The sequence below is a fragment of the Felis catus genome, chromosome F1 (assembly GCF_018350175.1).
Source record: "Felis catus isolate Fca126 chromosome F1, F.catus_Fca126_mat1.0, whole genome shotgun sequence".
NCBI classification, from domain to species: Eukaryota; Metazoa; Chordata; class Mammalia; order Carnivora; family Felidae; genus Felis; species Felis catus.
In genome coordinates this window covers 55998892-56070980 of record NC_058384.1, presented here as the reverse complement: position 1 = coordinate 56070980, position 72089 = coordinate 55998892, and the positions used below count along the sequence as shown (strand labels likewise).

The window sequence follows — 72089 nt, the reverse complement described above, 5'->3', positions numbered from 1 at the left end:
TATACTTCAAAAACATTGATTAAAAAAAATTCGATCACTTTCTTAACAATGTAGCCTGCATTTTGGGGGTAAAATAAATACAGATAGGAGAACTTTCTACTGTCCTTTGTCTACTTTATATTACCAAAAGAACAGAAAGGGTAGCTTCTTTGACAAATGCAGTCAACATCTGGAGGTTTTGGAGATGCAATTTATTGGCAATATCTTAAAGATCTTTTACTGTGAATATAAATGCATTGTCTTTTGATGAGATTATTGTAATCTAATTGAAATAAATGAAAAAAAAAGATCCTTGTATCTTTGGGCCAATTTATTTGTTCCACTAAATATATCAGGAGTACCTTAAAGACAGAAAATAAACATTCTGCCTATTTAGTGCTCAGTAGAGCAACAGATCTAATAAAAAAAGGAGGAGAGTAAGAATTTACAAAGCACCAATCGTGTATCTGGTCCTTACATGACCTTATAACACTTCTAGAAGGTAGGAGTCGTTATGACATCCACTTCAAAGATGAGGAAACCAAGCTGTAGTCCAATATGAATGGTAAGAGGCAGGCCTATATCATGACTGAGACTGTATTTTTGATCTACCCAGTGAGTCTTAGAATTTGGTCAAAAAAAGAGTATGCATCAGAATAATCTCGAGTGTTTTAATTAATATGTAGATATATTGGCCTTAACCTCAGACCTACCAGTAAGAATTTCTAGGGATGGGTATTTCTGAACTTTTGACAAATTTTCTAGGTAATTTCTAATTAGCTCTAGAATTTAAGAATTGTAATTGCACACAATACCCAAAACATAGTTAACACTCAGCAAATACCCAGTACTTAGCAACTGAGTGCACATGTTTACATGTTTGTCATCTGAACTTTGCATGGGAATTAATTAGTCCTGTTACAATCTAGCTTTATATATCTGGGATTTCTCAGTGGACTCAGAAGTTCTTTGCTTTGGTTTGTTTTCTTTACTGTTTATGTGTATGTATTATTTGCTGCAGTTAAGTAACAAAGATTTTTGGTAGTCATGAAAGGAGCTCCCACCGTGTTAAGTATAAATGACTTCCCTAATCTAACGCTTCTAAAGAGACAAATCATAAGTTCTCAGGAGTTTCTATTGTTCACTGGCTTTCATTGTTGTGAATTTTGTTTTATGTTCATAGTTTGGTTCCAGATTTTGTCCCAGTTCATAACCAGAAAGGTCATTTCTGGGTTTGTATTTTTTCATATGGGATTTCCCCAGTCTGTTTCCACATGAAAGAGAGCAAAAGAGCAAGTGAATGTTGGATTCCAAGCATTTTTGCCCAACCTTACCTAATAAAATATTTTTTATGTTTCTTAAACATAATCTGATCCTATTTTTCTTAGCCTTGCAGATAGTAAATTCACTGGCCTGCTACATTTTTGTCATGCTCATCCAACTTGAAAAGTTCTTTGGTCTGTCAGTCTGTCTCCTTTGCCCCATAGCGCCATATACACCAAGAGCTACAGAGTTAAGTAGCAAACATTTGGACATGTGTACTTCTCCCAACCTTTGATCTCATTCTCACCATACATGTCCTCTCTCCTGTTGCAGAATGTTCTAAACGTATGCAGTGTAAATTGTTTGCTTGTCTATTTTGCCACTGAATCTGAAGTGAAATAAGAAGTGATTTAATATATAGGCCATACTTTTTACTTCCACAAACTAATTCCCATGTGCTTGCGTGTGTGTGTGTGTGTGTGTGTGTGTGTGTGTGTGTGTGTGTGTTTAAATATAAAAACAGCCATAGTGCGTTAAATAATGATATTTGTAAATGCTGTGAACCTAAATACTTACTAGGGTGGGAAGTTTACACCCAGAGAAGATAATAATCAGTCCAGCTTTAAATGTCCTTTATCTAAGAGGCCAGAGCATTGGAAGCTTCTGTTGCAGTAAGTTTTAAAGTTTTCTCTGCCAAATGAAATGGGCATTAGGTAATTCTATTGTAATTCCAAAATCTCTCCAGGTGACTTTAAATTTTTACCCAAGGCCTGTAACATTTGTTTTGGGATCATCAGTTTCTACTAAACTGTGTTCAGGAAACTGTGTTCATAATCTATTACATGGCTTTTGAAATGGGTCAGGAGACTCACATTTGCCTCTCTAGATTCTTACATTTATGCTTTACGTATCAACTTCCAGATTTCTTCATATGTAAAGTGAAGGTAATAATAGTTTTTGCAGTCTCCCTGGGAAATTTGTAAAGATTAATTTGTTAATTAATTTGTCAATTAATGAAGTACTTCAAGATCTTAGAGGAAGGAAGTTTCATAGATAAGGTATAAAGATATCATTATAATTTGTGTGAGGTTCTGCTTTATGGGTGGGATGACCCCCTCTTGAAAAGGTCACAGAAATGGCCCAAAGGCATGTGGAATGACAACAATCTAATCTTCCCTATTGCAAAGCTCCCTGTCCCAATATCATTGTCCCTTGTTTCCTGGCTCTCCACTGGCAGAAGCCTTAAACATTGAGCAACCTTTTGGCTTGGAGAAAAACTAAGTGCATACTTGCCTATATTCCAAAACCAAGATGACGTATACTTCCAATTGAACAGATGTGGTCAGCCGTTGATTGGACCCAGAAGAGAAGAAATTAAATGGATCCAAAACAACAGCAAGTAGGAAATAGGGGTGAGCAAAGGTGAGAAGATGCACTATGTCTTTCCCTTTCTCTCATTGTGTTTTCTTATGTCTTAGTCCCCCTTTTCTCGATAAGGAGATTTTCCAAGTCTTTTTCTCTCCTTGGCTTTCTTTGCTTGGTCATAAGGATGGGTGTTTTCGGAGTGGCAAATCTTTCCCATTACCTTCCAAGCACTCACAATTGAGCAGGGATATTGAATGGTGCTTAATAAATATTGCCAATATCCATAATTCAAGGACTTATATATCCATTAAGAGGCTATCCAGGCCCCATGGCATTTCTCATTCTGCTTCCAGGTGCCCTCTGTCTGTTAGCTATTTCACCGAAAATCACCAACTGAGTTCACAGAATCATAGAATAATTGAGTTGGAAGGTGCTGTGAAATTCTCAGTCCAAACTTCCACCTTGTTTCACCCCTTATAAAAATCCCCTTCCTGATTCTCTGCAGAATTTTGTTCAGCCTCAGCTCAGAGAACTCCGGGCACTGGGAGCTCACACCCTTGGAAGACATGTTTGTCCAGCTCTGGCTATCCAAAAGTTCTTATTCACCCTGAGTCAGAATCTGCCTTCCTAAGGCTTCTACTTTTCATTCTTAGTTTTTCCTTTAGAGCAACATGGAATAAATTTATCCCTCCTTTTAACAATTTCTCCTAATTTATCCCTCATCTGGTTAAGCAGCCTCAGTTCTTCCACTGTCCTGTGTGTGAATGTGCTGTCCACATGACTATATATTGAACTTGTGGTCAACCATAAGACCTTCATCTTTTGCGTATACATTGCTGTAATCCACCTCTCCCTCATGGTACACTTTATCTGGTTGATTTTCTTTTGAGGATAAGTGGGAGGGCTTTATATTTATCTCCTTCAAATTTCATTCTGTTACTTTGAGCCTATCATTCAAGTTTTTCTCCAGTCTCAATTCACCTCATTTGCTTTCCTACTACCTTTTTTGAGTCATCTAGAGATTCTATGTCTGCTTTCTATGTAGTCTTCATATGGCTGGTGAGGATGCAGAAACAAAAGGTCCCAGGCATTGTGAGGGAAGATCTCCTTTGAGTGGGTGGGGCAGCTTCTGTCAGGTCTCAGCCCACATCCCCTAAAACCCCTGCACACTGGCCAGGCACACTTTTGGCTATTAGGCTGCCTCAGGCTTCCAGAGCCCATGTTGCCTATGCTTATGGAGAGAGAGCCTTTCTAGGAAGCAAGTTTTCCTAGAGGTAACCCTCAACCAACAACCATTGGATACCCTGGAGTATAAATACCCCAGCTGTCTTGTACCTAATGCAACCACCTCTGAGGTGTGATTTCTGTTATCAGAGCCTCTCTTAGGATTAAGTTAAAGCAGCCTCCATGGTTCTTTATCAGATAACATGCCCTTACTGGCTTACAGTGTGTGTGCATGTCCCTGCATGTGTGTGTTTGTGTGTGTGTGTGTGTGTGTGTGTGTGTGTGTGTGTGCATAAATTATATTTAACATCAATGTCTCTAATTTAATGACCTATTTTTTCACCATTTGTGTGCAGTGGTTCTTCTATCACATGTGGGTTTTTTTTGTCTTTTAGAATAATCTACTTCTTCTGTTGATTGATCTGTTTATTATGTCTGTTAATACTGACAGAAGAATATGTGCAAGAGAAAGTTTTCTCATGTAATTCTTTTAAACACAGTGACATGGATAGCGTTTTAATTTGAAGACAATTTTCCTGAACAGAGAATATAGAACAAAGTGAAAAATAAGAAATGCTGCCTTGATACTGTTTATCTCTTAAGGTTGTATGTGCATGCCTCTGGTATTAAGACTCCTTAATTTTTTCTTTTGTTCTGAATGTAATTTTAAAAGGCATTTTCACTATTGGTATCTTATATTTGTTACAAACTGAAGTCATTCTGGAATATATCAGTCCTGGTTTGGTGGCAGTGTTGTTTTGAATGTGTGATAGGCAAAAAGTCAATCGAGGGAAAATCAAAGAGGTTTCAGGTATTTATTAAGGTGAGATGGCAGGAATATACATAGCTATTTGAAATTCTCCATTTTTACTTTGCATGTGCTCTGTATTAAGGAAGGATGTCCTGTATCTCTTTGCTGGCTGAGCAGCTTAGAGACTATTTGGATTAAAATAACTTCTATGTTACAATAGCAAATGCTTTTTACTATCATATCAAATGTGTTTTATTTTTTTCAGTGTTTTTATCCTTGCTCTTAAGGATTTCCAAGCAGTAAGAGACAGTGATAGTTCTTCATCCTTCCAGTAGATGCTTCTGGATTGTCCTAGGTAGACTGTTCCATTGTCATATGCCAGCTCTGGGCCAATTACTTGTGTTAGTATTCTTGCCATTAATTGATGAAATCTGAAGGCTTGTATTTGGTCTCAAGTTGTTGTTTTCTGTTACTTTATTCAGTGAACCTGAGTATGTCCTCCCTTGCAATTCTTACTTCTAATCACATCATTTCAATTTTTTTTAATTTTATTTAATCCTAATGGCTCAAAGTAAGCTACCTCAATTTTTTTACAATGTAAAGATATAAATATTCATATAAATAAATATACACATACATGGATAAATAGATAAGTCATATCCTGTGATCCCTACTGTGTCCAGATTCATTATTTTCATCTTTTTAATCAAATTTTAATTTTATAGGGTAATAGAATTTTATTTATTTATTTTATTAAAAAATTTTTGGGGGGGCGGCTGGGTGGCTCAGTCAGTTAAGCATCCGGCTTCGGCTCAGGTCATGATCTCACAGTTTACAAGTTCAAGCCCCCTGTCAGGCCCTGTGCTGACAGTTCAGAGCCTGGAACCTGCTTGGGATTCTGTGTCTCCCTCTCTCTCTGTCCCTCCCCCTGCTCATGCTCTGTCTCTCTCTCTCTCTCAAAAATAAGTAAAAATTTAAAAAAAAATTTTCAGAGCACAAGTAGGGGAGGGTCAGAGAGAGAGGGAGACACAAAATCTGAAGCAGGCTCCAGGCTCTGAGCTCTCAGCACAGAGCCCAACACGGGGCTGTAGCTCACAGACCATGAGATGGTGACCTGAGCCGAAGCCGGATGCTTAACTGACTGAGCCACCCAGGCACCCCTATGAGGTAATAGAATCTTAAGCATCAAAAATCCTTCAGATAAAATCTAACCTGGTCCTGTAATACTTTTATTGATGGAGAAATTGAAAATAAGAATTTATGTAGCTTATTTGCATTAACAGTTATACTGAGTGTTCTAAACTTAGAATTCTAGTTTTCTGTTAAAAAGATATGTTTAATTTACCATATCGCTCATCCCACCTATCACCACAGGAAGTAGGTGGCCATGAGAAGGGAAAATAAAGGAAAATAAAATTGGTTATTTTATCTTTCTGGTAAAGTAAAATAAAAGTACTGAGAAACTGAATTTGGGAATTGCCTTTTGGGGATTTTCAGTATTAATGCAAACTTTGTCCTTCATTAGGGAAAACTATACATTGCAAAAGGGCCATATATCTTAGAAAAGAAAACACTTGCATCGCACAGTTGCGAGCAGTGCCATAAGGGTAGCAATATTGTGGTTGCAGAAGCACTAGGTGAGAGCAGGCATGTGTTTGTTGTGTCCCATGTTTCTCTTTGTTTCTTTTCTTGCCTAGGGAAATTAACCAACTGGCGGAGAAGCAACAGATCTGAATGCATGGGGGAAAAAACCCAGTTGCTCAAGCCTGTCAAAATGTATATTGAAAAATTTTCATCAACTCGCTTTGAAACATACTCTCTAACCTAAACCCAGTGTCAGTGGACTGTGGCAGGTGTTCCACATGGTAGTTTAAGAATGTCTGTGGGAGACATGGAAGTAATTCAAACAAAAGAGGGCCTTTTTTTTTGTCAATAGAGGGGATGGTGGATACATTTCACGCAGAGGCAACATTTGTGTTGAGTTTGAACTGTGGATGGGATAGACGATTAGTGTTCATGTCCAGGTTTGGATTGGGCCCCAGGGACCTGACTGAACCAGAGGCAATTGACTGAATTCAGATGCCACAATTAGGCTGGGAAAAATCCAAGAGGAATACATTTTTTTTCCCCAGATGACCTGAGACACTTGTCTATGTTGAATTTTCCTGTTGATCTCAGTATGTGTGTCTTTTTCTTTAAAGCTGATGAGTGGAATAACCAGACAACACTAAAGTTAAGAAGTTTCTCACATGTCCACTGTATATTTTTCTCAAAACTCTGCCCATATTTCTTTTCATCACATGTATTTATCACACATAATGGAGGGTTTTTCCATCTAAAAAACATAGTGACTCATTTTGCTAATCAATATTAATTCATACATGTATGGTTTAGATAGATATGAATTTTTCAATGTACATTTGGTTTGAAGTAGAATAAGGATTTTTTTTTACCCATTCAGATATTTCTAGGAGAGCAAGTAAAAACAGGAACATAGATAGATGTAAGTAAATGGTAGAGAACAAGTATGAGACCTGCCCTTAGAGAGATAAACATCTAATAATGTGTGAACAGATTTCAACTGATATCAGAAAGGCTGGGAACAACATTGGTTTTGTTTCATCATTTGAGGGAAAGAATAAGAGAAGAGAGAATAGTGTCTTCTTTTTCTCCCGCTTGGTTGGGAGACTGTCATCAACATTGGCTTTAATCCTGGATAATCAACTTTTCTAGCAACTGAATGCAAGGAAGTTGGGTTTGTTAGCGATTTGAACGATTTCCAAATGAAAATCAACTTAGTTTTTTCTATTTCCTGACATATTGGCAAATCATTTTTATGAGCCCTTATGTGATTCATTGAGCCATTTGGGGAGGGTCAGAGGGCAAGAGTGCCATTTACCAGAGCAGGTTTAAGCTGGGAAAGGCGAGGTCAGAGGGGAAGAGAGACCCTCATTACTCTGGGAGGTTCTGGGGGCCAGCTCTGAGCCTGCCCAACTGTGTTAGGCTCACACTGGGTGTTTGTTAGCACAAAGCACCGAACTGCAGGTGTTCTGTGCTCTAACAGAGTCCTCAAAGATCAGCCTCAAATGTTTCTGTTACTATGAAGAGGATTAAAAGGATTTAAAAACCTAGCAGGCCTGTCCAAATGCTAGCATATTTGCCAACATTTGCCAAGAGGGAGGAAAACAGGATAGGCCGTATCAGCTACGAGGCTTGGTAGTTGGGGGAAACATACTTTTCAGGTTTCTTTTTCCCCCTTTCTCTCCTTTTTTTAATAGCCTGAATGTGGAACTGTAGCACTTTCAACTGGAACTCGTTAAGAATTCATGGAGCAGAAAATGTAAAGGGTTCTGGAAACAGGGACTTTGAAAGGCCAGAAGTGGGCTATAAATAAACCGCTGTTGATACTCATTTTTTTTTCTGGTGGTTAAATACACTTATTACACCAGAATGCCCACGTGGAATAAACCAGGTGATTTTGACCTGAAAACCCAATTTACATGGAGGGGCACGTTGACATTTATGGACTTACTTACCACGTAGAGGTATCATAACAGCCATTACACATTCTTGAAAAGCACTTTGGCTATCCTGTATGGCTTGTCCGTATTGACAGCCATCACCTGCAAGTGAAAGTATGAGGGTCAGGCATCTGGAATCCTTGTTAAAGCACCAATGTTACTGCTTATCGTTAATGGATTTTACCATCAAATTCCAATTTCTTTGCTTTCAGCTTTGCCCTACCTTTAGTGGTTCTGGTTCCTCTATACAACACACTGATTTTTCAGTGAGGTCCAGTGAAGAGGCTGAGAACTGAGTTAGCTGTGTGACCTTGGGTAAGTCAGATAGCTTCTCTGAGCTTAGCTTCCTCACTGATCAAGTTGGAGTAATAATAAATTGCTCTATCCTCCTCATAAGATGTGGCATTTTTAAATAGGGGTGAGGCTGACACCAAAGACTTCCTTGCATGTGTTTATAGATAATATGTGAAGGTATGTGCATACACACACCCACATACACACACACACACACACACACACACACACACACACACACAGCCATGGCTCCCATACACATTATATAAGTCTCCAATTTCTAGGGTGGTATTGTAAGAGTTTGCTTGTGTAATGGGTGTTGATTTTGGAGCTCACTGCAGAAACCTATTATTTGAATATGTCCTATCATGTGATGTTTGGTACAGGAATTCCTAACCTGGATCCATGGCCACTGCAGACTCAAAGATAGGCCTTAGAGGTCTGTACCCCAGAGAGTGGATGCAAACATTTAGTCTGCAATCCATGCATTTTCTGGAAAGAAGTTTCATTATTTCTATCTGGTTCTCAAGGGAGTCTACAAATCTTGAAAATATTTAAGAACCACTACTCTGCAAGCTCTGGACTGTAAGGCAATGGGGGGAAGGATACAGGCTGTCTCTCCAAAGACAAGATAGTTCTTGCTTTTTTCTCGTGGCTCTTCCGTTTTTCTTTTCTCCATTTCATCATCAGTTAAGAAGGTATACAATGCATATTTGAAATTTAAATCAGGTAATTCACTTTTAACACAGTGTTTGATAATGCTCAATAAGTGTTAGCTTTGTTTTAGCATTTTAATATCATGTAGTATCTTGATAAGCAAGAGAGGCATGCAGGAGATATTGCCCTTGATTAACTTGCCTTTGAAGAGCTTGAAGGGATCAGACACGTTAATATGTATCAAATAACAATGAGATTATGTGGGAAAGATTTCAAGGAAATGATGGAGGGAATTTTGCATGTGTTCAGGTTGAAGAGCAGCCTGAGATAGGAAGACTGGATGAAGAGAAGTTGGATACTCTAGCGAGAGTTCGAAGGGGGAATGAGTCAGGCTTCCAGGTGAGATGCATCCAGAGGTGACTTTAGCCAGACAGGTTGAAGCAAGATTGTGGAGGGTCCAGAATGACATGCTGTGGAGTTCGGATTTGACCTGGAGGTAATGGGAGCTTCAGATGATTTTGAGCAGGAAAATTACATGATGAAAACAATATATTCAAAGCATTAATTTGGCATATATGGGCAGGATGGAGCCATGTGAGAAGGTACTGGAGTCAGGAAGGGAACCAGGAGCTATGGCAATAATCAAGGTGTGAGGTGATGGGGGCCTGCTCCAGGAGGGGAATGTTTGTGGAAGGTGCTGGGTATGGGGGCGGTGGGGCGTGTATCCACCTTAATTGCTTATTTGCTATGATTTCTGTTTCCAACGGCAGTTTGCCTTGGCTACTAAACCTTCCTGACCCTGAAATGTTCACTCCAGTCTTCCAACAGAGGAAAGAAAGAGGAAAGGAAGGGAAGAAAGGAGAGACGGAGGATGGGGATTGTTAGAGCAGGCAGTCAGGGACCTCTAGCGTGGAGACTGGATTCTAATCAACCGCAGTAGTCTCAGGGAGAGAAGGAGGAAGAGAGTAAGGATGGTCATTTGGACTTACTCAATTTAGGAATAACTTCCTCAAAAAGAGTCAATATGACTGAAAAATGAGTGACTTTAGTCTCCTATTTACATCAGAAGGAGCCATAAGATGCAGAGAAAGAGAGGCATTTGCTCTCCTGATTGAGCTTCAGGTTCACCTAAAGCGATGGCTTTCAAACTTTTTTGACCAACGCTCCATAATAAAAAATAAATTTAGATGGTAGTCAAACACACACACACACACACACATACACACACACACACAAATCTAAACATAAACTTTATTGAAGTAAAAGTTTTATAGAACATTCCTTCTCTTACCACCTGTGATTCATTCTGATATATTTTTTTCTGATCTATGTATGTATTTATATATGTATGTATTTTTACAAAGGATGGTTGTGAGTCACTAAACTGATTTTTTGATCCACTAATGGGTTACAACCTGCTCCTCATAAACCATAGACTTCTAAGGAGCTGGGATTCAGCACCAGGATCAGGAGATTCACGTACTCACAGGCGCAACTGGAATGTTTTGGTCGGCTTCTGTTTCCTACCCGCTGGCCTCACCCAAGCCTTTATTCTCTGTGGAGTTTCAAAACCTGAGAAGAGATCGCGGCCCTGCTCCATTTATTTTAGAACTCCATTTCAGAACCTGATCTCAGATGCAGTGCCTACACCCAAGCCCCCTGGCAGGGCCGTCCAGTTCACTAGCATGGCAGTCCTCACTTGGGACACGAAGCCCACACACGAAGATCCATCAACAGGGCTTGTTCCCTAATGAGACCTGAACCCAGACACAATGGCCACAATTGGTACAGACATTTTAATGTCTTGGGCTGGTTCCTTATATTATCCTTGGCTCTAGTGGACCAATGCACACACAGTAACATTCTTTACCTGAAGTTAGCTGTAATTTCAAACTAGGTAGAATTCTTTCCTACCTTTGAAACCACAAAATAAAATCAAAGAAATAGGATCTTTTGCAGACTGTGGCTTTGCATTGACGAGAAGGGGTGAAAGGCAAGCACATGGCCTCAGGTTGGAAATAAATTTTGAAATGTCTGATTTTGATCATAAGGCCAAATTATCTGGGCACGCAGTGGTCATTAAAGCCTTCTGTCTGTAAGCCTCTCGTGTATGTATATGCGTACCTGTAGTTCAGCATTCTGGCTCAATAATAAGTAGAACATCAAAGCAGAGAAGGAAAAGTGAACTCAGGCATTGAAAATCAATCTGATTTAAGGGAATTGAGTCTGCCTATGAACTCAGCTAGTTATCAATATCCTGGAAAGAAAAATGTAGAATATCAATTCTAGGAGCCATAAATCAAAATGGGGGTGCAATTATTTCCACTTACATGTTCCTGCTTTTAAGAAGACTAAAGTTGTGAGGAATAACTCAGGTGGGAATGAACTCCAGTATTTTGCAGTGGTCATTCTTCTTTTGGGAACAGTGGCCTACTTATTACCTGACTTTGACCATTTCCCTGGAAATTTGAGTGTATATTGGCAACACTGTTGAGTGTTTTGGTGGGCCCCTGGTTTCCTTTATGGTCTAAGGATTGGGTGGATATGTCGTCTGCTCAATTTCCAAGTAAAGCCCCAAGTTAAATGGTTCTAGAACTATGGTACATTAATCCCCAGAAGGAAGTCAGTAGATGACTTTTGAAATTATATGGAAAATTTTGTGTATAAGTATGAGAATGAATTTTTCTAGGAAGAAGGCCATAGCTTTCATCAGTCTGCCAAAAAGATCTGCAAAAAGCTTAAGAATCACTGCACCAGAATATCACCAGCATCTAGATGTGTCAAAGTAATATAATCATCAGGCTCTATCTTCGGGGACCACTCAAATCATGGATTGGAAAGTGAAAACACCACCCGGCAAATGGCTTCATTTAGAGTCGAAGGCTGGGGTATGGGACGTGGTTTGGATTCCTGTGAAAACCAGCTTCCTTCTGCCTCGTGACTATACACTGTATGACAACCAACTCAATTGGTCAAGGACCAATTGTAAAAAGGGAGCTATAATGAGAAAGGCAGTATAAACAACAGATAAATGGAAAATCCAGGACCAGACCTTGTATCTTTAAATCCAGGTCAAATGCTCCTTTCATTTCCTTACACTGCCATGATAATTCTTTCAGTCGTTCAAACATTTAGTGAGTACTGGTCTCTCACTGAGCTGTTTTCTCCAGGCCCAACGTCCCAGCTTCTTTGATTCAGCTCTTAAAATTGACATGTGCAGTCCCTCTAATATTGTGGTTCCTACTCTTAGAAACACTCTCCTCTTTGTCAATGTCCCATTAAATTGCTAGATTCCTAGGGGCGCCAGGGTGGCTCGGTCAGTTAAATGTCTGACTCTTGATTTCTGCTCAAGTCACGATCTCACTATCATGGGATTCGGGCTCCGGGCTGGCCGCACAGAGCCTGCTTGGGATTCTGTCTCTCCCTCTCTCTCTGCCCCTCCCCCACCCAAGTGCTTGCTCTCTCTCTCTTTCTCTCTCTCTTCCTCAAAAAATGAAAAATACAACAAAAAATAATAAACTCAAATAAAGTAAACTAAGCGCTGGGCTCCTAGAAAATATTTCAGATATGAAGCGCAACAAGGGCTAGCGATTTACCACTGTCTTTTTCCTTCCAAGGAATATGGGACTAAGAAAGCTCTGTTGCTTACAGTACCAAATAGCACATGTTGTTCTTCTGATACCGAGCCATTTACCTCTGAATCCCTGAAGTCTACAGTGATAGATATCCTCCAAGATGGCCCCTGAAGATTCTTGCTCCTCCTATTTATCCCCTTGTGTAGTCCCCTGCTACACTAAAAAGTACTGATCTGTAGGGCACCTGGGTGGCTCAGTCTGTTGGGCGTCCGACTTCGGCTCAGGTCATGATCTTGCCATTTGTGGGTTCAAGCCCCGCGACGGGCTCTGTGCTAACAGCTCCGACCCTGGAGCCTGCTTTGGATTCTGTGTCTCCTCCTCTCTCTGCCCCTCCCGTGCTCATGCTCTGTCTCTCTCTGTCTCTCAATAATAAGTAAACGGTAAAAAAACTAAAAAGAAAACTACTGATCTATGTAACTAATAGAATATTGTGGAAATGATGGAGTGTGATTCCAGGGCAAAGTTGTAAAAGTCATTCCATTATTTTTTTTTTGTCCTTCCTATCTTTTAGATAACCTATTCTGGAGGGAGAAAGTGCCCATGTTGTAAGGGAACACAAACAGCCCTATATGGAGGTCCATGTAACAAGGAACTGAGGCTTCCTGCCAATAGCTAGTGTTGTATTGCCAGTCATGTGAGTGAGCCATCATGGAAGTGAATTATTCAGCCCTTGTTGAGCCTTTAGATGCCTTGACCCTAGCCAACTTCTTGACTGAATTCTTTTGAGAGACGCTGAGCCACATCCATCCAGCTAAGTCACTCTCAAATTCCTCAATTTTAAAGATATTTGTTGCACAACAAAAGATAACTAACACATCTATTCAGTAGATAAGTGAAGCCTAACTCTATCATGTGCTTTAGATTCACATTCAAACAAAGATACTGATCATCTAATATGGTGCCGTATATTTTGTGACATGTTTCAAAATAAATTATTTTGTTCACTTTTTATGATAACTCTGTTATGGATGCATAATAAGCCCTTTTTTACGTAGTAGAAAACTAAGACTCAGAGAGGCAAAGCAACTTCACTATGGTCTCATATCTAGAAAATGAAGTGAGAACTTGTATTACTGACCAGATTTCCATGTTCCACCTGCTAGGGTACAGTTTCAAAGGACATATGAAGCCACAAGAACCATAATGGAGGGCTATGGTGCTCAGGGAAGATAACACTATATCTTTACATTCCTGTACTGGTACAACCAACTATTTTGCACCTTCATTGAAAACATGACTTTACTGCAGAATCTATTGTATTTCATGCTCCCTTTTCTTTTTCCAGAATTCTTTTCAAGGCAAAATATCAATGAAAAAGTATTGATTATGGCTATAGTGAGGGAGTAGGTTTGCAGAACCAGTATTAAAGCTATTATGTGTTTTTTTCTGGATGTTTAGATGGAGATATATTCTTCATCTCTTCACATGATCATAAAGTCACATTTAACAGATCTTGCCAACATCTATATACTTGACTATAGTATTGCATAAAAAGAAAACCCACATTAGAGCATAAGCTATGTTTTATGTTCACCACTGTACCCCAATGTGTAACTGCATGGCTGTGGCAGACACTTAACAAGTAATGTTGACTATTACAACATATGATGGACAGGCCGCTTTATAAAATGGACGTTTACCTTCAAATTAAGATAAAGACTGTCACTCTAATTTTTACATATATATTTTCTACTTATCACTAAAATCTATTATTTTCTATATTTCTTTCTGTATAGAAAGAAATGCAAGAACCTGAAACAAATAATTCAGACACTAACACATTTCTTCATGGGGATTATTCACATTTTATATAGTGGTACTAGTGAATGGTGTCCAAAGTCTGAACCCTAATATTTTTCATCACATTGAAGAAAAATCTTTGAAAGGTAGAATGGTGAGACATCACTCTTTCTTTTTATCCCATGGCTGCATGTCATTTTTATTTTTATACCTCATCTTGGATGAACTTGCTTTTCTCATTTATTCTCTGTTAATATCTAGCTGTCCTGGGTAACATTATCATCTTGATTAAGATCAATGTTTCATGTCGAAGTTTGCACAGGCAGCATTTAAACATGTTCGGGCCCAAAGGAAGTTATAGTTGTTTGCTGTGTGAACACTTGATAATTTCATAGTTATAAATATGAGCTTTAATGTTTTCTATCAGGTTAAGGTAGAGAAATGAGAAAATTTTAGATCGCGTGTGTAAGTGTTGTAATTATTCTCATTGCTCTTCTACTCTTTTCCACTATAATCTGTCATGTCAAATTCTGTTTGGAATACAGAGATTTTTCTGTTGAGAAGAAAGGAAAACAGATTTGTTTAGCTTAATGTTTTATTTCAAATGACTAATAATGGTAACGATGATATGATTCTGCTCTCTTTTAAGAAATTTCAGCTCACACGATTTCCTGCAGAACTGGGATCGACAAGGAGGATATATTTCACTGAGAAATAAGTAAACAGGGATCTTTAACAAGACAACCAGTGTTTCATGCTTAAATAAATCAATGGGAAGATAATAAACCAGTTCTGTGCTGATGATTCCTTGATTTCTGGTCTTTCAGGAAAAAACAAAACAAAAACAAAAACAAAAACAAAAACAAAAACAAAAAAACAATACCCGCCAGATAGTTTTTCTACATAGGTGAGACAGAAGGTGTGAAGAGATCATGTTGCCCAGTTGGGTCACTTAGTTTTCTTTGATTTTGAGGAGGAAAACTTGAAGTCAAACTGCCTGAGTTAAGATTTCAGCCCTTCCGCTTGCTGCCTGTGTGATTTTTGAGCAAGTTGCCTAGCTTCTCTGTGCCTATGTTCTTATCACTAAAATGAGGTTAACAAGCTGGGGTACCCAGCTGGCTCAGTTTGTAGAGCACGTGACTCTTGATCTTAGGGTTGTAAGTTTGAGTCCCACAATGGCTGTAGAGATTAGTTAAAAATAAAATATTTAGGGGTGTCTGGGTGGCTCAGTTGGTTAAGTATCCAACTCTTGATTTTGGCCCAGGTCATGATGTCATGGTTTGTGGGATGGAGCCCTGCATCAGGCTCTGCGCTGACAGCATGGAGCCTGTTTGGGATTCTCTCCCTCTCTGCCCCCTCCCCCCCCGCTGCTTTCTCTCTCAAAATAAGTAAATAAACATTTAAGAATAAATAAATAAAATTTTTAAAATGAGGTTAATTATAGTATTTACTCCCTAGGACCATGGTGAGGATTCAGTAAGTGAACACTTGCAAAATGTTTAGACTAGAAACTCACAAAGTAAGCACTCTGTAAAATTTAGCTGCCATTCATTTATTTGACCATAATGTTATTGTCACTGTTTAATAATTCTGCAACTCAGGGAATTAAGAGCAGGATCTCTTTCACAGAAGGCATCCTCTTGCACTGAATATGGTCACATGAGGACTTCAGATTGCCATCAAAGTTACCATAGCAAAAGAAAATTCTAATGAATTTCTCAAGAGGTGATGGAAAAATTCTTGAAAAAAAGTTCGTATGTTCTCCTGTGATGGAGAGAGCTGAGAGGCACATGGCCTGACAGAGGTCTGGAGTTGGAAAAAAGTGCCTGCCACATGTTGGGGACTCAAAGGCCAGGGCAAATGACTTGGATCACTGACTGCTGAGGTGGATGTCAATATGTCAGGCAAGATCAGTTTTGTTTTAGACATTACTAGTCCAGGGAACCGACCAGAATAGCCACTTCACTTAGAAAGTACAAGGATCCAAAATTTCATCTTTCCACAACTAGGGAACAAGGTACCATGAAGCCTCCTCTGTTATGTACCAAACATCTTCTTGGAGGAGCTGTGTGAGGGAGAGGACATTGGAAATACTGAAATCAAATTGTTGCATAGAGCACGTTTATGTGAATGGGTACCGTTTCTTCTTCCCTATTGACAATGGAAGCTCCCAAGGAAGATTAGAATTAGAGAAAACTACAGAAATTAATTTTCTTTGCACATCTAAAAGTAACGTGAGTGAATTTTTTTTACCTCACTACAATTGTATGCAAATTTGCCCCATAGAATACATATGTTTCTCATTGTCATTAACTGATTTATAGCATTTATAAAATCTCAAAGTAAAGAATCGATCAGATAGTATTTTATCTTTCAGTTGGGTTTTCCTTAAATATTTTTATCAAGATTCTGACATCTAGAAGGAGAAAAATCAGATGAGTGGTATGTATTAGTAGAATGCTGTCTTATTTAGGTTTGCTTTGAATTGCTAAAATCATAAAAGTTTTAGTGGCCCCTTCTATATCCTACCCATTAGATACTTCTTAGTCCGGCTATGTCTTTCTTTCATAAATTCCCAAGTCCCAAAGGAGCTGTTTAGCGGTGGCCATGATTGTGGCTATCAGGATTAAATTATTAATATAGCTTAATATTTTCATTCTTTTTTTTTTTTCAACGTTTATCTATTTTTGGGACAGAGAGAGACAGAGCATGAACGGGGGAGGGGCAGAGAGAGAGGGAGACACAGAATCAGAAACAGGCTCCAGGCTCTGAGCCATCAGCCCAGAGCCCGACGTGGGGCTCGAACTCAGGACCGCGAGATCGTGACCTGGCTGAAGTCAGACGCTTAACCGACTGCGCCACCCAGGCGCCCCAATATTTTCATTCTTTAAAAAGCATTTAAACTACCACAGCTCTTTATACAGTTAATATAGTGCACACTGATGTTTACAACATGTCATAAGTCAAACCACAACTAAAAGTTCACTGTATCCCTACCAAAAATCAATCAAAGGAAAGGTAATTGAGTTAGCCTCCTCGTGACTTAACACGGCATGTCCATATTAACAAATTTGCCTTAATAGTGTAGTCATGCATTATCCCCAGGACATGGAGTAATGATTTAATAAAACGAAGCAGACAGAATAAGATCAATGACTAACATATGAATAGTTGTTTATGCCAATTGTTTGGGGTCGAGAAAAGGAGCCTGGAACTTAGAGTTAGATAATCTGGATCTGAGTCCTTGCATTTCTAGTTTTTTATTCGTGTGACTTGGTAAGTCACTCGTTCTCTCTGAACCTCGGTTTGTTCATTTGGACAAGGGAAATCATACCTTACAAGACAGATGGAGTCATGTGAACCGAGATTGGAGAGCAGAGGCTCTGCCGCGCTCAACACACTTCGTGAAATATCCACATGAGCATACTCATCACACACTTGTATGTGTGATGAGGAAGCGGCCGTATCGTCCAAGGTGAGGAGAAAAACTCTCTTCATTTCTAGAGAACATCAGTGAACACTTCTTAATCAGGCTTTAAAAATTACAGTATTCAATGCCGCTTTCTGCTGTAAAGCCACATTGTGTGAGTATGACTCACATGCGCTCTTTGAAAACTGGCATGACCATAGAGTGACATTGTCAAATATCCAATCCTTTTCTTCATCAATCATTGCAAAAGTGTCTGTTTATCAGAATATAGGAGAATGAGAAGAAATTTTAAAATGATGAAAAAGTCAGAGGAAGCTGTTGTTTATCTCTTTGGGTTGGAAAATATGAGGCCATCTGGATTTCACAAGACTTATTTTATTTTTACCAGACCTGGTTCCTCAGACATCTTACAGGCAATACCCTCTTCTCTGGTGCGTGATACACATTCTCAAGCCCATCTTCCACAATATTTTAATCACCTCATTTTCTTTCTTAAATTCCCAAAAGGGTTTCCAGTTTCCTCTCGAGTTAAAATCTTCTGATTATTCATAATGAATATTGCCCTCTTATCTCACAAGTTATTCTATTTCCTTTTAAAGATTGTTTTGTCTCTGGGGCGCCTGGTGGCGCAGTCGGTTAAGCGTCCGACTTCAGCCAGGTCACGATCTCGCGGTCCGCGAGTTCGAGCCCCGCGTCGGGCTCTGGGCTGATGGCTCAGAGCCTGGAGCCTGTTTCCGATTCTGTGTCTCCCTCTCTCTCTGCCCCTCCCCCATTCAGGCTCTGTCTCTCTCTGTCCCAAAAATAAATAAACGTTGAAAAAAAAAATTTTTTTTAAAAAAGAAAACATAAGCCTTCTAATGGGGAAAAAATGATGAATTTAAAAGACAAATAGTTCATACCCCAAACTCATAAATCTTCTTTAAAAAAAAATGAAATAAGCGGGATACCCGCGTGGCTCAGTTGGTTGAGCGTCTGACTTTGGCTCAGGTCATGATCTCACGGCTCCACTCGTGAGTTCGAGCCCCGCGTCGGGCTCTGTGCTGACAGCTCGGAGCCTAGAGCCTGCTTCGGATCCTGGGTCTCCCTCTCTCTCTGCCCCTCCCCCTCTCGAGCTCGGTCTCTCTCAAAAATAAGTAAACATTAAAAAAATAAATTAAGGGGCGCCTGGGTGGCGCAGTCGGTTAAGCGTCCGACTTCAGCCAGGTCACGATCTCGCGGTCCGTGAGTTCGAGCCCCGCGTCGGGCTCTGGGCTGATGGCTCAGAGCCTGGAGCCTGTTTCTGATGCTGTGTCTCCCTCTCTCTCTGCCCCTCCCCCGTTCATGCTCTGTCTCTCTCTGTCCCAAAAAATAAATAAAAAACGTTGAAAAAAAAAAATTAAAGATTGTTTTGTCTCACAAGTTATTCTATTTCCTTTTAAAGATTGACTCTCCATTAGGAGAGTCACTCACTCAAACATTCTCTGGTACCTATCATACCTCCTTCCACCTCTCAGACAATCTAAATGCTGTTTTCACTGCCTGGAATGACTGTTCTCTTCTTCTATCAACTAAATTCTGCCCAAGGCTTATTCTCTCTAAAACCGTTGTCAGATTATCCTCTTAATTCACTCGGTTTCTTCACCCCTATATACATGGATGCATCTGGTTTATATATGTTTATTCCTGTATTACTTGTAGTATTCTGTGGGTTTTCCCATTTACATTACATACGAGACACTGGGAGACATGGAACAAAGTAGAAGAGGCTCCTGCTTTCTGAAGTTCACAAAAGTTTCCATGAGAGAAAAAGTCCTGCCCAGTCCACCCACATCCTCCACTCTTTTGCTGGAGGGGCCAAACACGGATGAAGGGGAGCAAGGGGAGAGAGGAAGGGGCGTCCTTCGGCACAGGGAGCTCATCCACAGAAGTCTGTTTGGACGAGGGGAAAATGTTTAGATTTAAGTCAAATTCGAAGTTTTGATTATCACAAGGAACCGTCACTGGATACCTAATAACTGAATTGAACAATAAAGCAGTAACTAATTACTAATTACTGAATTGAGTTGTGTTTTTACCTTTTCTATATTTCCTAAGGGTGACCAGGAAATCATAACGCTGCTTGAGTTTGAATACCAAGTCTGGAGAAGGAATATCCCCCTCTGGGCCAGTTTAAAGATACTGTGAGAGAAAGAAAGAAAGTGTCCTTTATGGCCAAGTCCTCCTAAGTCCTGCTTGTATAACATGACATGATTTGTCCACTTTTGGTAGGGTTTACCTTTATAGTGTAGGGTAAAAAAATGCACTACAACTTTCCATTCTCTCCTAACTTATTCTTCTTTTGTCTGGAAGTGTCAATTTATGAGATATCTGACAAGGTTAGAAGCTGCAAATTGAACGATTTTCGGACATAAACTCAATTCATACTCAAAGTTGGAATAAACTTCTGACTAAATGAGCCCTGAGCTGATCTGAGCATCATTTACAAAGAAGTAATGCCAGCGTTTTTGCTTGTTTGTTTTAAAACACAGTGACAACCTCTGAACAGAAACCAACCCTATATTTTGAAAACCACTGAACCAGAGTAAAACTAGAGTATCGGAATAGTTTCTGAAATAAACTTGAACCAAACTGATATTTTATTAGATCCAAGTCCCTGGTTAAGATAAAGTGTGTGGTCATGTAACAGAACAAAGTTAAGGAGCCCACCCAGAGATTAACAATGTGGACTTTCACTCATTAGTACCATATTTGAAAACTAAAACAACTGAGATGATTTTCTGCAAACCACAACAATATACACGAACAGGGAGTTGAGGATCATTTCTCTAGGAAGGAAGATTAGAATCTAAAAAGGCTCAGTGATTTACCCAGCACCATTTAGAATGTCAAAGAGGTGGGATGTTTCAAACACTGTTTTCCTTTGGGTTTTGCCTAAGAAGGAACAGGCAGGCTCAAAGCTATAATCTAATTCAATAAAACTCATTAACTTTGAGAATACTTCAAGTTATTGACATTGATGGTTGCCAGTGGTAGAGGCTGTCAAAAAGAGAATTTTCATTCTCTTTACCAAATGAGCAAAACTGTTAAGAAAAGCTTCAGTGATCTTACTTAAACTTCGTTAAATCAATGATTCTTTTCCCCCCTTAGAAAACGCAAAAGACGAGTAGAAATTTTTCTCCTAGATTAGTTGATTGCTATTATCTCCACTGGAAATTTAAATGTTTCCACAACGGACTGACCTGCACATGTCAGAATGTGTAACTTTATTCTTGCTCCCTGTGACTCAGTGAACTAGAACCATGACCAACTTTAACTAGAGGGAAGTCTAGGTGTGCCATTGGCTTAGTCACATGATCCCAACCCTGAAACATCTCTGGAAGGCCTCTGTGTGACTGTGTATTATATTTGCCACTGTTTCTTTTATTTATAAAAGGTACTAAAGACTTACCTACATGTCCAAGGCAAATGACTATTTTTTTAAGTTTTATTTATTTATTTATTTATTTATTTATTTATTTATTGAACACATGCACTAGCAGTTAAGGGGTAGTAAGAGAGGGAGAGAGAGAATCCCACGCAGTCTCCAAGCTGTCAGCACAGAACTGGACGCAGGGCTCAATCTCATGAGCTGTGAGATCATGACCTGAACTGAAATCAAGAGTCAGATGCTTAATTAACTGAGCCACCTAGGTGACCTGCAAGTGACTATTTTTATTGTACGTCTTAGAAGTTGTCGTTTTGGGTCCTTTACATACTAGAGATTTATTCAGTTCTTTTCTTCTTATACTATATAAAAGGGAAGACTGTCTTAAAAAGTCACCTATTCATGAAAAACAGTGGCCTAGGTTGCTCTAATTAACAAAGTGTGTGTGTTTTTACCTCCCAAAATATTCAGTGTGTAATATCAAAAGAATGACTCCATTTCACATAATAAAACCCTTGGAATTGTAACTGTTTAAATGTAGTGGTTAATTATTTTAAGTGGACAAGAAGTAAGCATCTATGTGTCATGTTATCTTGAAAAACTGGTAATTGTTGAACTATTTTGCAGAAGTTAACTCAACAGGCTTTATAGTGTGTCTATGAATTCCTGTAGAAGATCTGTTACCCTTGGATAGTAGAAAATGAACATTATCTAATCCTGAATGTTTGTATTAATGTGATTATTAACAAATTTACTGCACATTTTTATTATTTTATTGTCCCGATGGATCACAAGGCTAGGTAATAGTACTCCAGAATTTATTATTTTTTTCTTCCGGTCCTCAAGTGTGATACATTCCTAATCTTATAATATGTTTCAGTAGTGATGCTTTTCCACATTAATCTCCTGGGCCATCATCTTGGTACCTGTAATCAACTCACATGCAGGGGAACTTTACATGTGGCTTAAGTATGCACTTACCTGAGTGCTCTGACTTCAGAGGTTCCCAAATAGAGTCAACAGCACAGGAATGCCTCTCCTCCCTTCCCATTTCCCACACTATATGTCTACGACTGACAATTATCCTCCCAATGGGTAGTGAGTGGATTTTCTGTTGCTTGTGAAGGGAGGTCCACCTTCCATTAATTTGGGATGTTAAGCGCATTGTGTGCTCGTCCGGTCCTCTTCTACCTGCCTCTGCAGCTCCACCATGGACTCAGGGATCAATTTGTCACTAAGTACAAAGAAGATAAAAGAGGCCTGGATCAAGAAAATGCAACATCCACTCTTTCTGCCTTAAAGCCCCTTATTTTGCCTGTGGAATTGAAGCCAGTCATTCCTGGGACATAGTTCCTATCCTAACTAGAAGCATACAAAAGCTAAAGCAAATTACAGGCTATGGAGAACATTGGCTCAAAGAAAGGGATTTCTTGGAACTGTGTTTTACTCATATGGCATAGACTCTCTGCCTGCATTCCAATTCTCTGTTGCCTAATTTCTAATATCCTAATGCCCAAACTTACAGGATGGCATAGTTACTGCTTACTCTTAATCTTCAAAGTTGACCTTGTCCTTCACAATGTGCTAACATAAAGTTTCAATCTAGTGTCTACCACCCCGTGTAATCCTTATGATTATTACCTACACCAGTTTCACCTAGTTCTGACACCTAACAACTGCTCCCATGTTATTTATGGATATACATTCACACTGGAGGGTTTACATAGGTCCAGACATCTACAGCCATCTTGACTATTAGTTTCTGACAGCTGTTATTGATTCTGTACCCCCTTACATCCAGCCCTTTTAGCCTTATCTTTTATCTGTAGACTCCAAGGTCCTTATCTAAGTTAATTACAAGTTTCTGGAGTAGACAGTCCAAGGAAGAAAACACTGAGTTATAAAAACATATGCTTATTATAATATCTTTTAGAAGAGTACACTTGTTAACATAAGTATATCTGTACATGATAGAATTTCAGTTACTGTGACCCAAAGAAGTGTGAAAATTTTGGATCTCCATAGAGAATGAACTTGGAGACAGAGGACTGAGTCTTCCCTAAACCTCTGTGCCTTATCCCTGCTCTCAGATCAGGCTTTGGCCATCAGTGCTATTCACACCCTTCCCTGTGCCAGAAAAACAAACATGGGATCCTGTGTCAGCTGTGTGTGCAGGGTATTCAGGCCTTAATTCTTATTAAAGTACAAATATTCTTGGGAAAAGTGATCACTTAAACTTATATCAGCTATTTAATGCTTTTGGGTAGAGTTTCTAGTTTTGTTCTGATAGCCAGGGGGAGAATAAATAGGTTTAACATTTGGGATCAGTGGAAAAATAGGGGTTTAGAAAGAAGAAGCTGAGGTAACTAACAAAGCTCAACCTACTTTAAAACTTTGCAAAGGAGGGGTACCTGGGTGGCTCAGTCGGTTGGACATCTGACTTCCGCTCAGGTCATGATCTCTGGTTCATGTTCATGGGTTCGAGCCCCGAGTCAGGCTCTGTATTTACAGCTCAGAACCTGGAACCTGTTTCATATTCTGTGTCTCCCTCTCTTTCTCTGTTCCTCCCCCGCTCGCACTCTCTCTCTCTCTCTCTCAAAAATAAGTAAAAGATTAAAAAAAATTAAAACTTTGCAAAGGGTTAGTTTGAGCTGCAGTAATAAATTATTTGGAAATGATTAACCCAGTACTATTCTGAATCTACATGAGTCGGTGGTTGAGGGGAGAAGACTTTCTGGGAGTCATAAGCACTGCAAGGAAAACTACTTTCTAATCTTTACTGTAATCATGGCAATAAGAAATCATTTGCAACTATTTTTTTTAATCTGTAAATCAGTTAATTCAATGTAATGGTATTCATTAATGTATCTGGATTTATTCTGGAAATTAATTTCTGAGGTATAACATTGGTATTTTTAATTTGGTTGTCAACTTGAGATATTTAATAGTTAAAGCACCAGGCTTTTTTCCCCCTAATTGTTTGACCTTTTAATAGTGTATCTTATTTGATTAGTCTTCTCAATGCCAACTGACCATTTATAAACCTGTTTCTTTGGATAATCCCAATCTGGTGGCTCATTGACTTTTATTTCTTCTTGTTTTCATTTAGGTTTTTACTGATTCATAAGCACTGGATCATGTTATGAACTCTACTTTTGTCAGAAGGGTACCATGCTTCAGCGATACTGCCTTCTCTCTCTCTCTCTCTCTCTCTCTCTCTCTCTCTCTCTCTCTCTCACTTTTACACACAGACACACAGAAATGAAATCAATGACTAACTGCCAGTAACCCTGTGGTCAACAAAGCCTGACCGTGCAACTATGTTAATGCCCTGATGCATTCCCACCACCAACTCATACAAGACCAATTGTTATGTTTTGTGCTGTAGCATATGGGTTGACGTCTTGAGATCATTATGATAAAAATAATAAATTACATTAGTGTGATTATTTTCAGTTTATAGAACATTTCACATCATCTTATCCATTCTTACTGTAACTCAGCGATATATACAGTGCGAAAATTATTCTTCACATGCATGCATGTGTGCTTACCCATGTGTGCATACGCACACACACACACACACACACACACACACACACACACAGAATATTTTGCCCAAATTTATGCAATCATATAATGACAGTGCAAGGACTCAAATCAAGTTCTCCTAACTTCCACTCCAATCACATATCTATCCAGTTTTCAGCAGCATTATTATTGCAGGTATAATCCAATAGATATACAGATATGCTCCATCAAAATAGTACAGAATTTTACAAAACTAATTTATTCTGGAATATATTTCCTGAATTTAATGTCATGGTTTCTTTTTAAATGTGAATAATTTCTCCCTAATGTGTTTTTTGCAACAACAAAAAATCGATATTTTACACAGGAATTTTAAGAGTAGGAGTAAGTCATTTATTTTCTGCTTGAATTTCACATCCATTTGATACCAAGAATGAGTTGCAGGCTAATACAATCATAGAAATATTTTAGGAGACAGAAAAAAATATTTAGTGTATTCTTGATTTTCTACTTGACCTTGCCTACCATACTTAACCTTTCTATTGGACTTCCTCCATCTGTAAAAAATTCTGCGTAATTATACCATCTTATTATCTCATCAGTATGCAGGAATTGTAAGTTCTTCTGGAAATAAGAGAATACCACAAACACCAGGACTCACTATACCCTAAATCAGGGTAGTAATATTCTGTCATGATTGTCTAAGGGTGGCAAAAAACTGACATTATTTGAGATAATTCAAGATGGCAGCATATGAAGATTCTAACTCACCACTTTTCATGGATGTAGCAAATCTACGCCTACATATGACACAATTCCCTCTAAAACAGACCTGAAAAGTAGATGAGTGGTTCTTTCACAACAAAGGATAAAAGGGCCACACCAAAAAGGGGAGAGGAGGCAGAGATGTGGTCTTGCCATAAACCCCACCCCCAGCATAGTGACCCACAATTGGGAGGAGTCTCATAAATACTGTTTCTCCTTGAGGAGCAAGGGGTTTGTGCCCCACAGCTGGCACCTCAACCTTTGGGGTCTGCACTAAAGAGATGGATCCCCAAAACATCTGGCTTTGAAAAACAATGAGGCTAATGTGCTAGAGAACCACAGAGCTGTAGGGAATGGAGATTCCACTCATAAAGGGCTCACATGCAGACTCGCTCCAGGACCCAGCTCACAAGCAGCAGTCTGAAAAGCACCTAGAACATATGTGAAATTCATTTGCTAATCTTAAAGCACCTGTGGGAGGAGCAGGAGCCTGTTTGTACTCTCTGAGGACTGGGGTGCTGGTGGGCATCATTTTTTTGTTCCCCCTTTACTTGCTAGGGCCGGAAGTGGTGGCATCATTTATACACCCTGCCTCTGACCTGCTAGTGTCAGTGGTTGTGCCCTGCCGCTGGGCTACTCCTGTGGCCCCACTGAAGCCAGCAGGTGGATGTGATGCAGCTCACATCTGTTGGAACGTCTGTTATCAAAAGGATAAGAAATAACAAGTGTTGGCAAGGATATGGAGAAAAGGGAACCCTTATGTTCTGGTGGCATACACTGGGGCAGTTGTTGTGGAAAATAGTATGGAGATTCCTTAAAAAAATTAAAAATGGAGGGGCGCCTGGGTGGCTCAGTCGGTTGGGCTTCTGACTTCGGCTCAGGTCATGGTCTCATGGTTCATGGGTTCAAGCCCCGCGTGGGGCTCTGTGCTGACAGCTCGGAGCCTGGGGCCTGCTTCGGATTCTGTGTCTCCCCCTCTCTCTGCCCCTCACTCATGCTCTGTCTCTCTCTCAAAAATAAACATTAAAAAAAAATTAAAAAATTTAAAATGGAACTACCATATGATCCAGTAATTCCGCTTCTGCATATTTATTCCATGAAAATGAAAGCACTAATTCAAAAAGACATATGCACCCCTGTATTCATTGCAGAATTATATTCAATAGCTAAGATAGGGAAACAACCTCAGTATCTATTGACAAATGAACGAATAAAGAAGTTGTGTTATATATACAATGGGATATTATTGAAACCATAAGAAAGAAGGAAATCTTGCCATTTGCCATTTCATGGATGGACCTTGAGGGCATTCTGCTAAGTAGATAAGTCCTAGACACAAAGACAAATACCCTATGATTTTACTTACATGTGAATGCTAAACAACAAAACCAACCAACCAACAAAACAGGACTTAAAGATACAGAGATCCATATTGGTGTTTGCCAGAGGGGAGGATGGCTGAGGGGTACAAAATGAGTGATAGGGATCAAGAGGCATAAATTTCCAGCTGTAAAATAAGTAAGGCCTGGGGAAGTAATGTACAGCATGGTGACTCTAGTCAGTAATATTGTGTTATATATTTGAAAGATGCTAAGAGAATCAACCTTAAAAGCTCCCATCACAAAACAAGATAATTGTAACTTTGTATGGCGATAGATGGTGACTAGACTTAATTGCAACCATTTGGCACTGTCTACAAATGGTGAGGTGTACACGGGAAGCTATTAGAATGTGTAGGTCAATTGAATGTGACAAAAACAGACATCATTGCAGTTATCACCATCAAGGCGCAGTTCACTCATAGATGGTGTCACTCTCTCAAAAAGTCAACAGTTAGCCTGAGAATCTTCTTTTTGAACATCACGCTCCAAGAAGCCACTACCAAATCGGCGCTCGGTATCTTCACATATCAGAGCACTGTCTAAAGAGCAGAAGTATTGCCCTAGTGCTTGTTAGAACTATAGAATTTTTGGCCCTGTCCCAGGTCTACTAGTTCAGAATTTTTATTAAACAAGATCCCTAGGTTTTCCAAAAGTGCTTTGAGGTTTGAGAAGCATTCCATTCACGAAATACATGTTCCATTCTTAAACACTTCCACTGTGGGGCCCTCTGAGAAATGTGTCAACAGGGATGAGTGAATGTCATCTTCTGATTAGGGGCTATTTGTGGGACACAAGTTGGAGATAATCCACAAGACTTCCGTGGCCTCTCCATTTAATTTTGACATAAAAGAAAATAGCAAAAGGGGCCCTCGCTCCTAGTCCCTCCTGAAGACTGCAACCTTCCTAGACTTTGTTGCCTGTATGGGGTAACTGACAGCTCTCACTCTCTTTGCTGCAGAAGAAAGTATTTGAACTTGACACAGTTGTGGCTGCTTCTGTTATGTACAGAAACACTAATGGTTAAATCACAAACATCTTTTAAAAAATGTAATTCTGTTGCAAGATGAGTTATGGTCTAAACTTAGCTCCAAATGGAGTTAAAATGGGGGTGTTTCTTTTCAAACCGTCAGTTTGTTTATGCAGTGGCTTCAGCTCTGAGTAGTATCACCTTCAAAGAGAAAAGCAGTTCTAGCTTAGAACTGCCAGTTCCCATGAAGCAAGCCTAGGGGCCAGGATGCTCCAGGTCCCGATTTGTTTGTGGAATGTAAACTTATATGTGTACAGTAACACGTACATAATACATACCCGACATCTTCTATTAACTTAAAAAGTCAAATGTGTTACCACCCTTTGCAGGAGCCATTCCCTCTTCAAACCAAATTTCCAGTTCTTTCTAAATTTACTTCTTGGGCTTCATGGTGCCTTTTTAATTATTCTGGAAGGTTTCTGATTAGAGTATGAGGATTTTTCAGATCCTAAGAGATGTTTCCAGGTTCTCTTCACCATCAGTCTGGGATGATTTCACTTAGCACAGTAGATCTCAGTCTAGATGCACCTGGGTGGCTCAGTTGGTTAAGCATCCAGCTCTTGATTTCAGCTCAAGTCATGATCTCACAGTTTGTGAGTTCGAGCCCTGTGTTGGGCTCTATGCTGACAGTGTGGAGTGGAGCCTGCTTGGGATTCTCTCTTCCTGTCTCTGCTCCTCCCCTCAGCTCCCTCTCTCTCTAAATTAATTAATTAATTAAAAAACAATGGATCTCTAAATAATTAAGCAGCAGACAAAAATTGTTGAATCTAATTTCATTTGAAGTAGCATAAGTACAAGTGTTGGGGAAGAAATATTTATTTTCTGCTCCAAAAGAAATAACCCCCTTTACATTTGAAATCATCCTTTTTGGCACGCCCCCCCCCCCCCATATATCTGTTACATTGCATCTTCATAAATAATAGTACAGGTTTTTCCAGGATCAGCTAATAGTCATGGTAGCAACATCAACGCAAAGAGTTTTAAAAGAAGCTTCTTTGGGGGGGTTCTTGGAATTTGAGGAGAATTTATTACAAGAAATGTTTACATCAGAGAATTCAGTAACTGGAGGGCATCAGGGGAGGAATAAGTCATGGGAATTTGGACAGAGAGGTAGAGTAGATCTGACCAATGGGTATTTTCCTTGCCAAGCTTCCCAACATGGGACCTTGCTCCCAGTATACATACTATGCAAACATGTATATGTATATGTATATATATTATGTATACATATACATATACATGTTTGCATATATATGTGTGTATACATATATTCCTTTTAAAAGATTAAAAATAATAGCATACTGTATACACTATTCTTGTAAGCACCTAGTTTGCTTTTTGACTTCACAATAAACCTTAAAAGACAGTCACCATTAGAATTAAAAGAAGCTTCTGAATAAACATTGTAATGTGGGGAACAAGTGTTGATATCACCCTCCATGACAACCTGATTGGACCTGGTGTCCTTTGATTCCAGAGAGAACACTAGAAGGCCAGTGTGAGGCCAAGGAATCTTTAGGATCCTTCCCCACATATACACCTTGGGATCATTAACTGTTTCTGATACAGCAGAATGGGTACAGGTGTTCCCCAAATTCTTTCTTTTCATACCTATAGCCAGGGCAAAGTTACAAAGTCAAAATAGCCCCTTAGCTGGGCATAATGTAAATTTAAGGACATTTGAGTAGTAATATCAATTACCAAATACCTTCCCCGAATAATTCCTCCCCTCCCCTCCACCCCCTCATCAGAATGTCATGATGTGGAGAAGAAGCATGTGTTAACTGACACAAAAGCTTTTTTTCTTTCTCAGATTGGTTTGATTTGGAGAATGAGAGCCTTGTAACCCCTGTTTCATTAAAAACTGTTACATTTGAAAAGCCAATTGATTAAGGTTTAGCCTGTTTAACTATCATGAGAGGAAAATATGATTAGCTGCTTAATTTTGTTGTGCTGACAAAGAGTTTGTAGATTCTTTTTTCAAAGCCTTTTTGGATTACAAAACAATGACACTTAATAATGTGTTCTCTCTTTGACATTGAAAAGTTAAGAACAAAAGCCCATTGTGCTGGTAATTTATCTCAGGTATTTTTGCCCAGGAACAAAATTTCTGAAAAAGTTACAAAGCCAATCTTCATTTTGGGGTTTGGATTATTTATTTGGAGACTTGATATTTTTAGCCATGTATATGGGTGTTGGAGAAGGGTCAGTGGCAATAATTTTTAAATGTAGCTCCACTTAGAGTAAACTGCTAGTCTGTAAGCTTCACAATAGTGGAAATCTCATCTTTGGTGTTCATTCGCTAACCTTCAGTATCTGTCATAATACTGTATTCTCAACAAAGATCTAGTGAGTGAATCAATGAACAATGACTTGATTAATAAATGCGTGGGTCCACGCTGATGATTTCCAATAGGAATCAACAAACATTTTCTGTAAGGGGCCAAATAAAACATATTTTTAGCTTTCGAGACCATATGATCTCTGTCACAACTACTTAACTCTGCCATTGTAGCAAAAACATCCATGGACAATATATAAATGAATACACATGGAGACTTCTAATAAAACTTTATTTATAAAGGAGCCATTGGCCCATGGAACATCATTTCCCAGCCCATGGTTTCTAGCCTACAATGTCCTCGGGCTTTGGGATCAGTTCTCCATTCCTTTACTTTGTTTTCTTTCCCTTGACCTTCATACATAACACATATTCACTCATAAATATCTTAGTATTTATTGAGTAAAGCACAGTTCTAGGGTTGTGGACAATATCTAAATACATAAAATATGTTTTCTAACCTCAAGGAACTTTCAGTAGAAAAGCCCGTCTTCCAAACTCATTAATCAGATAAGTCAGTCCTTACTCCAGACTCAGGGTAAGAAAAAGTCAAGGTTACACCTACTGGTAAATCTCAACTGATAAGTAACTACCAGATATGAGGATATATTTATTTCCTAAAATATCTTAACATGTTTTCTTTCTTCCTTTTTTTAAGTGGACTTTCTATTGAAGCATAAAATCCATATAGAAGTAGGTTGCAGTCATAAGTACAGTTAGGAATAATTTTTACTCTGGAAACTGCACCTAAATCAGGAACTATCCTCTACTAGAATCCCCGAAGCCCTTCATACTCTTCTCCAGACATTTCACTAAAACCACCCACTCCTGCCAAATTAACCATTATTGTGACCTCAACCTCATAGCCTACTTATGACATTCATCTTTTAAGATGCTACCAGAGAATCAAGGTGTCACAAAATTTATTTGGGGGAATATAACCCCATCACTCTTTTAGTGTATGCACTTTAGTTGAGAGTGACTCCATGCTCGTGGAACCCAGGGAGATTCTGCAATTTATACCAAAGTAATTGATATACACTCATTTCAGGCTATGTGTGTTTCAGAACAATCAAGGAAGTGGCTTCTCTCGGGTTGGACTGAGAATAATGAGGATGTGATTCTGAAGCTCCCAGGGGTCACCACACAGTCTCTGGATATGGCCAACTCCAAGGGGCTCGGAATTTAGCTGTGCTTTAAACTAACTCTGTTTCTGTGGTGCCTGGGTGGCTCAGTTTGACTAAGGGTCTGTCTACTCTTGATCTCAGCTTAGGTCATGATCTCAGTGTTTACGAGTTCAAGCCCTGCATGGGGATCTGCCCTCTGACAGTGCAGAGCCTGCTTGGGATTCTCTCTCTCCGTCTTCCCCTCGCCCTCTCATGTGAGCATGCATGCACACGTTCTTTCCCCCGTCTCTCAAAATAAATAAATGAACTTTAAAAATAAATAAACTAACTGTTTCAGTTCAGTTTAATGAGTCAATAAATACTCCCCTGCTTTTTTTTTTTTTTTTTTTTTGGCTTAAAATAGCTTATGTTGAGAGCAAAGTTTCTAAGACAGAGGACCAGGTTGGAATTTATTTTTATTATGGTATAACTGGAAAAAAAATTGAACATAGGTTTGACTTTTAAGAATAAGAATAGGGGCACCTGGGTGGCTCAGTCGGTTAAGCATCCGACTCCAGCTCAGGTCATGATCTGACGGTTCCTGGGATTTGAGCTCCGCGTGGGGCTCTGTGCTGACAGCTCAGAGACTGGAGCCTGCTTCGGATTCTGTGTCTCCCTCTCTCTCTGCCCCTCCCCCACTCGCACTCTGTCTCTCTCAAAAATAAAATAAAAACATTAAAAAAAAAGAATAAGAATAAACGGAAGAAAGCGTGTGGTTGAAGACCTCAGAAAGAACAAAACGTTTGTTGTACTCAGAGATGCAGGACAAAAGCCAGAAATGTGTAGTGAGGAATGCTGAGGAACCAAATTAAAGTCGTCCTCAAAGGGGGCAAATGTTGCAAAGAGGTAAAATGTATCACGGAATTCATTCACTTATTCATTTGCTCATTAGTATCTATTGGGCACTATTGTGTGCCACCCTAATAAGTGCAGGAGATACACCAAGAAATAAAAGAAACAGAGATCTTGCCTTTGTGAGGCTTATCTTTTAGAGCAGAAAAATCCTTAGATCTGATCTTATGGAACAACTCTATAGAGAGCTATTTCGTTAAGCACAACACACATTTCCAAGAACATTGGGAGCAAATGACTGTTGCCAGGGAAGTGGAGACAGCACGTCTCTTGTTGCCAGAGCTCACTACACTGCTCACTGATTACCCTGTCACCATTTTTTATGTTGGTTATCTTTATTCGTATTCGTTTCCTTTTAAATGACACCATGGAAGTGCAACTATTTATTATTTTGGCTGTTTCTCCTTAAAAGCATTTAATTCCAATGATCTATCAGCATGTTGACTTTATTTAGTAGCATTGTGTGGGAAGGTCTCATGTCTCTCCCTTTGCCCTTTATCCAGGGCCCACAGCAGCTAGCACGAAGGCCAGATGGTTCTCCCACTCTGCTTCATGTGAATTGCACTAGTGACATAAATAACGCTCTCAAGTTGTGGCTTTTAGAATAGGCTCAACTGTGATGAACACACAGGAGATGACTCTCATAATTCTAAATCTCTTCTCAGATTTCCACAAGGCTGGGAAGGTTCTTGTTTTGCTTGAGGGTTGAGGTAAGTGGGAGGAAAGAACATACATACATTTCTATTATTCATCCCAGGAGGTAAAAAGATCAGGAGAACTATCATTGACAGTTCCAGACAGGTCAATCTTAAGTTGTAACATAAACATTTTGGCAGGCAGCGTTTGGTTGTCTACTTGTCCAAGGGGCCTCTGGTTGCTGTTACTGACTGCCTAAATTTTATAGGTGGACCCTAAGCAGTGAGCAAGAGCCAGGTGAATAGATTTTATCGTTTGCAACATATTAACACTCCAGTTCAAAAGCACATTTGAGACAGGGTAAGGAGACCCCAGAAAAGCCTCTGCTGTATTTTATGGGTGGTGACTATGTTATTCAAATAGATTAGCTGACACCCAGTTACTGTATGAAAGATATATGAATGATTGGGGTGCCTGGGTGGTTCAGTTGGTTAAGCATCCAACTTCGGCTCAGGTCATGATCTCACAGTTCGTGGGTTTGAGCCCTGTGTTGGGCTCTGTGTTGACAGCGTGGAGCCTGCTTCAGATTCTGTGTCTCCCTCTCTGCCCCTTCCTCACTCACACTTTCTCTCAAAAATAAATAAACATAAAAATGTTTAAAAGATATGTGAATTATCAATTTCTAAGGAAGTAAAGTACAATATTGACACATTAAAACTCAGTTAAACCTGATTTACTCATTGATGATTCAGAAGTGATCCAAAGATCTGAAGTTACTGAATTAAGAATTCCTAATAAAGTATCTCTATTTTGAACCTGATTTAGCTCATACTCTATGGATGAGTAGAAGTGGGTTATTCTTTATATGATGTATTGCCAGATAATGCAACATTTGCTAGATATCTTGAAATTTATATATCCAGCTACATAATGAAGATAATATTCCACAATACCAATGAACTTTTTGGAAGTATTCAACCTTTTATGACTCACATAAGCCAATTTCAAAGAAGGAAATGCAGAAAAATTTAGTTAACTAGAAAATTCAAACTCATCCAGTTCACAGTGAATAATTACTATGCTCTCTGGCTAGAAACAAAACACCATATGACCAGTAAATATGAATTAACAGAGACTTTATATCCTAATTAAGACAGGACCTAATTGAGTGACATTTGCTTTTACCCAACAAAGCCCCAGGAAGTCCTAGGCAAAGATGAAGGTTGAACTAAAAGAAAAGACCTGTTTTCACTCAAATCTTGAGTTATTGGGAATGCAAGGGAACCCTCTTTTCATAGTATCAAAAGGGAAAGACAGATTCATCACATTTTGGGATCTATAACAGCTGTGCTATTTTCTGAGCTGCAGAGGTTAAGAGTGGTGGTGCCGAATACCCACCGCGTCAGACCCCAGTGGCAATGGCGTTGAGAAGGTGGCACTGAGGCACCGTCACAATACAGTCTCTGACACCAGAGACAGTGGACCCCGTTGAACACAAAAGACCATGCATCCATGTGGGATGCAGATTTGACTCAGCAGGTAACAGAGTTTAGATTAGGAGGCAGGGTTAGTGACATCTGCCACATGAGGCCCCTGGAAATAATAGGCTTGGGGCACTTTTCACAGCAGCCTTTTAATCTCAAAACAGAGGACAAGGGTGAGCCAAAGAAATTTTATTTTGTTGCTAATGCAATTTAATTTTATATATCTCAGGGCCTCCTCAGCTTCATCCAAATTAGACTCCTAACATGCATCTATAAAGCCAAAAGATCAGAAAGAAGAGTAATGTTATTTAAGTGCTCCATTTTCTAAGAAAATACAAGGCTGTCTCTCCTTAATGATTTGTAATTAAAATCATTCAGGTAATTATATTTAATGAATAATATCTCCCTTCATCTCCAGGCATCCTGAATGAGTCAGGAGGGAAATATTCTTGTGGAAGATAAATATACTTGTGTTTGTGTGTCTGCACACCCATCTCTATCCACCTTTCCCTTTGTCTCCGGCCCCTCCACCCCTTCAAGGAATAAGAGATTCCATTATTGGAAGCAGATGAGTCAAAGCCCCCCCCCCCCCCCCCCCCCGCCTGGGGGGGCGGGGAGACCGAGGTGCAGGTAGGAGGCCCCTGTCTGGTAAATTAGACAGCTGCCAGCTCTGTGTTTATGAGATTGCTTTCCCTCACGTGACTTTCAGACAAGCCTATTCACCTGTTAACCCCTATACTCTGTGCCTTGAAGATCACTGTCAAAACTCGCCAGGCAGCACTTGATATGTGGAACCAGATTCGCCCCAGCTCCTCTGTAGGAGTCCTCAGCCCCTGCCTTTTCCAGATTGCCCCCCTTCCTTCATCACTGCTTTAGGACCTCATGATCAGCAGCCTACCAGACCCTCATTTTCCCAAGAAACCACATAGAAGGAGAACAGAAAAGAAACGTAAAGCATATTCTGGCCCCCTGAGTCCCACCAAATGATTTCATGAGGCCCCTTATAGATTTGTTTAGGCCCACGTTGATCTTTCTGGGACCTGAAGCTCTAAGCTAGTGCCTCTGGCCAATGGGTACTACAAAACCCTTTTTAACTGCGCACACACTCCTGTTCCCACTGCAGAAAAAGCCTTTCTAAAGGGACCTGAACTATCACTTTCCAAACCTTTGAGACCCAGATGTTTTCATGGGCTGAGAGCTGTTCTCTGAATTCAAAAGGGAGCTGGTGCTTTTACGGAGCTGAGTAGTGGCAGATGTCCAGCACAACTCATGTGGTGAGTTCACTGTATTGTGATTTATAAAATGTCCCCAATAAAACTAAAAAAAAAAAAAAAGAAAAGAAAAGAAAAAAGAAAGAAAGAAAAATCTGTTCCTTATTTACCCTACAGTGGAAAAAAAAAAAGCACCATAATGCATTTCTAAGAATGCTTAATTTTATGTGTGCGATCATAATCATTTAAACACTTGCTAGCATTTTTCCAGAAGCCTTTTCTCTCTTAGAAGAGCCAAAACATTTTCCCCACCCTGATTGTCACAAGCAAAAAGTAATAAATAATTTCTTCTATTAGAAGCCTGAAGGACACTTAACTACGTGGCATATATTTTAAGAGAAATTTGAAAGATGATTTTTTTATTCAGACCTTCCAAAAAAAGATGAAAGTGAATCACATTTAAATTAATATTGGAAACCAGCAGAGTTGGGGAGGAAGGACAAAGGAAATTGCAGTTTGCCTCTCCCCCAGTTTTTATATATAAATTACTATATATGTTTTTAAAAGAACATGTATCCATTTATAAAACCCTGTACACATGATTTAGTAACTTTAAAAAAATTGATGTTTATTTTTGAGAGAGATAGACAGAGTGTGAGTGGGAGGGAACAGAGAGGGAGGCACAGAATCTGAAGCAGGCTGCAGGCTCTGAGCCGTCAGCACAGAGCCCTACACGGGGCTCAAACTCCTGAACCAGGAGATCAACTGACTGAAGTCTGTTGCTCAACTGACTGAGCCACCCAGCTGCCCCTATTTTTATATCACTAGGAGAAACTAGCTTTCCCTGGGCCATCCAAAAACAATAACATGAACCTGATAGAGACAGAGACTTTGAGTCAGGGCAAAGGCAGAACAGGGAAGAACAGGAAGGAAGAAAACAGATACCCCATCGGCTTTTCTCTGAAAGCAACCCAGGTCCCCAGAGAATCTGTAGCTATAAAAGAGAATGACCAACATCTCAGCAATGTAAAGTTAACTTATCATGAAGCTGAAGTAAACTGAAGGCTTGGAAACTCAGGAAAAAAGATTGTAACAGCAAGGCACTCTTGTAGACTTTACTTAACCAATATCAGACCTTGGTATTTTAAGTTCAAGTGTGATATCTTTACCTCAGTTTTGTTAGATACTCAGAGAGTTCAACCCTTTTTTGGGATGCAGAACAATTTGGAAACAAACGCAAATCTAATTAATGCTGATATGTGGGATAGATAAGAGGAGGCCACTTATGGCTATTGTGAAAATTTCTGTAAGATACATCTAGGACCAGGGAGCCTGGGAGGCTCAGCCGGTTGTGTCTGATTCCTGGTTTTGGTTCAGGTCGTGATCTCTCAGTTCATGAGTTCAAGCGCCCTGTTGAGCTCTGTACTGACAGCATGGAACCTGTTTAGGATTTTCTGTCTCCCTCTCTCTGCCCCTCCCCTGCTTATGTGCTCTCTCTCTCTCTCTCGCTCTCTCTCTCTCTCTGTCTCAAAGATAAATAAACATTAAAAACAAAAACAAGATACATCTAGGACAGTGCTTCTCAGTAGGAGAATTCTTGCCACACAGAGGATATTTGGTCACATCTGGAGATATTTTTGATTGTCACCATTTGGGGCTACCACTGGCATCTAGTAGGTAGAGGCTAGGGATGTGCTACACTTCATACAATACACAGGACAGCCCCTCGCAACAAAGAACTATCCAAAAATATCAATAATGCCACTGTTGAGAAACCTTGGTGTAGGAGGACAAAAACATTCATTAGCATAATAGTGTCAAAGTGCAAGGTCAAAGTCACCTTAAACAATCTTTTTCTCAAATGAGCCAGAATACTGACTATCAAGACAAATAAGTGATCTCACCTTGGCAAATGTGCATGTTACTTCTCAGGTAACTAGAAGAAATCAGCTCTAGCTGTTTAGGATGGAGAGACTAAACTGTGAACAGAGTGCCCACCATCGTCAACTGCCCATGGACAAGAACCCACCCCTTGTCATTAATTCTGCCATTTGGGGCAGAATTGAAAAAAAGAACAAGAGGAGAAAAATCCTTAGGAACCCCTGAAGGGTGGGGGTGATGTAAGACTAAAAGCTTTCATAGATCTTTGGGAAAATGAGGGGAGGATGATATAGAGAGAGACGTCTGGACATAGTGACACATCCCTTGGGACATTCTCTATGGAGTCACCCTTTTTGAAGGCCTAGGTTTCTAAGGCTTCCTTCTTTGTAGGGAAGTAAAGAGCAATTTATGTGAGACTGCAACTTCCGTGAGTCCTATTTTGTATGGGTTTTGAGATATAACTACTTGTTCAGTAAAAGCACTTCTTCACATCCAAGACTGGGGAAAATCAGCAAGGCAAGGAAGTCCTTGGGGATGGATTGTGACCATTTGCCTATGTCACTGCAAGGGCCCCCATCCCTTAAGCGATGGCTGAAGGTTCTCGGCAGAGATGGTAGGACCTACAGACCAACAATGACAGATAATAATCCTTCTGGGGAGGTGGTATGACCCACTTCCCTCAGTCCTGATTGCTTTCCCTCAAAAGACTTTAGCAAGAGAAAAACAAGGGACTGTGCCACCTCACCACCCCTGCCTGAGCAGCAAGAGACTAATTCATATAAATGATCATTCAAGAAATTCTGAACATGGCCACAAAAATCACAAACTCCCAACACAGGCTGCAGATGAATTTTTATGGCAAAGTAACACGTTGTATTAACGTGGTTCTGACCTTTGTCTCATTATTGATTGCCTAGTTCCTTTTCCTTGAAAAACTGTTTCAATCAACTTGGTCTTTCATATAAAAAAAGCCCCAACCCTTAAGATAACACGTATTTCTTCCTTTTCCAGTAGTCCATTTGGAATCATAGTATTAAAGCCAGAAGGTACTTTGAAGACTGTATGGTGACAGGAAAATGAGGTATTAAAGGACCTGAAAGCCAAGTGTGTTACTCAAGGAAATGCTGAGTATTTCCTTTTCATGGGTGTGTTCATCTTCCCACCTAGAATGCATCTCTCATGACACGAGTGATATCGTCAACTTAGGCTTCAGATCAGGGAAACCATTATCGTACTCATATATTTTTCCTCATCAAAACATTTAATTATACTTGATGGGGTAAACACAAACTCTATTTCATCATTTGTGGATTTTTTTAAGTTGATTTATTTATTTTTGCAGAGCCTGATTCAGGGCTTGAACTCAGGAAACTGCGAGATCATAACCTGAGCCAAAACCAAGCGTCGGATGCTTAACCGACTGAGCCACTCAGGTGCCCCAAATCATTTGTGGATTTTAATTTTCTTACACTGAGCCATCAAAAATGAATTAACTGACTTCAGCATATCAAATTTAGCAAGCACATTAGAAAAGGTTTCTTACTATTCTCTAAGCGTTTCCACCTAAGATATTTTTCTCTTGAACAGGTTTACACAACTAGAATTCAAACCACATGTAATTACATTTAGTAGAATTCAGAGCTAGTTTATAAACATCATAAAGAGTTTCAAAGCAGACATACACTAACCTACATTAAATATCAACAGCTATCCAACAATCTGGGGGAAAATGCTACTAAGAAATCTGCAAATTGGAAGGAAAAAACTGCCAACAGAGGTCATTGTTTTGGAAACTGATAGAACCAGAAGAAAGTTGGACAATTCGCTTAGCCCATCCTCTTGACTTTAGGCAAGAGTGCCCTAAATAGTCTGTACAAAATGTTCAACTTTTTCCTAGGCAAACTATTTCAAGGAACAGCATTTGGCTTCAGTTCCAGAGAAGTAACCGTTTTTAATACTATGGCTCACATACTTGACACAGTTAACATTCTGAACAGTTTTATAAAGGGTACTTGTATCCTTTATAAAACATATCCTTTATAAAACATACATATAGAACAAAAACTGCAAGACAAGATTACCGATAAAATATTGGAATGCAGCCATCAGTCAACTTTGAAATCATATACACCACTCAGTTTAGGTCTTGTGTGCACACAGTGTGCACAGAACAATGGCTCAAAATTGCAAACACACTGATGGTACATAAATTATTTAGGACCATTAAAAACCTTCAGGATATTTAGGTCAAATTGCTCAAAAGTCGTCAAAGCAAACTTCTCAGAAACGAAATTTCTCAGCACCTCATCTATTCTGGTTATTATTTAATTTACTGTCCAGATAACTTAATGTCTTTATTTCCAACAGACTTGTTTTCAAATATGTTGACATTTTAGTCAGCGTTGAATGCTTTTAGTAACCTTGATATATCTTTAAATCATAAACAATTATATAATTTGCAAATAGATGCACTGTTTTTGAATAAGAATCATTATACAGATGTGTATTTTGGTCAACAGGGAATTAAGTAGGTTACTTTTAGAAACTATTTTATTGATTTAAAAAAAAGAAGTCTAAATGTAATTATTGGGCCCATCGTATTTTCCTTGTATTTTTCTTAAATTCATTTGCTTTTAATTCATTTAAAAAAATGAATTTCATATGTTCTCTAAAATATACTTCATTGATTTTAAAGTTCTAGAGAAAGCCCTTTTTGTATCCGATTTGTGATACTGAAGTACATTTGTAAGGGGTTGATTCTTGCACCTGATCCTTAGTGATAAATATAATCACATGAAGGTCAGAGGAGACAATGTGAGAATAGTACTGTAGGCATTTTGGACTGATGCTAACATCAAATCTACCCTAATGCTCTGTAGAGGTAATGGGAATACTTGTAAGTCTCAATGCAGTGTAAGTTCTAAATTTTAAAACCAGAATTTGAGTATGCTAACCAAAAGAACTAACTAAGGACCCATCTGACTTTAAGAAAAAGATCACATTGGTTTTCTGGTTCAACTTTTTATCTCATTTATATTTGACTATTAACAAATCCATATTTTATCTGTCAGCTTACTCATCAGATATTGCCACATCAAGCAAGAATGATCAAATAGTGCAATAGGGGCGCCTAGGTGGCTTATTCAGTTAAACATCACTTTGGCTCAGGTCATGATCTCATGAGTTTGAGCCCCACGTCGGGCTCTCTGCTATTGGTGCAGAGTCAGCTTCATATCCTCTGTCTGCTCTCTCCACCCCTCCCCCTCTCATGCACTCTCACTCTCTCTCCCAAACATAAATACTTAAAAAAATTGTTAATACAGTGAAAATATTTGTTACATTGAAGATGTGTCATAAATACAATTACTGCTTTAACATGCACTTGCTTCAATTCCATGTTGATATAACTTAATGGCAATGACACATGATAAAATTGTCTGTCTACCACTTACAACTAAGTTTTTATTGCTTCTTTCCAAAGCATTTAATAGAGCCAAACATACTAATACATGGCGCTTGGCTCAACTGTTACCTGTGATCTCATAGTATATTGATATTAAGCCCAGGGATAGATTTCAGTATCAAACAACAACAAATAAAGATAATTATTCTACCTTGTAGTAATCTTAGGTATAATCCCAATTATTTTTTGTTTTCCTATTTTTTGAGAAGCTAACACTATCAGGCAGCATATAAATCTGTCTTCTAGATTCCTAAGCTCAGCTTTTCAGGGAGCTCTCTCGGTGTCTCTCTCCACATCCCCAGTGTTTATCCTTCATTATCCTCTCATGAACCCCTAGTCACCTTAGACCCGGGACAACTAACAAGAGAAAGCTAAGAACATCACACCCAATATCAATTAAAGGTAAAAACTATTATCTCAAGTGGAATTTTCCAGGAGCTGCAAGAAAGATCCATTGTCTTTTCAATTTGAATAGGTATATCCTCAAGACTGTTAGAAATAGCAAAATAAACTAAATTTTATGAGATTATTCATATGGAGCAAATCAAAGTAAGATGTGGTTAAAACCCAATTCTCATCTTTTATAAGCTTAATTAAACATATGATTAAGGGGTAGAGTGTGTGTGTGTGTGTGTGGGTGTGTGTGTGTGTGAACGCATACAGACATGGTTTGTATAACCTCTTATTTTCATTTCCATGGCCCCTACCCACCCTGAGCACCTGTTCCTACACCTGCCACTGGACCTGACCTTGTTCCTCCCTTTCCTCCTCCACCTACCTGCCCCTCCCCTTTCCTCCCACTAAGTTTTTTCCATCTTGTTTTCAAGTCTTAAAACTTGAAAGGATTAAACTTTGAAAGGATTAAAACTTAAAACTTGTAGGATTGGGTGAGATTGATTGTGTTAATCATGCATTCAGTTGAGTTAATATAGATAGTTAGTATTTATATTAAATGTGCAAGGTCCTTAAATTAATTTGGGACTGTTTGTATCAGGTAAATGAGCTAATATTCAACATTTTCATTTATTTAGATTTTCCTACGGCTGTTCTGCTCAAATGGAATTATAGTTGTGCTTTGGTCTTTACTTTCTCATATTTTCATATTCCCTTCCTTTCACCTTGCTGAGAAGGGGTTTTCCAGGTGAAAATAACCCTTTCAACCTAGAGGCAAGAAGATTACTTCTTGGTATTTCCAACTGTGAAGGTTTAGTGATACTTTGGGTTTTAAAAGGAGGAAAGCACATGAGTGTTTATTGTGGGCTTAGGATGGCCTAGAGATAGGTGATCTGCACATACTATGCCATTTGGCCCTGTAACAACTCTCTGAGGCTGGTAGTATTATTACTTTTTGCAGGTAAGTAAACTGAAGATGAGGGAGAGGACCAAATTTAGGCATGTCTTTCAGGCTCAGTGTTCACTGTCAATGTTCAGTCCTCTATATTCTACATTGGGGCTCCTTTCCTTTCAATCCAGTCAGTAATCCCTTTGCTTTTTGGAATGATTTTACTTTATAGTGGTTTTTTTTTTTTTTTGGTTTTTTGTTTTTTTTTGTTTTTTTTTTGTTTTTTTTTTGTACTTCAGGCTAAGTTGATAAAAACAAAATTTTACCTATGCAGTATTTATTGAAAATGTGTATATTGTATCATATCCATGCCCAGCGCTGTATTCGATGTTGAGAAACCAAAGTAAATAACCCCATTTCTACCTGCAGTTCAGCTGCGTTCCGTTAAAGGAAGTAGGGCGTGTATCACATCACTGTGGTGAGGCACCTGCGCAGAAGCTCGCAGGGGCGGGAAGGGCCATCTTGGCCAGGTGTCGGAGCATCAGAGCTTCAAGGACACCGCCCTGTTAGATTACTGACTTTCTGAGAAATTCTGAGAGAGCCCTGGATACCCCTGGACCTCAGATTTCTACTCTTTTGCCCATAGTTCATTATGGGTTCTACAAACTTATCTTCATTTCCCAAGGAATGACATTAATAAGCCAACTTTGTCTCTGTTTTCCTAGCTTTTATTTCCCATGTAACTTCAGCCTGCCCACTTAACCTTTTTTTGCTTTGGTTAATTATTTGCACAATACAGGTAATGGCTACCTTAGGAACTGCTGGAGGGCTTAATTAATTAATTAATTCATGTTTATAACATCTTTGAAAATGTAACATTAAAGCTCCCAAGTTGGTGCAAATTATTACCATTTTTGACATCATCATCATCATCAATCTGTTTCAGTATGGCCAAAGGCAGACTCCAAAGGGGTGAATCACGATAGTTCTCTTCAGACCTGGCTCCGTCTTCTGAGCTTGACTGCTTGATCTGAGAGTTTGAACCTAATTATAGACAAAGCAGTTGAGGGAAGTTCTTTCTGTCTAAGACACAGACAAGTCATCCCCTGCTCCCACTTCCTTGACTGTTTCTGCAGCTGGTTGCTAGCCTTTCTGCTGATCCTCACAAGGTCATATCTATGTATATACAAAACATGTGGAAATTCTCCTTAGCCAACTGACCATTGACTGGATCCCCTGGAGAACCTTGACATTTCCTCTTTATAATTGTGTAGACCAGGAACAGTGGATTACAGACTTGAACTCAGAGTGTGAATGAGTCCATCTTTGTTTAGCAACTAGGGCTGTACCTATAAACATAAGCCTATCTGGAAAGAGAAAAATTACATTAAGTCACATAAACATCACTTTGAATATAATTATTAAGTAGCTGGTTACTACATAGTTAACTGACATTGAAATCTGTGGTTTCAAAAGAGTGCTAATTATAACCAAAAACCAGTTATTCTAAACAGTGGAAAAAATTGATTTTTACTAATGCATTTCCCTTTGCCCCCAAAAATTGTCTTTTATCTTTTTTTTTCCTGGATAACTCATATATTCTTTATGATCACTTAAAATTCTTCCTCATTTAGGAAACTTCAAGCCTCATGCAAGCCTGTGAATTTGCTCTCCTCACCCCAATATATGATACTTTGTGTACATCACTTGTTTGGTAATTATTTGCTGCTCTGTGACATACCCAATTATTTTCTTTTACAATGTTTTTACAATGTTTTTATCTTCCTTTTTTCAGTTACATTACACAGCCCTTGTGGATAGTAAAAAAGGGGTGTTCATCACTGTACCATTGGAAATGCCTAGGTTAGATCATTGGAAATGGGACTCAATGGACATTTGTTTTTGATTTCTTTCTTATTTGAGAGAATGCTTCAAACTTTAGATCTCAAAGACTATTTGACACTCCTGCTGAAGTTTATGGCAAGATTGCTATGCCCTTTCCTTTTCTTCCTGGGCACATAACTGGACTACGCAGTCTCTCTTGCAATTAATCTAGACCATGTGATTGAGGTTGGCCAATGTGATATGGTGGAAGTGATGTCATTGCCCAAACAGGCCTATATGTATTCTTGCCCAAATCTTCCTGCTTGCTCCTGCTCTGTTTATTCATTAGCATACTGAATAGAAAACACCCTAAGGACCTAAAAAAAGATAGAGCCAGAAGATAGAAAAGATCAGTCCCCAAGCCACCAGGTAGAAAAGAGCTTCTTGGGAAAGTTATGTGGCCAAGATGACACATGACAGTCTGTTGCATGAATGAGAAACAAGCTTTTGATAAATCAGGAAATTTGAGGATTTACAATAGAAGCCTAAATTTACTCATACACATATAATCATCTCATTCTTAATCTGTTACAAATGGAACTCTTATTTCCTTTCTCCTTTATTGTCCAAATCCAGTGCTTCTGCAAGTCTTATCCATATATATATTATATATAATATTATACATTTCTGCTTCTAAATATATCTATCAAAATATATCTCAAAGCACATCAGATCTGGCCATTTATTTCCATTATTCTGCAGCACCTCCACGGTCTTACATGAAGCTCTCATTATTTCTCGGACTCCATAACAGTCTCTGAAGAGCTCATGTTGCTTCTATTCTCACCTTTCTCTTTTCTTCAATCCACAACAAGGGAACTCATATGTTTAAAACGCAACTGCAACTACCCCACTCCCTTATTTTAAATCTTTCAACAGCTTACCATTACACCAAGAGTAAAGACCAACCCCTAACCTTGACCTGCAAGACCCTGCACGTTCTGGCCCCTGCTAGCTCACCAAGTTCATCTCAGGACAGTTTCCAATTACCTACCAAGCCGAGTCATCTGGAATTCTTTCAGTGTCTCTAACAGCCTAAATTTTTTTTATCTCCTCCAGGATCTTCACCCCTGAAGTTTGCCTCACTTTGAAAGTTTTTCTCCTTGCCCTTCACATTACCAGGTCATGTCACTGTGGAAATATCCTTTCCTCAGAGCGATTTTCTCTAATCACTATATCTGAGAAAATTCTTGACCCTTGGTTATCCTTTATCGCACTACCTTGCTCTTTCCGTTTCAGCAATTACCAGAATTTTTAGTTGTATCTTCATATAGCAAATAAGAACCTCAGGTCGCAAGTTATGAAGTATAAGAATTATAGCTCTAGTTTACATAAATGGATGTTATTTCTTTTTCTATTCTATTTCTAGATCCCATTGCATTTGTATATTGATAAAGATTCCAGATACTATAACAAAGAGCCAAGTAGAATAGTGGTTAAAATATCTTTAAATGTGGCGAGACTTGAATATTAGAATTTCATTTCTTTCTCTTTTAACCATCGGAGTGTAAGCAGTCAAGGCTGATAAAGCGGTTTTGATGTTTCAGTTGTATTGTCACTGTGTGTTCCTCAATATGAGGCTTCCACACCTGCATACAAGATGTAAGATTAACTGTAATTTGGTGTGGTAGGAAAGAGCAGTTCATGGCTGAGGCAAGGGTTAGGTGGAAAACAGCTCTGGGACCCCAATTCCTCTGGCCTGTGAATGCTCTTATATGAACAAGGTCTTTAAAGGTTTGTAAAGGAAGTGAGATTTTAAGAGGAGATAGACAAAATTGGTAAAAGGTGTGGACAAGGAATAAGAAAAGGAAAGGTTGACTCAGTGTAATGGTAGTGTTTGAAAATCCACGCTGTTTTTTTTTTTTTTCTCTCTTAGTTTGGATGTCTAGTAAAAATACTAACAATGCTAGGAAAAAGTACATGATTACAACAGAAATGAAATTAGATGTGATTAAAAACACAGAAAGCAATAAGAAAATTCAGAATATATGTGGAATACAGAAAGAATCATTTGGCAAGAAGAGGGGCGCCTGGGTGGCTCAGTCAGTTAAGCATTCAACTTCAACTCAGGTCATGATCTCATACTTCGTGGGTTCGAGCCCCGTGTCAGGCTCTGCTGACAGCTCAGAGCCTGCTTCAGAATCTGTGTCTCCCTCTCTCTTTGTTTCTCCCTCGCTCATGCTCTGTCTCTATCTCTCAGAAATAAATAAAACACTAAGAAAATTAAAATAAAAAGGATGATTCGACAAGAGAATGATTCTGAGCAACAAAGAGTAACTTATACAACCTGGAAAAAGAGTAGTGCCTTTGGAATCAGCACTTCTGCAGAAGTGGAAGACAGAGATTGTGGCTGAAAGTGAAGTTTTATGCGTCTGGCTAAAAGACTAGCACCGAAGTCAGACATCTAATATTAATGGAAGAAAAAGCTTGGAGTGTGTTTGAGAATTTTGGATTCTTGGTTAAAGTGCTTTGGTATAAACTTGAAGCACATAAAGTAACGAATTTAAGGAAGGTCACTTTGAATCTGCACAACTGGCAAGATACTTCATCTCTTGAGGAGTTTTTGTTTTTCTTTTCTGTGCTGTTATCTTTAATTAACCGCCCCCCCCCCCCCCCCCCCCCCGCCAAGGGCTCTCCAGTCATCACCAAAAGATCATTTTACCCATTGCTTTGGCCACCAGTCTCTTTCTTTCTTCAATAATGGTGAAGTGGACACCTTTCCCTTAGTTAAGAGAAATCGATGGTTCGTTGTGTTTTCCACTAACAAAACTTTTGGAAAGCCAGGTAAGCAAAGCTATTATCATTGGCATCTTTTACACCAACCACATCCAGAGAGCCATGATGTCTATGTGGTGATTACATAAATTCTTCCCAGTGTCCCACAGGTTACCAGTGTCAAATTTGATGAAATTGATAATCTTACCAATCTCTAAATTAATCTGAGTGCTGTAGTTCACCTTGCTGAGGGGATAAGGGTAGAAGATAATGGGAGTATCATGGGTCCTCAGATAAGGGATTCTTTTTGTGCCCACAAAGATCTTTCTTACTCTACACAACTGTACTTTGCTCCTCAGGCAAGATATAACGAACAGCAGAGACTCTTGGTGTCATAGATCAGATGATGATTCTCTCTGGTCTTGTCAATGCTGATAACATCCATATTACCAGAAGGCTTAGTTTTATCAGTTTACACTTTGCCATCATTTTTTTTTCCTAGCATAGCATTATATATAGATAGGCAGATGTATACCTATATAGGTAAATAAGTAGATAAATATCTATATCTATAACTATTTATATATATATGCACCAATGTAGATATATAGATATAGGTATATCGCAAACTCAAAGCTCTCATAGACTAAGGTAATAGGGTGATGTGGCAACTTAGATTCAGCAAAACAATTTTAATTTTCACATTAAGTTAATGTGGTAAATTTGAATTTTATTGCTTTTAAGTATTTAAGATAGAGTTTGTAAGTTTGATTTGACTTTATTATTATATAAAATGTATAAGCTTGAGAAATCTATAATTAGGTTTATGTACACTGTGATTCACATGTGAGTATTCCTTTCTTCTGACCTCACTCCCCAAAGGGAAAACTATTTGCTCACTTAGCTCACTTCTATTTCCTACTCTCCCTGGCACTGCAGACAACTGGAAAAACCAACACTATTGTGGTGCAGCCCAGCTGACTTGGTCCACCAATCTTAATGAACTACCACATGCAAATCTTTACATTATCTCCTATCAGGGCATACTTAAGTCTGTTATTTAAGAAAATTTTGATAGACATTCTCTCAGCTGTAGAGACTGGTGGATAGACAAGGGGCAAGCACACTGGTCAGATTGTCTAGCATCCAATGCCTTGGGACTACTACATGCCTCAGATGCTCTTTGGGACCACAAGCCATAGCTCCACTAGGCACACAATGTACTTGAGGAGTTTTATATGACCTTTGGAGAAATCATCAAAGAAGAAATAATCTACCTCAGTGATTTCCAAAGTAGACAAAACGTCTATTTTAGAAAAAGTAACACAGCAGACAATATGTTAGCAAGGAGGAAAGAAGTATAGTGGGTTTAAAAAGCTTTAAAGTGTTGGTGTTCCAAATGGAAGAGTTTAAAGTAATCTTAGTCTCTTTGGGCTTGAGGGCCAGAGGGGTCTTTCTTGTTGGATGGAAAGGCATATTTAGTTTGGTATGAGTGGAGCGTCAGGCATTTATTGGGGAGAGCAGAGGAAGAGGCTAAAAGTGAGGAAGCCAGGTCAGGAGGGACCAGTATTCAATACTGGGAAGCCATAAAACTTTTGCTAAATCTCAGTGTGACATTTTGTGTAAATGGAATATCCACCAAGTATCTATCACTAAATATTTATTTATAATCTCTTGAGTTTCTTTTTTAAGATTCTTCCATTATTCCCAAGTGTCATGTTTTTTTTTTTTAAGAAACTAATTCTTCTCAGAGGAAATACTCCATTTTCTTGTCAATAAAAAGAAAATTCTTTTTAAGCCTTCTCAGTACAATTTCATTAATGGTGAAATATAGAATAGTATGCTAACTGGTCATTTACTTTTTTTATGTTCAGAGACAAAATTGCTAATCAATCATGCCTATGGTTGGCAAAACTTAAATACCAGGGATATTGGTTTGTTAATGGAATAAATCTTCTAGTAATTATCAAATCTCAGAATCACTTATTACTGTCTACCACAAAATGCTAAATATAGCGTTTCCTTCCTTCTATAGGAAAAAGTGATAAATGTTTTAGACCACACAGAAAGAAGAGTTTGCTGTGATTTTTAGGTATATTCCCACATTTAATGATAAAAACAGAAAGCAATTTAAGAACATTTTCCATGTGTGTCCAAAATGCAAGGCACAATATCCTCTTTATAAAAGAGCTGGTGGTTACTGATGTCTGAAATGGGCAGTTCATTTGTATCTGTGTGTAGAGAAGTCTGTGTGGGTCCATGCACACATACACTCAATGAGCATACCAGAAATTCAACATTGTTTTTATTTGTGCATTTTTGGAAATGCAATGTATTCCCATAGGTAGCAGTACTTTCCCCCTGGCTTCTGCGTACACAAGGCATCCATTACATCAAGACAGCCATTTGATTCCTCCCAAAGGATGCAAAGAAAATGACCAAACAACACAGGTGCATAAAATCATGTGAATTCTCCAGCAGTGTGTGGAACATAGGAAAAAACTCAGAAGTTATTGCAACAGCATTTTCCCGATACTGCAAATGCAATTCACAAAGCAGGAAATATCTAGGCGGGATTGTCTATGTCTTGAGAGAGACAGAGGCAGTTATTTCTTATGGGTGGTTATCAGTTAAGACTTACTAGATTTACAGATTTTGGCTATGAATTCAGTGGCTACTTTCAAAACAATCATTCTTTTTTGGAGGGTGGTGACAAGAATGTCAATTTTTTCAGCCCCTCTTTGACTCTACTTTGCTCCGCGGTTTATCACCACTAGTGAATGAAACTAGACAGTAAGAGATGTTTTGAGAGTCTTCCATCTTTTGACAAGGTAAAGTGAAATATTACATGATTCTGTATCACGAGTGAGATTTTGATTGTGGCTACACAACTCGAAGATGAAATGTCTTGTTCTGTTTTTGTTCTAAGTCTCTTATTTCTTATTTATATTGACTTCCAAGACACAAATAAGAGAGTGAAAAGAACAAATACATTCCCTGGAAGGTTTTTCTGAGCATTCAACCAAAGACCCAAAAGATAATAGCAGAAACCAGGTTGAAAAGAAACAAGGAGGAAATGGTAGAATGTTCTGCAAAAACAATTAAGGACTGTGATCATCTAAAGGCTATATCAAAGAGTGGGTATAAAGCCTAGAAGTAGCCTGCATTGTGCAAGGGAATAAATAAATGTTTTGCAAATAGGTGTCATTCATTGGCAGTTTCAGGAAGCTCCAGGACTGGTTGGAGATGGTTTAGGCATTAGGCCACTTTTCCATGAAATGATTCTAGCAGCTTTCAAGATGTGAGAGATGATCTATTATTTTTGTATAGAAGCAAACTCTGATTTATTAGGGAGAGTATAGGTTGGGAAAGTGACCACCCATGTTTTCCTTTTTATCTCTTTTTCCAGATGTATTTTGTGTTTGTATTCTGTTGCTCTAGTGAATTGGACTATAATTTTGCAAAAATTTTCACCCATCATAACATACAATGTTTATACAAAACTTTTTCTCTAGAAACCCTAAAGCACCTTTCAGACCTTAAGTGACAAATTTGCATCAAAATCTAGTTAGGAGGGAAGAGTCATTGTCAGTAAATAATAACTCATAGAATTCTTTGTAGCAGAGTGGTTTATTTTTTCCTGGGCCTCCCCTGCTTATTTGTGTAGAAAATTTTAATTCTCATTTCTAAATGCAGAAATTTAAACAGTAACAGACATGTCAAATCAGTTCAAGTAAGGCCAACATGGATCTGAAGTTTGGTCAGTTTAATTTTTGGCTATTCCTCAATTTAGTTTAAACCACAGTTATCACTGATCCGTTCAGTTGCATAACTCATTCAACTGAAGAATGTTCATTTCTCCATGCCACACAAGAAGAGCTGGCTGAACTTTCTCAGAAATGGAGGTGCCGTGGACAGTAACATGGGCAGGGTCAAGGGGTAGGATAACACGTTTCTACCAAGAAATGTGCCACAAAAGCAGAGAATAGAAACCTCTGAACTGTTTCTCAGAATTGTTCTTAAGATGTAATTGCTATACTGTTTTATGCTGTGCAGATAAATACTTCAGATACATATTCTCCTATATGAAAAAAAAATTGAGTTTTTTATTTTGGTAAAAACTGATAATGTCCCAAGTATTCTAGAATTCTTTGGAATTCTGTGCTTAGGAATGAGGAACAATATCTAAACTCTACATTTTACATGTACTTAGAACAGTCAGGGTAGAATAAAAGGGGTCAGTCTCATTTTAAACTGTTTTTTGACTAAGTTTACATCATTAGTGTATCATTGGATTTGCCTATTCTCAGTATATATTGGGAAGTTCCTGGACTAAATGAAGTGATGGGGGAGGGGGATTTCAGGATAAAATATCCCTGACTTTGAACAATATACAAATGTGTATATTCTTAGATGCTTTGTTAACACAATAATTCTCTGGTACATTTGTAACTCACTTAAAGATTCTAGCGAATAAGATGTCACAAAGCTAAATACTATTCTCATGGTGCAAAAATGTAGATATTAATGATGTGTTTTATGTTTTCAGTGGTTTTTTTTCCATAATAATTGCAGTGTGTGAGTAGCTCTGGTTAAAGAGGTAACTTAGCATGGAACAGAGGGCAAGTCTTTTTCCTATCTCTGTCATCCCAATAAGCTAACCATACCTTGCTACATCGGCTGGTCTGCAGGTTTCATCCCCTCCAAGACTTTACCCTTGACTTTGTTGCACTTACTGTATTAGACTTTAAGTCCCAAAAGGCACCTGAAACATGTTGAGTTTCACTGCTGTATCCCTAGTACCCACCCAAGTGCTTATTACGTAGTCAATTCCCAGTATAGTTATGGACAGGAAGGAGGAAGGGAGGAAATGAGGAAAAGAAGAGGTGGAAGAGGGAGAGTTCTACAGTACGTGCACATTGTGACCAAACTGGACGCAGTAGCTCCCATAGTCATAGATCTCATCCTGTGTTGCATGTTGTTTGATTCATCCTGTTCTTAAGGCGACCATAACTAGGAAGCCAGCCATCATTTTAAACATTGGATCCCAGCAAATATCTACCTGTCTGATTTGGTAGTGATGTTTCATAAAATTCAGTGCTCAGAGCCTTTGAATTCTTCTGCCTCAGGCCATTTTTCCTTTTTTAATAAATGTCCTTGAAAAGGAGTATACCGTTTCTGACTGCAAACACTAAGTTTAAACACTGCATACTTTCTGTGTTCAGAGTGGTTTCATGCTGAAATCCTGGATTCAGTGAGAACAATGCCTATTTCCTGTTACTGACACATATGCACATAAAGGCAGTCCCACTGACTGAAAGGAAATAGGAAGATAATCTAGTTGTGAAAGAATTAGAGGACTGGGGGGGAGAGGGACTCTCCTGCATGAACCCCTTGCTCTCTACGCTCTTGGTGCACCTGCTGCAGAACAGTCTTCTTATAAGGGTTCTTCTTATTCCCGCTGTAGGAAGCCCCCCTATGTTTCTGGCAGTGCTGAAGATTAGGTGAGAAGTCCTGGTTCCCTGAGTTATCATGTATTACTTGAGCATGCACCGTAAGTGCCTGCTGGGTTCTCTGCTCACTGTGGAAGTTTGAATTGGCTCAGGCTGCGTTCATAGTGTTGCCAGGGAAGATCAGCTGGTTCACGGCTGCATGGTCTTTAGGGTGCATTTCCTGTAGTGAATTCTCCTTTATCAAGCAATTGGTCCTTAAACTATTAATTTCAAAAAAAAAAAAGTCATCTTGCTAGTATTTCATAGTTTATTAGACTTAGAGGATATTGACACACGCTAAGAAAGCTTACACAAAGACATTAAATTAATTACCACTTTTTTTAAAGCTTATTTATTTTGAGAGAGAGAGAGAGAGAGAGAGAGAGAGAGTGTGTGTGTGTGTGAGAGTGAGTTGGGGAGGGGCAGAAAGAGAGGGAGAGAAAGAGAATCCCAAGCAAGCTCTGCACCACCAGGGCAGAGCCTGACCATGGGGCTTGAATTCACCAACTGTGAGATCATGACCTGAACCAAAACCAAGAGTTGGATGCTCAGCTGACAGCTACTATCTTACACCACACAAAAAATATCAACCCAAAATGGATTAAAGACTTGAATAGAAGACATGAAGCTACAAACCCTTAGGAGAAAACAGGTGGTAAGCTCCTTAACATCTGTCTTGATGATGATGATTTTAAAGCAAAGGCAATAAAAGCAAAAATAAACAAGTGGGACAACACCAAATAAACAAACAAAAAGTGCACAACAAAGGAACCCATCAACAAAATGAAAAGGCAACCTATTAAATGGGAAAAATGTTGGCAAATCATACATCTAATAAGGGGTTAATATCCAAAATATAGAAGGAGTTCATATAAGTCAACAACAAAAGAACAATCTAAGTAAAAGATGGGAAGAGAACCAAACAGACATTTTTCTGAAGATAATATACTAATGGGCAACAGGCACATGAAAAAGTGTTCCACATCACTAATAGCAAAATGCAAGTCAAAACCACAATGAGATATTACACCTGTTAGAACGACTCTTATCAAAAAGACAAGACATAACAAGTGTTGGCAAGGATGTGGAGAAAAGGGAGCCCTTGTGCACTTTTTCTGGGAATGTAAATTGATGCAGCCACTTTGGAAAAAAATTACAGAGGTTCCTCAAAAAATTAAAAATAGAACTACTATATGTTCCAGCAATTTCACTTTTGGGTATTTATCTGAAGGAAATGAAAGCACTAACTCAAAAATATCTATACTCCCATGTTCACCACAACATTATTTACAATAGCCAAGATATGGAAACAACCTGCATTGGCACTGATGGATGAATGGATAAAGAAAATGTGATGTGTATCACGTATCTGATGGAATACTATACGGCCATTAAAATGAAGGAAATCCTGCCATTTGCGACAGCATGGATGAACCTAGAGGGTATTATGCTAAGTGAAAAAAGTCAGACAGAGAAGGACAAATACCATATGATTTCACTTACATGTGGCATCTTAAAAACAAAAACAAAACTCATGAATACAGGGAGCAGATTAGTCATTGCCAGAGATGGAGGGTGGGAAAAGTAGGTGATGAGGTAAAATTTCCAGTTGTAAAAAAAATGTCATGGGGAAGTAATGTATAGCATGGAGACTATAGTTAATAATATAATAAACATATATAATATAATATAATATAATATAATATAATAATATATAATAATATATAATAATGTAAAATGGTATAATAATAAAACTGTATATTTGAAAGTAGCCAAGAGAGTAGATCTTAAAAATTCTCGTCATAAGAAACAATATTGTAACTATGTGAGGTTGTATATATTAACTACACTCCTCATTTGGTGGTGATCATTTCACAATATATACAAATATTGATCATTCTATTGTACACCTGGAACTAATACATTATATGTCAATTATACCACAAGAAAATTTTTTTAATACTTATTTATTTTTGAGAGAGGGAGAGCGCTAGTGGGGGAAGGCAGAGAGAGAGGGAGATAGAATCTGAAGCAGGCTCCAGGCTCTGAGCTGTCTGCACAGAGCCTGATGTGGGGCTTGAACTCATGATCTGCGAGATCATGACCTGAGCCAAACTAGGACGCTTAACTGACTGAGCCACCCAGGTGTCCTCCACAAGACATTTTTTAAAAATAAATCAAAATGACAGATGGCCCTCAAGAACAACAACAAAAGCAGAAAAGTGGAACGTGACTTCACATTTTGAACATTAATCAAGCTGTATGTTTATGATTTGTGAAAATTTCCACATGTGTGTTATCCCTCAGTAAAAACTTATTTTAAAATATTTCTATTAAAGATACTGCTTTGCAGTGAGAGGGAACTTATCCTCATTAGAGGTATTTTAAGCATAGGATGGACAAGCAGTTGGTAGAAAATCTAAACATTTTTTAGTAGACTGGACTTTTGGGCTTCCTTTTACCTTAGATTTTATCATTTTCTGATGCTAGGCTAAAATTTTCCACTATCTTTACTCATTCTTCATATGACTTGGTTTCCTATCCATCTACCACCCTGACCAGTTTCTTCTGAAGGCAGATGGTTCTCTAGGAACAGAACTTTCAGCTTTTTTTGTTCTAATTACTATGCTACGTCCCCAGATTCTATGAAATTTTACTGAAGTGTTTTGATACATCTGCTGTGGGTCTTTGGTGAGACAGTTCTCAGTAGCAGAAAAGCACGAGCCCATTCACCCTTCATGTGCATGTTTCTTTGCCTCACTTTCCAAGCTGGGCCAACTGTTCAGTGTGTCAGGACTGCTGTTGATGTGTTACTTGTTATCTCAGTCCCTTTACTTTTGTGCATGCAAAAGGAATACTAACAGAAATGGAAAACAAATGAAAAGTTAAAAGGAAAGAAGATGAAGCACAAACACAAGCAGAAAAAAAATCCTCTTCTTACAAAGTGAAGCAAGAAGTACTTGATGGAGTAAGCCACAGCACAGAATCCAAAGTGCTATGAAGTTGAGTAAATCTAAAGGGAGAACAAACTAGGACAGAAGACAGTTTGCAAGAGGCCATGGTAGACTACAAGGTCAGAGTACCACTAAACTCTAAAATCTTGCTAGGAAGCTTCTAAGAAAACCTAAAATATAAACAGCATGCATCAAAAACAAAACAGAGTTCAGGAATCGTCCTGAAGACAGGATGATGAAAAGCAATTTACACCTTTATGTGCAAGTTGGGGTTTCGAAGGAAAAATAAGATACACTCAGAGAGGGAGGCAAATCATAAGAGACTCTTAAACATAGAACAAACAGAGGGTGGCTGGAGGGGTGTTGGGTGGGGAGACGGGATAAATGGGTGATGGGCACCAAGTAGGACACTTGGGATCAGCATGGGGTGTCATATGTCAGGGGTGAATCACTGGGTTCTACTCCTGCAGCCAAGACTACACTGTCTATTAATTACTTGAATTTAAATTTTTAAAAAAGTATATAAATAAATAAATAAATACATACATACATACATACGTACATACATACAGGCAGTTAACATGTCAAAAGAGAGAGAGAAAGAGAGAGAGGTGCCATGCATTGTAACAGCTGTTAGTGAGTATCCGGAACATAGCTCTTGTTTATAAATACTGTGGACCACTTTTGTCTTCTATGAGGTTTTCCTATATACAGACAGTAGAAGCCCCTCACCCCCTTTTTGTTTTGGTTTAAATGGATTTCTGTCACTTGCAACCAAAAGAGCACTACTACTCAAATTGGCAAGTGTGTGACACAACAAACTTGGAGAAAATATGGAACTGACTCATGAGGGCTGGAAGTGTGGAGCACTTTCCCATTCCAGAGTGAAAAGCTGTAAGTGTTCAGAAACAATAACCTGATCTTTCTCTTGGATCAGAATATTGTGCTCTTTGGGCTGAAAGTGTAAGAACTTTGTGGTAAATTGTTAGTTTAGAATAGATTACTGAATATTTCTGATGGCCTCCATTGACATATTTCAAAGAGACAAGAGGTTCCTGTCCACAGTTACTTTGCTGAAAAACAGAATCAGAAACAATAGGATAAGTAGGTAACTTTGTTATGAGGAAGATCTGAAACTACTTAAGATCAGAGCTTCATTCATCATTCTGAGCTGCATTGTTAATATAGTGTTTTCTAATAGCCCCTGCTTCTGATGCTAAGGATAACATAGGATTGTGGTTTGAAAAATGAATATACAGAAAAAGAGGAGGTGAATCAGAGAACCCCAATTTCACAGGCTCTTGCTCCTCCTACCCCACAAAGCACATCTTGCTAATTGCTATAGTACATAGTGCCTTCTAGAGCTATGATAAAATAGTAGCCATTAGCCACATGAGGCTATGTAAATACAAATTAGTTAAAATTGAATGAAATTAAAAATTAGGTCCTCAATGGTACTAATCACTTTTCAAGTGCTCAGTAGCCACGTGTCCAGTGCCCACCATATTGGACAGCACAAAATAAGAACATTTCTATAGGAAGTTGTATTAGACAGCTCTGAGCTAGAACAAGTTTGTTTATGAGGAAATATTTTCTGCTGCCCCAAACCAGTCTATCAAGCTTTATTTATGCTCCAAGGTTGATAACTTTAAGCAGAAATTAGGAGATTGGACATAGTCTCTTGAGTCTGTAGTTCAGCCTAGGTTAGACTATAAGATTTCCTATATTGCTAATTAACAAGAGTTTTATGACAAAGATAGTGAGCAGTAGTCACTTAAATTCTTAGAGTAGTATATGATCAAAAGGACTCTCAAGATTGAAAAAAAAGATGACTGTGTTTCCCAGACTCTTAAGTAATTTATAGTCACCAAAATTACCACCAAATGAATTGAACAACTAAGTTAGGACAACCCAAGAGAGTACTACAAAGCTTCTTTTATGGCTGCTCCTAAAAAATGCAGTGGAAAGCTTCCTAGAAAATTGATATGAGGAGGTCCAAATTGACTAATTATAGGATTTATCAATCGTCAAAGAACTTGGTGACTCATCCAATGTTCATTTTGTTATTGCCATCTATATGCATGGTATATTCTTCCCTTTAATGTTTTAAATGTGAACATTCACCGCCACCATCTTCCCCACCACCACCATTATATATTGGACTGCACTGGGAGAGAAGGCAAAGTCCATATATTTTGTGTTCTTCAAGAGCCATGTCTGGGTCTGATGGAGCCAACTAGAGAAGGAATCCTGAGTTGCTGAACTTATAATGGCTATAACAGTTCTGTAATGAACAAAATACAATCCTGAGTTGTCTCATTTTAATTGGTTTGAGTAGATTTGGGGTTCTATATGGAACAGGTGAACCATATTAAGCAAGGGCTCATTAGGAATTGAGTATGAAAAAGAGGAAATGCAGGTGATATAGGCAACCATAAAATTATAGTGGGAATTTTTTTTTTAATTTTTTTTAACCTTTATTTATTTTTGAGACAGGGAGAGACAGAGCATGAACGGGGGAGGGGCAGAGAGAGAGGGAGACACAGAATCGGAAACAGGCTCCAGGCTCTGAGCCGTCAGCCCAGAGCCCGACGCGGGGCTCGAACTCAAGGACCGCGAGATCGTGACCTGAGCCGAAGTCCGACGCTCAGCCCACTGAGCCACCCAGGCGCCCCTAGTGGGAATTTTTTTAGTTGTGGAAAATTCCAGGTTTGGTTCTAGTATCTCTCCATGATCTGATATATTTTTCTTTTTTTACAACATGACCCCAATTCCTGGCTCTAGAAGATTGGCTAAGCAAGTACTTATCTTAAAACTTCTCCCAGAGTCTACCTTGTAGCCAGAGATCAGTCTATGTATGAACACCTGACCCAGGCATGATGAAATGAAATATAAAAGTCAAAAATGTGATGATAACAATCCATCAGGGAAAAGAATATTGGATTAGGAGTAAGGAAAGTCAAGTTCTAGTCATAATTCTGTCAGTATATTCAGCCTGAAACAAGTCATTTTATCTCCCTAGACATAAGTTTCTTCATATGTAAAAATGACAATTTGGTACTAAAAATACCACTATTTCCCAATGTGTCTTCTGTGGAATGTTAATGAGCACCATACAAAAAAAAAATTGTGGTGGTCAGATCTATGTTTACCAATGTTTCTTTGCAATAAGACTTCCCAGAACATTTAATTTTAATAATGTGCATTGTGAATCTTCAGAAAGACCTAAGGATGCAGTTTCTTTGATATCATACCACTTTTTCCCCATGGAACCTTCACGAGACAGTGTTTCCGTGGAAGACATTTTGATAAATGTAGCTTCAGATCTTTTCTGAGATCTTTCTGCCTCATGATACCATGGATTTCATGATCAACATTCACTAGCTTATGGGACAGCCCAGGGGGGAAGAGACCTTTTAATGTTGGGCCTATGTAGTTTGAAAACAGCCCCTTCGTTCAGTCAGAAGTCTTGTAAGGCACCCAGATGTGTTGCTCGCACACTGCCAAACAGGCAGCTTGACTGGATTTTTGTTCAAATCAGACGAGCCTGTTGGCATTGAGTAGACACAGAGAGAGTGTGCATTCCTGGGCTCCTTTTCCATTAGCCACGCAGCAGCTGAAGCTCATGGCTAAACTGTTCTTCATCGTAACTGGGCATGTGTCCAGAACAGAAAAGGGAACAGAAGGAGCGTTATACTCCCCCTTTGGATCGGAAGGACAGCAAGCTACTACCCATTTTTAACTAAAGGAATACTAGAGCATGTATGCAGGATTCCAACATTTGGAGAAATGTGAAAGGTCATCTCACCCAGCTACTCACCGAATACTTGACTTCTTTTTGCCACTGTGTTAGACATTTCCATCGACAGGAAGCACACCAACTATAAAGCAAACCAATGCACTTAAAGAGACTTAATAGTCAGAAAAGGCTCCTTTATTTTGGGCTACAATGTGACTCCCTGTGGGTTTCACCTGCTGGTTTAGTTCTACCTTGTGGAGTCGTTCGGAATGAGTGTGCGCTCCTCTTCCGTGACAGCCATGAAAACCAAAAGCTGGGTCACCTTGTAGTTCTGAAGATCAGATAAAATTCCAGTGAGACTTCTTTGAAACTGTTCAATGGCATGACAAACACATATAGAACATTAGGTTTAGTGTGTTTTACTAAACATACTCATATCTTCGAGTACACAAATTCTTGCTTAGGTCAGTGGATAACTATAACTAATTGTATGCAATGTATATAACTTAATGCTTTTGCTAGCATCTGAGTAAATAGTATAATTGACTTTGAGCAAGAAGATAGACATTTTCAAATATATATGCAGCAGCTGAAATAAAACCCTACGCTGGCGGTGAGTTATTGTCTGAAGGTGAACCATATAATAAGCTCGGTAATGGCCAGTGGGTGAAGCAGTCAGAGGAGGGGACTTGCAAAGATTTGATACAGGGCAGTGTTTGATCTGTTGCCAGCTTGGTCACAGATATCGATTACAGTAAATTCTATGAGATATGCATATCATTAACTTAGTAACATAATATTTTGGTCTCGGTGGTGTTTCTCTTCAGTGTATAAATGTTGCTAACATGTGTTTCTGCCAGTGAGAGAGATTTTTTTAGGTGAATCACCATAAAACTTGGGGGGAGTAAAGAGTTTTCAAATGTTTTAACTACAGAAACTAGACATGCATTAATCAATCCTTTTGAAGTTCTTCATGAATCACTTTGTGCCCTAATGAACTTGAAAAAAAAAAAAAAGCCTAAATGCCTATGGTTACATTTAAGAGTTGTTCATTTGATTAAAGCTCTTCTCAAGACCCCAAATGCTAGCAAAATAGCAAGTTAAATGTCTCTAGAATCTTCAGTTTGACAAATTCTATTTCTTCTGTTCAGAGAAGAATTCAGTATATTTTGAGCATGTCCTGAGGAAAACTTAGGCCAAATGATTCTTCTTTCTGTTTCAACCATTTTAAGAGATCATCTTTATAGAATCAATTCTGTTATCTCAGAAAGGGGTTCTTTGTTATCATCTTAAGTAACTTACCTCAAACTGCCATGTCATTTATTAGAGCACTTTTCACTAATGATTTATCAGAGATAAAAATTACTCTTTACACCAAGAAATTTGTATACTTCTAAGAGATATTTTGAAGTAAAAAAATCTTGCAGACTCTTTTGTCTTCTTTTTTCAGAAACTGAATTTTGTTTGTTGGCATGGGAATGAAAACATCCCTTAAAATTACCAACAGTGACCTGAAAAAAATTTAATATATATAATAAATATATCTGTTTAATAAGTATATTAAATAGATAATAAATAAATGTATAAAATAAGTATTATATAAAAAGCAACATGTACCTAAAAGTTGAATAGGTCTTCATCATTATCTGTGAAATTTCCATCCAATGCAGGAATATAGAGTTCCTGACAGATAAATATCCAATCTTCTTCCCTCCCTTCTTTACTTCTTTCCTTTCTTCCATTCATCTGTTAAGTTGATACCTATAGATAGATGATGGATGGATGGATGGATAGATAGATAGATAGATAGATAGATAGATAGATAGAAAGACAGACATATTTGAGTGTCTGTTTCCCAAGCCCCCACAGGGCACCATAGTGAGGGCAGATGTTCATTTGAACATTTACCAGGGTTCTACCATAGGGAAGGAACCTTGAAAGTGTGAAACTCAAAACTTACATAGGATGGTTGGTACATGAGTCCATCATGTCTTCCAGAAAGTTCTTCACTCTGAAATGTAAATAAATCTTCTCTGGGAGGAAAGGAGAAATTTTCTGGGTTGTTACTACCCTAGAATGTAAGCAAATGGTTCTAGGGTAGTTAAGTCCTGACATTTACTCCAAACACTATCTCTCACTTCTATCTCTCACGTTTTCTTTTTTTTTTTTTTAATGTTTATTTATTTATTTTGAGAGAGAAAGAGATAGCAAGAGAGCAGGGGAGGGGCAGATAGAGAGGGGGAGAGAGAGAATCCCAAGAAGGCTCCACGCTGTCAGCGCAGAGCCTGAAGCAGGGCTCAAACTCATTAACCATGAGATCACGGCCTGAACCGAAACCAAGAGCCGGATGCTCAACCCACTAAGCCACCCAGGTGACTCTCACGTGTTTTGTATTCAGTCAGCCTTCAACCAAGTTTATGAGTATTCTGTCTCAGATAGCTTGGATGATGCAGAAACATGGAAATATTCATGTGTCTAAACTACATCCATTCATCCATGCCACCAAAGGCTCTTGAGCTCCTTATTGGTCTTCTTCTACATGTAAACATACTACATATATTAAAGGTATAGAAACATTAAACACAGCCGTTGCCCTCCAGATATTCACAATATGGAGTTTGTTTCCTCCAATCCACAGTGTGAATGTGAAGGCAGAGGGGTTATTTATCACCTCATAATGTAATTCATTACATTTTTGAAATGTTCACATTGTTAACAAGTTTTTGTTACAGTAAATATAAGTCTAGTTCTCTGTAATTTCAGCTTACTTATTGTTCTTTTTAGGCCCACTAGAGTAACTAAAAAAAACAAATTCTAGCTCTACTGGTAGCAAGTCAGCTATTTGAAGATCTTAAAAAATGTTCACTCTCCCTCACCCAAATATTTTCTCTTCTATGCTAAACATCTCAAACATCTCTAGATTATTGAACTGCTTCTTTTTTATTAGTAAAGCTTATTTAAGTGTTTCTTATTAAAAATAATTTCTAGGCATTTCACCATCCTGGTTATTTTTTCCAATATGCCCTAGTTTGTCAATGATCCACTTAAAATATGTGTCTTAAAAAAAGATTTCAGGCGTTTTCTGACCAATGCTAGATACAGAAATGAAACGATTGCTTCCTTTTATCTGCCTATGACACACCTATCTTGACAGCCTATCACTCTACTAAATTGCTCTTCAGAGCTGTCTTTTTAATAATTACACAGATTATTTATAAAGCATCTTATCTCTATTCAGAAATAGTTTGATAATAACCATTCTGAAATAGTAAAAAGATGTTATTCAGAATTGTTATTCTGCTCAAGTTATTCTTGATGATAGTTCACCATAATTCAAACATATGCACTTCTTCATCAGTTCATCTGTTGAATAGAAAGTTGCTTATGAGTATTGATTGATCCAGCTTAATTCTACTCCTAATATAACTAGACCAAATATAGTTATTTCAGTTATCAAGTTAACCCTATTGAATATATTCACGGTTGAAAATTATGTGTATTTTTTAAACAAAACATTCAAATTTATTTTCTCTTTGTTTAATCTGTTTAATTTTTTTAAAATATTTATTTGTTTTTGAGAGAGAGCAAGAGAGCATGAGCAGGGGGGAGGGCAGAGAAAGAGGGAGACACAGAAGCTGAAGCAAGCTCCAGGCTCTGAGCTGTCAACCTAGAACCTGATGTGGGGCTCGAACTCACAAACTGCAAGATCACGACCTGAGCCAAAGTTGGAGATGCCCCTATGTTTAATCCAATTTTATAAAAAGATGATGTAATAATTTAGGTTTGAATCCAGTTTTCTGTTCATAGTAGAAATGTAAGTCCATTTAAGGTAAATTGAATATAAAAATTACTCTGAGATTATGGAAAAATACTTCAAACCCATTGACACAAAGATTTAGGATTTACTCAACAACAAATATTTATAAAATACTTGTATGTTCAGCACACTGTTTTGGGGAGTGGGGATATAGAGAAAAATCTCTGCCATCATGGAGTTTACCTTCTAGTGATGGAGACACTAGATAAAATAAAGTGAATTGCATGTTAGATAATGAAAAATGTTAAGGAGTGGGGGTGCCTGGGTGGCTTGGTCAGTTGAGCGACCAACTTCGGCTCAGGTCATGATCTCATAATTCGTGAGTTCGAGCCCCATGTTGGGCTTGATGCTGACAGCTTGGAGCCTGGAGCCTACTTCTGGATTCTGTGTCTCCCCCTCTCTCTGCCCCTCTCCTGCTCATGATGTGTCTCTCTTTGTCTCTCAAAAATAAATAAATGTTAAAAAATTTATTTTTAATTAAAAATGTTAAGGGGGGAAACTGAAGCAGAGAAGAGAGATAGAAAGGTAGAAGTTGGCTGTGGCAAATTGAAATTTTAGAGAGGTTCAAAGATCTGGAAGCTCTCATCGTGATGTTGGCTTAAATTTCAAATTACAGATCCCTTTGAAATTAAAGAAATGATTTTAGGGTATTTTCTTTAATAATTTGATTTGCTGTTGATGTTGGGTTTTCAATTCAGAAATTCTCTTTTGTCTAGTCTTTCTTTTCCTCCCTCCTCACCAACTCTGACATTATAAGACACAGTTCACGTGGGAAAATCTAAGGTCCCCGTTTGACGGTAATTCTTAACAATTTTGCAAGTGGACACAAGTCACACTAGAAAAAACATCTCAGTCCAAGAAAGCAAGAATGTGTAAAATCTGACAACTTGGAATTAAAATGAGGAAATCCCAGATGTTCTGAGGCTGTTTGTGTTTAGCCATGACAACATGAAATTGATTCAGAAACATTTGTCGTTATTTTATCGGAGTGTTGCTTTCCCCCAACACCATCTAGTGCTGAGCCATATACCCCTGAGCTCTCTCTTTGTGCTCAGCAAATGCAAGGAATTTAACATTAGCCTAAATAATTCCAAACAAAGAGGACAAACGGACTTCAAGTAATATTGCACAGTTTAGTCCAATTCAAAGGCAAATTGTTTTGGGATTATTCCTCTCCTGGCACAAATAATTATAAGTTGATTACATGCAGATATGTTTCCAAGTGATGACATTGGCCATTTAAAACTTTCTTGGCAAATAGGAGATACCATGAACATGACTCGTGCTATTTCAATGTATTCACCTGTTGAAATTCTGCACAACAGCCCATGCCTGAGGTCACATCCTTTTTTTCCCCATGCAGCCTATGCTGACCACACCAGCCTACCTCAAAATCTCAGTCCGCTTTTCCACTGACATTTACCATATATGTCTGCATTTGTGAAATATGTATGTTTTCCCTATTCTTCTATTACGTAATATCCTTAAAGATAGACTTTATTTAAGCATTTTTTGTATCTTCCCTTGTATGTCACACAGAAGCCTTGCTCAACAATTACCTTCTTGTTGATGGATTGGTTCTTCTTCTCATGTTGATTGTAGAAGCACCCTTTCGGTTCAGCATGGTAGGAGTGCAGTTGAATTGTTAATGGTTGGGAAATGACAGCAAAAAGTATACCAATTGGAGTCCTGAAGTCAGGGATGGGGCAGGGGGTGAGGAGGGAAGAGGAGGCTTTTAAAAAAATCTTCAGGCACCTGCATTTCCTAAGAAAGGAATCACGGAGAGCAGACAGCAATACTTTCAGCCTCAGTCAGAACACTTTTGCTCTCATTCTTCTCTTGTCTGTCTTTGCCTAACCATGAGCAATTTAGGAAGAACTTCTGGCAGGATTCTAATCTTCCAGCCATACTGACACCTTCAGGAAATAGTCGTTCTAGTGCCAAGGCAAGCCATGACTTAGGCTGACACAGAGAATTACCCCAAAGTAAATACGTATTGGAGCTTTGATATATAATTTGATTTTCTTTTTGCAGATTTACCTCCTCCCCCATAATATTTAACTTGGATTCCTATTTATAAGGTGGAGTCTCAATGAAATGCTGTTTTCAAGACCTGTGCTTCAGAGAAGTTCTGTAAAGTTATTACTTGAAAATACAAAGTATTTCTCCTATTGAATTCTATTTTGTGTTAGAAAAATTGCAAGATTCCATTGTAAAACTGAACATTTTCAAACCTCAATCAAACTTTCGGGGAGAGATAGTTGGCCCTGGGGTACTGTAGCAATGCAGTTCTCTTACCTGCCTCATTTCCAGTTGCCTCCCTGGATCACGCCATTTTGCGATTGCTTCCTTCCCTATGAACCCCAGGCCCCATATGCACCATCTAACCATAGTCTTCCTAGGACCAATTATTGCAATCTGCTTTTACATAAACGTCAGCCAAATTTTGCCTGAAGATTCTCTATCTTGACTTAACCTTATCGTTTTCTATCTCATTCCCAGTCCCTAAACCACTGAGGATAACTGCTTAACTCTGGAGATAAACGCCACCAAATATATCAACTCCAAATGACACTGGACCATCAGCACTACTCAATGATCCTTGAATAGTTCTGTACCTATCCTTTCTTTCCCATCTCTTCATTGTAACATTTATAATCCCTCATTGACCTCTTCGAGAGAGGGATTTCTGCATCTCTTCCCTCTGTAAGTGATAGTACGTTCTTCTGTAGTCTTGGGCTTAAACATCTAAGTCTGTGGCTTATTACCTATAGTCATGTTTTCTCCTGTTCCTGCCAAGGTTTCCTTTCCGATTTCCTTCTCCCAAGTTTCGAAGAAAAATGTACTCCTGCCCTCGTTCAAACCCTTTCTTTCCATCTGTACACCTGCTTCCCTCCCCACTCCTTTAAAACTGAGGCTGGCCATTGGTTATCTTCTCTCCACTGTTTCATGCCTTCTCCTCTCCTGATTCTCTCCCTATCACATGTAATTATGTCCAAGTCTCTTCTGTAGATTATAAATTCCTGCCCTCTGGACACTACCTTAAGTTTTGCTTCCATTCAAACCTCAGCTTATAAAAAGAACAGTCCACACGGCTTCTTGTTTAGCTTCCTCCCATTTTTTTTTTTTATGAGAGAGAGAGAGAGAGAGAGAGAGGGAGAGAGAGAGAGCACAAGTGAGTAAGGGGCAGAAGGAGAGAAAGAATCCCAGGAGGGGCAGAGAAAAAGAGACAGACTGAGAGAGACAGGGAGAGAGAGAGAAAGAGAAGTGGGACTCACCTGAAGCGGGACTCGAGCTCACCCGCTGTGAGACTTGAACTCATGAACCCTGAGATTATGACCTGAGCCACAGTCAGATGCTTAACTATTGAGCCACCCAGGCACCTGCTTCCTTCCATTTTTAAATTTAATTTTTAAAATTTTATTGAATTACATGTATAGGAAGTGCACAAATCGTGTACAGCTCGATGAATTTTCATAAACAAATCTCCACGAGCACCAAGAAGTTCCTTCTGTGGCTGCTGAGTCATTAACACTCAACTTTTATCCTCTTTAATACATTTTTTTTGTTATGAAATACGACACAAATACAGCAAGGTGAACCACATATGAATGTACAATTTAAGGAAATATTATAAGGTTACTGTGTAACTAGCATCCAGGTAAAGAAATGAGATACTGTCAGCTGCCCAGAAGCAGCTCAAACCCAGGCTTCCTCCTCTGCCTAATCACAAGCCATCCAGGGACAGTCATTATGTTGGCTGTGTTAGTAATCCCTTCCTGCTTGTCTTTACATTCTTGCTGACTATGTCATTATTCATAAATAAGAAAGTTTAATTTTGCTCTTTATATGAATGGAATCACGTGCTGCATATATTGGGGGATCTGACCTCTTTTGTTTAGTAAAAATTATGTTTAAAGATTTAAACATTTATTTATTATTCTTCTTATTTTATGTGTGTGAAAACTTATTGCATCTTTTTTGTTTTTGTTTCTTACTCTGTGGCATTCTATACTTCTAAAGCACACATTCCTACAGGGTATAAATCTGAGTATAAAGTTGCTAAGGCATGATATATATATATTGATATATATATATATATATATATATATATATATATATATATATTTGTGCTTTTTTACAGTGCAGTCTTCAGTTGTCTCAAATTTATTTATTTATTTATTTATTTATTTATTTATTTATTTATTTATTTATTTTTGGTAATGTTCATTTATTTTTGAGAGAGACAGACAGAGCACCAGCAGGGAAGGGGCAGAAAGAAGGAGATACAAAATCTGAAACAGATTCCAGGCTCTGAGCTGTCAGCACAGAGCTGTATGCGGGGCTCAAATCCACGAACCGTGAGATCATGACCTGAGCTGAAGTCGGACACTTAACCGACTGAGCCACCCAGGCACCCCGCAAATTTATTTGAAGTGTTGAGATATGAATCCGTTTTTGTCCAGTTGGCTTCCCCATTACCCAAGAACCATTTATTGAACCTTGCTTTTTCTCCCCTACTGATGTATATTACATAAATGACATAAGGCCATTTCTATCACATACTGAATCCCTATGTATTTCAATTTATTTCTAGACTTTCATTTATCTTTCTGCTCATGTGTTAGCAGCATCTTATTTTAATTTTTGAAAATTTTAATACCTTTAAAATATCGGATGCTCTATCTCCTCAACAGTGCTTTTTTTCTTCCTGAATTTTCCTTTTAAAATTTTTACATATAAACCAAAACTAGTTTCACAGGAAAAAATATTTTATTATTTTCATTGGAATCGAATTATATTTGTAGATTAATTTAAGAAGAATTTATACTTTTATGTTAAGTTTTCCTATCCAACGACATGATATGCTTTTTTATTTGTCTAAGAATTCCTTTCGGGGCGCCTGGGTGGCACAGTCGGTTAAGCGTCCGACTTCAGCCAGGTCACGATCTCGCGGTCCGTGAGTTCGAGCCCCGCGTCGGGCTCTGGGCTGATGGCTCAGAGCCTGGAGCCTGTTTCCGATTCTGTGTCTCACTTTCTCTCTGCCCCTCCCCCGTTCATGCTCTGTCTCTCTCTGTCCCAAAAATAAATAAGAATTCCTTTCTCCATTGGTACCATTTTTACATTGTCTTCATATAGATTTCGGGTATTTCTTATTAAATATATTCTTGAGTAGAACTTTACTATTTTTTTCCCCTAAAGGGATTAACTACATAGTATGGCAATTAAAGCCACAGCCTATGGATTAAGACTCCCTAAATTTAAAATATAGGTCTGCCACTTATTAACCGTATAAACGCAAGCAAATTACTTAAACTCTCTTTGCCACTACTTCCTCATCTGTAAAATGCAGTTGTGAAGATTAGTGAATTTAACCTATGAAAGCACTTAGAAGAGTGCCTAGAACATAATAACATTCAATATTCATCCAATAATAACATTCAATATTAACTCTTATACAATTGATTGTATATAATCAATCTTATTGATTGATACAGATGAATATCTTTGCCCATTAAATCTTCCAACCTTTTATTGTTTGAATAAACAGAAATGATTTGGTTTTCTGTATATATTTTGTATCTATCCAGCTTATTAAATTATTTTTTAATGTTTATTTATTTATTTTTGACAGAGAGAGGCAGAGAGAAAGGGAGAGAGAGAGAATTCCAAGCAGGCTCCACTCTGTCAATGCAGAGCCTGATGTGGGGCTCGAACTCACAAACTGTGAGATCATGACCTGAGCTGAAATCAAGAGTCGAATGCTTAACTGAGCCACCCAGTTACCTCTAAATTATTTTAATGTTTGCAATCATATTTCCCAACGATTTTCTAGAGTATATAATCATATAAGCTTCGAATAATATTTCATTCCTTCCTTTTCACAAACTTCATATTCTAATTTCTTTCTCTTTTCTGTTTACATTGGCTAATATATCCAGAAAATTATTTAAAACTGTAAAAGATACAAATAATAATCACAATCTTTCCTCTCTTGAATTCTGACGGTACAGTTTCTCTTGGTAATCTGCTTAAAGTTTCAAGCAGACTGTTTTATTCTTTTCAGGATCTTCTTACTACAGATATCCTCAAATATACAGACTTTCCAGAATACTTTTCTTTATTTTTTAAGTTGATTTATATATTTTGAGAGAAAGAGGGAGCATGAGCAGGGGAGGGACAAAGAGAGAGGAAGAGAAAGAATCCCAGGCAGGCTTCTCACCATCAGCACAGAGATGAATGCGGGGTTCAGACCCACAAACCATGAGATCATGACCGGAGCCCAAATCAGGAGTCAGACATTTAAATGACTGAGCCACCCAGGCGCCCCTCCCAGAATTCTCTTTTTTGCCACTACTTCTGACTTTACACATCTTCCTTAAATAATCTTATTCAAATTCCTCTAGATTTACTACAATTTTAAATCTACATGTCCAATTCCTATTGGGCATTTCCATCAGAATCTCAGAAATACTTAATATCTACATGCTCAAAGTGGAAGTCATTCTTACTTGTACACACACACACACACACACACACTTTCCTTTATGGCAACCAGATAAATACATTAACTAGAGCTAGAAACATAAGTTTTATATTTAATTCATTTTCCCTTACTGCACCCCAATTCAGTTGGCCATTCAGTTCTATGTATTATAGCTCTCAAGGTCATTCTTTCTTCTCTAGTTGAAGTTCTTAATTTCCTTTCACAGGGTCTATTGTCACAATCTTGTGACTTCCAAGGAGGATGACTAACTGGCCCAGTTTCCTGGGAACTGAAAGTTTCCCAGGATGCAATACTCTTGGTACTAAAACCAGGAAAGTCCCAGGCAAACTGAGATGAGTTTGTCACCCTACTTCCTGGCTTTCATGATCATCCCCTTTTGTGATTAAAAGTCGAATGTATGTTATGAAATTTCTCCCCAGAAGTAGTATATAGGCACACAAATTTTTGCATTCAGTTGTAGGAGTTTAACAGAACTTCTGAATCTATAGTTCAACAGATCACAGATTTGAAGGATTAAATTTGAGGTTTTAACCAATCCTCCATGTGGCTGCCAGAATGATGTGTCTAAAACCACAAATCTGACAATGTTATTCTCCTTTTAAATATATTCTAATGATTCCCCATTGCCTACAGATTGAACACAAATTCTATAACATACATCAAAGATAGTTTGTGATCTGGAACTTATTGCCATTTATCAGCGTACCTTCTGGGACTTTATTTCTTAATGAAGACCCCCACACTCTTGTCATATCAAATGACCGACAACTTCCTGTAGGTGTCAAGCTGTGCCATGCTTATGTATTTTTCACATGCTCATCCTGTTGTATACAATATCCCTGTCACCATTATCACATTTGCCTTAGAATGCCTACTCTATCTCATGAAACTCATTCAAGGATCTTCTCCTTTTTGAACCATTTTCCACCCAAATCATTCTAATAAATTAAATGTTTCTTTCTTTGTTCCATCACTGGAGTTGGTGCATACTTGTTATAACACTTATCTACTGAAGTGATCTTTTACAAGCTTTTCTTTGCAAATACATCAAGATTGTGGACCAGGGACAGTGTTGTATCTTACTGTACTTTCTGTCTCTAGCATCAAACAATGCCTGACACATTCTAGACAATCAATAAATGATTGTTGAATAAATTCATGAATGGACATACCAGGAATGCAAGGTTCATCTTACTCATAGAAAAGCAATTAACAGCAATAATCTACACCTTATTACTTAAAATTGTGTGTACTTTTGAGGTGCCTGGGTGGCTCAGTCGGTTAAGTGTCTGGCTCTTGATCTCAGCTCAGGTTATGATCTCACAGCTCGTGAGTTTGAGCCCTTTGTGGGGCTCTGCACTGACAACACGGAGCCTGCTTGGGATTCTCTCTCTCCCTCTCCTGCCCTTCCCCCACTTTCTCTCTCTCTCAAAATAAATAAATAAACTTTAAAAAATTGCACTTTTAATAAAGGTTGTGTGAATTAACTAAATGTCACCCTTACCAAGTTTCTCATTAACATAGTGGCATGTGAGGGGCACCTGGGTGGGTCAGTCGGTTAAGCATCTGACTTCAGTTCAGGTCAGAATCTCACGGTTCATGAGTTTGAGCCCTGCATTGGGCTCTGTGCTGACAGCTAAGAGCCTGGAACCTGCTTTGGATCCTGTGTCTCCCTCTCTCTGTGCCCCTCCCCCACTCATTCTCTCCCTCTCTCTCTCTCTCTCTCTCTCTCTCTCTCTCTCTCAAATAAATAATAAGTAAATAAATAAGTAAATAAATAAATAAAATAAAATAAAATAAAATAAAATGTAAAAAAAAAAGAAACATAGGGGCATGTGATACCCTAACCTCTCCTATTAGAATTTCACGTATTAAGAAGGGAAAACGCCATAATGAACCAAAACTGCTGCTTTTTTATACATTACAGCTGTGCCTTCCCTAGAGGTCTCATACTAGACTGGCTCAGAAAACCAATTCAAAGTAGTTTATGAGAGAAACTGGGAAAGATCATGGCAAATTAAACAAAAGTGATTTCCAGGGCTAAAGAATTATATTTTCCAGGCGTGTAAAAGTCATCCTTGTAATAATTTTCTGAGGTTCCTACTTTGTCAGAATTCAAACCCTTCAAAGAGTGTTTTTTATCATTCTGAATTCTGATTTTTGAATCATTTTTAAAAGAAAGTAAACATGCAAATGAAGGTACACAATTCTGTGTGTGACTTTAATAAAAATTATACCACCCTTATTTGGTCCTATGGTTTCCAATGCATTAATAGCACACAATTCATGAAATGCAAATAGAACTAAATTTGTAGCTCTATAATTTGGGCGCACTCACAGTTCAGTTCAGTTCCATTCTGGTGGGCGCTGTTATGCTTCACTAATGAGGTCTGTATACTGTGTCGCCCTTTGTTATTTGCTTACATCTCCAAAATGCTAACAAAACAAGTTGGAAAGTAAAATAGCTAACTGTTCTGTTTTATTCCATGATGAGACATGCCTCACTGCAGATGAGTGTTGGCAGGGCAGAGGGTAAGGACTTGAATATTCATAGGAGTCATTAGGAAATATTACTGCTCGTTGAGAAATCAGTGTTCTCAAGAAAGAGTTGAGAAGAAATCAGCTACTAGATGTCAAATACAAGTAAGCAAGATGCAGATAAAGAAACTCTGGGAGGAAAGCCATAGATTAAGAAGA

General features: G+C 38.5%; 1 long non-coding RNA gene and 1 pseudogene across 1 annotated transcript in view; one reads left to right on the top strand and one right to left on the bottom strand.

Moving 5' to 3' along the window:
* Positions 1-8599, top strand: part of LOC109495747 — a 187240-nt gene extending 178641 nt beyond the window's left edge. The window contains exon 5 of the long non-coding RNA XR_006592044.1: positions 6280-8599. This is a non-coding gene — a long non-coding RNA (uncharacterized LOC109495747). The remainder of the gene's footprint in view (positions 1-6279) is intronic.
* Positions 8600-27384: 18785 nt separating this feature from the next.
* Positions 27385-48082, bottom strand: LOC109495419 (annotated as a pseudogene).
* Between the last annotated feature and the right edge of the window lie 24007 nt (positions 48083-72089).